Raw genomic sequence first — 69,726 nt, forward strand, 5'->3', positions numbered from 1 at the left:
TTTCCCCTTGGTGCTTCCAGAAGAGGGCGAGCGCGGGCCGCTGGGCAGATGGAAACTGGGCGACTCCGCTGGGACGGGCCTTCCATCTGCGGAGCTGCAGAGCCAGGGCAGCCTTCTCGCGGTGACCGCGCATGGCCCGCACCCTGCACCCCTCCCTCTCCTAGAGCTTTCTCCCCTCTGAGTGGATCCATGTAAATGCATGCGTGGAAATGTGTGCGCGGGTGGGACCCTGCGTGCATGCATGTGTGGGTGCTATGTGCCCAGGTGTGGGTTTGCAGCCCACACGCCAGCTCCAGGTCCGTCCTGTTCTTCTGGTTGCTCCCCCAGGCCCACAACTGCACGCGGAAGGACTTCGAGGAGATGTACCCCGCCTTCCCAGAGTTCTGTGCCATCCGGGAAAGGCTGGACCCTGGGGGAATGTTCCTGAACGCATATCTGGAGAAGGTGTTCTTCTGAGGCAGCCAGGGGTCGAGGTGGATCCCCCCACACTCAGTCTCCCAGGAGGTTGAAGACCACCAGAGATGAGCCTGGTTCTGCTGGGCCCCTCTCCCACCTCCTCGTGAGCCCTCATGAGGAGCCCCAGCAAAGAACTGCCTGGAACCCTCCTACCCCCATTTCCATCTCCACGTGCACCCCGTTTTCCCAAGCTGACCATCACCAGAAGGAGGAAACCTTCAGATGCCATCTTGTCACCATCAGGGGTTCCCAGCCCACCTGCGGCTGGTGTCTGTCTCTCCAGGGACCCCGGGGGTGTGCAGCCCTTGTGGGGGAGTCCATAGATGCTACCCCTCTTTTTGTCCCCAGGTGCTCTGGAGTGTCTCTGGACCTCCTACCCCCACGCCCTGAGGTCCCCCAGCCCTTCCTCCCTGCCTCTGTGCAGGGTGCTGGGGTGAGGGATCCATCTTGCCTTCATTCTAATAAAGACCAAGTGATGCCTTCGTCTTAACTCTCCCCACTGTCCCCCGGGAGTCGGGGTGCGCGGACTCCTGGCCTTGGCTTTAGGAAAATGCCCCCTGCTCCTCTGACAAACTCGGCTTCCGACCTGTTATTGGTGCCTTTCATGGGGCCATCTTGGAAGCCTCCTGGTCCCAGAGACTTTGGGGGCACCAAGAACCTTACAGGGCATCCCTCAGCTTAAGAAGTTGAAATTCTAATCACATTGACCTCTAGAGGGTACCACCCAGAATGTAGAAAGAACTGCACAGAAACAATAGCATAAATCATACACACACACACACACACACACACATGCAAGCACTGCACATATGCACACGCACACACACATACACACAAGCACACACACATGTGCACACATAGACTCACACGTGCACACATAAACACACGCACATGCATGCAAGCACTGGACACACACAAACATTCACAAACACACACGCATGAAAGCTCCACACGCATGCATACACACACGTGTGCACAAACACACGCACAAAGGTGCACACACAGACCACATGTGTGCATGCACACACACGCACAGACACACGCATGCACACATACATATACACACATACAGACACACATGCGCACACACAGACACATGCGCGCGCGCACACACACACAGACACACATACACGTGCGTACGCACACACACACACACATACACACACATGCCCAACATAATCAGGGCCAAGGAAACTGCGCAGGGGCGGAGATGCTTGCCTGGCTTGCAGTCTGCCGGGGCTGGGTCCCCAGCAGAGGGTCCCGGGCTCCACTGGGAGTGCTCCCTGAGTACAGCTGGGTGTGGCCCACAAACAAAAGAGAAACCATAAACAGATGGGAATACCCAGTCCACACACTTTGCTTGTGAATGTGTCTGGATGTGAACACCCCCGAAGTGGCCAAGCCCACCTGATCCCCGGGCTGGGCAGGACCTACAGGACATAAGGGGCAGGGGAGGGGGGCCCACCCTCCTTGAAACATCACCCAGCCACGGTTTCTCAAGGTCAGCCTTCAAGGTCAGCCCCGAGTAGCACTCTGGCGCCCCCTGGTGGCAGCTGTCAGCAGCGGCTGTGACGATCTCTGTGTGGGGCAGACCCCCAGGCCCTGACACTGGGCCTGGGGGCTGTCCTGAGGGGGCTGGTGCAGCAACTCTCAAACGTCGAAAAGGTGCTTTGAGGTCCAACAAGGGAGAAGCAGGAGGGGGAGTCCTGAGACTGTGTTAGGCTGTTCTCTCAAGAACTGGTCTAGGAGCTCAAGGAAACAGCAGGGCCAAGATAAGGGACGGCAGGCAGGGCTCTTGCCCTGCACACAACTGCGTTCCATCCCGGGCACCACAGAGGGTCTCCGGAACCTGCCAGGACGGATCCCTCTGTGCAGATACAGGAGCAAGCCCTGAGTACCACCAGGTACGGCCCAACACCCACCCCCTGCAAAAATATATATAGAGAGAATCACCAGGCTGGGGAGAAAGTCCAGGAGTCAAGGTGACTACTGGCTGGGTCCCCGGAAGTGTGTGGGCCCCTGGAGGCCCCGAGCAACCCCAGCCCAGCACCATTGGTCCTTCCAACACCTCTGGCCTGGAACCACCAGGGTTGGCCCCAACCCCCCTGAACATTGTTTGGAGGTCCCTTCCTCCCCAAGGGACTCCTGGGCCCTAGCTACAGGAAGCTACTAGAAATGTCAAATAACTTGTGGAATATGATGCTATAATGACAAGCCCAGTTGGGGTGTTTTTATTGGTTGGTTTTGGGGTTTGAGGGGACCACATTGGGCAGTACTCAGGGTTTACTCTTGGCTCTGTGCTCAGGGAGCACTCCTGGGAGCACTCCTGGTGGTGCTCAGGGGATCACATGGGATGCCAGGGGCACCAAACTTGAGTGGGCCACTGCCAGGCAAATGCTCCACCCACTTTACTTTCTCCCGATACTTTCAAGCTCAGTTGTTTTAACCGATGTCCAGGTCTTTGAACCAGATCTAACGGCTAATGATAGGATTTTATGCATACACCTTTTCCATGTTTTAAATGTGAACTTGGCTACCAACCCAGGATGCTGGCCACACACACACATTTCCCCCCATACAACCCCCCATTGTAAGTATATGTGATAAACAAGGCGTCACATGAGAATAAAAACTCTTTCACTGTTGGTGGGAATGACCACTAGTCCAGTCTTTCTGGAAAACAGTATGGACAGTCCTTCAAAAACTAGAAATTGAGCTTCCATATGACCTCGCAATACCACTTCTGGGAATAAATCCCGAGGATGCAAAAAAGCAAAGTAGAAATGACATCTGTACTATATGTTCATTACAGCACTGTTCAGAATAGCCAAAGCCTGGAAACAACCGAAGTGCCCTAGAACAGATGACTGGTTAAAGAAACTTTGGTACATCTACACAATGGAATACTATGCAGCTGTCAGGAGAGATGAAGTCATGAACTTTGCTTATAAATGGGTAGACATGAAGAGTATCATGCTAAGTGAAATGAGTCAGAAAGAGAGGGACAGACATAGAAGGACTGCACTCATCTATGGAGTACAAAACAACATAACATGAGGCTGACACCTAAGGATATTAGACACACGGGACAGATAGATTGCTCCATAGCTGGAAGCCTGTTTCATGAGCAAAGGGGAGAAGGCAGCTGGAATAGAGAAGGGATCACTAAGAAAAAGATGGCTGGAGGAACCGGTCGGGATGGGAGATGTATGCAGAAAGTAGATAAAGGACCAAACATGATAACCTCTCGGGGTCTGTACTGCAAACCATAATGCCCAAAAGTAGAGAGAGATTAGGGGGAATCATGTCTGCCATGGAGGCAGGGGGAGGGGGGGAAAGGGGGGTTATACCGGGAATATTGGTGATGGGGAATGTGTAATGGTGGAGGGATGGGTGTTTGATCATTGTGTGATTGTAACCCAAACATGAAAGCTTGTAACTATCTCACGGTGATTCAATAAAATTAATAAGAAAAAAAATTTCATTTCCAACCCCTTGCCCAGTTAATGCTGGTTGAGATGGGTTGCTGGGCGCCACCTGCTGGCAGTCTAGGGTACTGCGGTCAGGCTGGACCACGGACAAAGCAGGGAATTTCTCATCAAGTAAAACCCAGTAGGGGAAAAATCCCAGACAGGAACAGAGATAAAGACTGTCTGGCTCCACGGTGGACAAACAATGTCCAAAGGGCCCCACAGGGATCCCAGGATCTTACAACAAAAAGCAACAGGCTCCCCTTGCCTCTAGGGAACAAGAGTATGCATAAGGGGAACCTCAAATTTGGACCCTCAAATTAAGGCTGCAGAGAAACTGCAGCTCAGATTTGACCCCTGGTGCCCCAGAGGGTCTCCTAAGACCTTTGAGGAATGAGGTCTGAGCACAGAGACAGGAGTGAGCCCTGAACTCAGAGACAGGAGTGAGACCCTGAGCACAGAGTCAGGAGCCAGCCCTGAGCACAGAGTCAGGAGTGAGGCCTGTGACCAGGTGACCACCAAAACAAGAAACACAACCAAAAAAGACTTATCCTTAGCATATCTCCACCCTCACTTCAGGAGAGTTCCCCCACCTCACCCCCAAACAGACCGTGACAGCTTTTGGGGTGGGAGTTTGGGTCACACCTGGTGATGCACAGGGCTTATTCCTAGCTCTGCACTCAGGGATCACTCCTAGTGGTGCTCAAGGACCCTATGGGATGCTGGGGATCGGCCAGTGTGCAGGGTAAATGCCCTCCCTGCTGGACTATCGCTCCAGCCCTGACAGCGGCAGCTTGATCATGGTTTGGAGAGGTACTTTCCAGAACTTTCCCTCTGAGTTCTTCCCGGTAACATGCACGTTCCAGAAATGTCTGGTGTGGTTTTGGGGTCATCACCACCCTCCTTCCATCCTCAGCCAAAGGCCTGTCCTTGGCACTCACTTCTCTCACCCCCCCCCCCGCCCTGCTAACACGAGCCCCGCAAGAAGGGAGTGGAGACAGCAGAAACCCGGAGGCCAGCTGGATATTCAGGAAGTTTAATGTGAGTTAGTGCATACAGGGCAGGAGCCCGCTGGTGCGGGTGTGAGTGTGAGAGTGTCAGGTCCCGAGGGGGCAGGCTATGGGGTCCGGGGGCCTCCAGGGATCTCTGGAATCAGGCCAATGCCCCATCCTCGGGGACGCCGTGTGCAGGTCTTATTCCGCCCTGAAGAACGAGAGGATGGTGGGTGAGGCCCCGGGGAGGAGCACCCCAGAGAGGAGCACCCGCAGAGGAGCACCCTGGATATGAGCACCCGTGGAGGAGCACACATGTAGGAGCATCCATGGAGGAGCACCTTGGGGGGGAGCACCACGGGGAGGAGAACCCGGGAGGAGCACCCCGGAGAGGAGCACCCATGGAGGAGCATCCTGGGGAGGAGCAACCTGGAGATGAGCACCCTGGGGAGGAGCACCCTGAAAGGAGCACTCTGGAGAGACGCACCTTGGGGAGGAGCATGCTGGAGAGGAGCACCCGGGGAGGAACACCCTGGGGAGGAGCACCCTGAAAGGAGCACTCTGGAGAGAAGCACCTTGGGGAGGAACACCCTGGGGAGGAGCACCCTGAAAGGAGCACTCTGGAGAGAAGCACCTTGGGGAGGAGCATGCTGGAGAGGAGCACCCGGGGAGGAACACCCTGGGGAGGAGCACCCTGAAAGGAGCACTCTGGAGAGAAGCACCTTGGGGAGGAGCACGCTGGAGAGGAGCACCCAGGGAGGAACACCCTGGGGAGGAGCACCCTGAAAGGAGCACTCCGGAGAGGAGCATCTAGGGAGGAGCAACCTGGGGAGGAGAGCCCCACACAACCCCAGAGTTCCGGCTGGCGTGCCTGGCTGCTCACCCCTTCTGCCGGTACTCGCGCAGCGCCTTCTCGGCCACCATCTCCATGAACCGGGGGCTCTCCCTGGACACATTGTCTGGGATGGACACCATCATGGGGGGTGCATCAAAGAGCTTCAGGCCCACCAGCGTGACCCCGTGGAGACCGTCTGTGCTGGAGCTCTGGGAATTCACCTAGGAGGACAGGAGCGGACAGGTAGTGGGCAGCAGACTCTGGAGACAGCCTCTGTGCCCCCCTTGGTCCAGGCTGCAGAGGGCGGCGCCCGGGCAGGGGAGCCGGCAAGAATCATTCCCGAGCCCCTCCCTCTCGGGGACCACTGGCCGGGCTGGGCAAGGACGGTCAGGGAAGGAAGGGAACAGGGTGGGGTGAGGAGGCTAGGGAGAGACGCACGGGGGTGGGGGGAGCGGTGCATCCGGGAGGGGGGAGCGATGTCAAGACGGTACAGTCCCCAGCCTTGCACGGACACCCCCCGGACCCCCACGGCTCGGTGCAGCCCTGGAGGCCGTCGGACTGCGCCCCCATTTCCAAGGGGGCATCCACGGGGCGCGCGCGCGCAGCCCCGCTTCTCCCCGCGCGCGCGGAGCGCCCCGCTCACCGTGGTGACCTGCAGGTGGTCCTGGTCCTCGCCCTGCGTCAGGTTGGCCAGCCGGGACACCCAGCTGAACTCCTCATTGAGCTGCTTGAGCAGCCCCGAGGAGGCGCGTGTCTTCTGCTGGTAGGATCGCAGCAGCTGGTCGTAGCGGCGCGAGAACTTCTCAGCCATCAGCAGCGCCTCGCTGAGCTCCTGGCGCAGCCGCTCCTGCGCGGGGTTGCTGCCCGAGCAGTCTGCGGGGCGGCCGGGGGAGGTGGGCGTCAGCGGGCACCGTGCCCCGGCCAGCGGTCGGACAGGGGCTGGACGCCCAGCGCCGCTGTCTTTGGGGGCCCCAGGCTGCTCAGAGGCGGGCCCGCACCCGGGAAAGGCTGCACGGGGCACCGCCAGTGGCATCTGAGACGGGAAAATGCTTGGTACTGTCCTGGGCTCACATAGCCACACGCATTCTACTGCCCGTGGGCAAGTGTTGAGGTTTCTTGTTTATTTTTTTCCTTTTTTTTCTTTTTGGGTCACACCCAGCGATGCACAGGGGTTACTCCCAGGGTTCATGCACTCAGGAATTACTCCTGGCCGTGCTCTGGGGATCATATGGGATGCTGGGAATCGAACCTGGGTCAGGCCGCTTGCAAGGCAAATGCCCTACCCGCTGTGCTATCGCTCCAGGCCCGTTTTTTTTTTTAATTTGATTTTTTTTTTTTTAGTTTGGGGGCCACACCCGGCGGTGCCTAAGGTTTACCCCGGCTCTGTGCTCAGGGATCACTCCTGGCAGGGCTCGGGGGACCATAGGTGGTGCTGGGATCAAACCGAGGTTGGCTGTGTGTAAGGCAAGCGTCCTCCCCCTTGCACTATCTTCTTCAGCCCCATAATAAAAAAAAAGAAATTTTTTTTTCTTTAACCAAAATATTTGGCTTATTGTGAAACACTGGCTGGAGTGAGAGCACAGCGGTAGGGCGTTTGCCTTGCACGTAGCCGGCCCGGCTGAGCCGGGTTTGATTCTGCCGCCCCTCTTGGAGAGCCCAGCAAGCTACCAAGAGTATCTCATCCACCCGGCAAAGCCTGGCAAGCTACCCGTGATGTATTCAATATGCCAAATACAGTAACAACAAGTCTCACAATGGAGACGTTACTGGGCCCGCTCAAGCAAATCGATGAACAAAGGGAGGACAGTGTTTGTTTGTCTAACCAAAAATAAAGCTGATAGGCTGGAGCGATAGTAGAGTGGGCGGAGCGCTTGCCTTGCACGAGGCCCACCTGGGTTCGATCCCCAGCATCCCACAGGGGCCCCGAGCACTGCCAGGAGTGATTCTTGAGCTCAGAGCCAGGAGTCAGCCCTGAACATCACCTGTGTGAGCCCCAAACAAACAAAACACCCTCCTGTTTGGAGGCCGAGGGCTGAGCTCGACAGTACAGCGGGAACCTCATGCATGTGTGGTCCTGGGTTCAAGATCCAGAACCTGAGTACCTAATTAAAAGGGGAAAGTCCTGGGTGTGAGAAAAACTCTGAGACGAGGGAGCAAGACGTGCATGCCAGAGGCCTGGTCAAGCCCACAGGGTCCCCTGAGGACTACAGGGAACAGCCCCTCATCCTCCAAGACACAGTGACCCAAAATCCTGTTTCTCCTCCATGTAGCCTTAAGCTGTCACAAGGAGGGCACATTCTGGGGGAAGGGAGATGCTGATGATCCCACTTACACAGAGTGAGAGGCAGGAGAGCTACTAGGTGGGGATTGGGCTGTCCCTGAGGGGTCACAGGCACTCCACGCCCCCCCCCCCCCGGCTCGGGGTCCAACCGTGCTCACCCACTGCCAGGATCTCCTTGCACTTGGCACACTGATCCTTCATCTTCAGGCACCCTGTGGAGTTGTGGCGGATCTCTTTGCACACGGCCCGGTTGTTGCCACCTTCTGGGGACTCTGCAGGAAAGAGCAGGGGTCAGGGGGGCAGAGGAGTCAGGACGGACCTCACACTGGCCCCCTGCATAGGGCTGCGAGCCTGGCACACTCCCCATGCCCAGGACCTATGGGGCCTCACCCTCTGCTCTGTTCTGACTCGGTTTTCCCCCAGCAGGCCAGAGCTCCCCCTGCAGGCAGGGCTGCCTCAGAACAGGTCTCCCCCAGCAGGTCAGAGTTCCCCCTGCAGGCAGGGCTATCCCAAAGTGAGGTCACCCAGGGCCCTTCCACATCTGCCTTCACTGCAAAAACAAACCCAGATGCCAAGGTCTAGCCTGGAAGAGACCTACTAGCCAGCTACTGGTTCGTGCCGTGCCAGGGCTCACTTTAAAAGTACTGAAAGTCACGGGCTGGAGCCATAGTGCAGAGGTAGGGCATTTGCTTTGCACACGACTGACCTGGGTTCGATCCCCAGCATCCCATACGGTCCCCCACACCCACCCCAAGCACTACCAGGAGTAATTCTTGAGTTCAAAGCCAGAAGTAACACCTGAGTATTGCTGGGTATGGCCCAAAAACCAAAACACACACACAAAAAAAGTCAGAATTGGAGATTTCCTCCATAGAACTGAGTAGAGGTGGCAGGCTCTGGTTGGTGGGTGGGATATTAGGATGATGTGTGCTTGAAAAGTATGATTCCCAGTATTGTAAATCCCAGTACCTCAATAAATATGGTAAAGTACACGCTGGTGGCGGGATTGCTGTTGGAACACTGAATGCCCATAACAACTATATTATGAACAACTTTATAAACCAGGGTGTTTAAATTAAGTTAAAAATTGTAATGGCAAATAAGTAAATAAAAGTATTAGTTTAGGGGCCAGAGAGAAAGTACAGCGGGTAGGACCCTTGCCTAGCATACAACCAATCAGGGTTTGATCCCTGGCACCCCATAGGGTTCCCTGAGCCCTGCCAGGAATGACCCCTGAGCACCGTGCCTGGAGTGAATGCTGGGTACCACCAGGTATGGCCTCTAAACCCATAAATAAAACAAAGTTTTGGCTTTTCTCGTCCATATTCACCTTCACTCGTGGACCATTCCGAGTCTGATCTGAAGAGGACCCCAGGATACAGCCACATACCCGCATTCCGAGCCGGGCTATGAGCTCTGGCTGTCTGTCTCGTGGAACCCCGTTAGGAGCCCGGGGTGAACAGAGGGTCACTGCCCCCTTTGCCATTCAGGGATGAGGGTTGCAGGCTCAGTGCCTGCTGCACCCCTACAATCAGCTCTAGAGCCTGGGGAGTCCCTTTGCCCCGGCTTAACCAGCATTCTGGAGAGCCTGGAGATGTTGGGGGGACACAACCGTGCCTCCCCGGCTGGATCTAGCCTCCCAGAGTCCTGCCCCCAGCCCTCACGCCCCAGCCTGACCTCCTGGTGCCTGCTCCAGGGGCGGGAAGTCCTGGGCCTCCTGCAGCTGCGCCTCCATGGCCTCCTGCACCTGCTGCATCATGTCCACCAGGGGCCTGAACATGTCCGCAAAGTTGAAGGGCTCGAAGCGGTGGAAGGGCAGGAGGCTGCGCACCACGCGGGAGTTGGCCCCGTAGAGCAGCGGCCCGTGGCGCGCGGGGCTGCGCAGGGGCCACCAGAAGTGGGGCTCGGGCATCTCGCGGGCGAAGAGCGAGTCGGCGAAGAGCGTGTCCATGAGGCTGGACGTATGCTGGAAGCTGTCCTGCATGGCGTCCAGCTCGTGCGCCTGCTGCCGCTCATCGTCCAGCAGGGAGTCGATGCGGTCCCCGTTCATCCACAGGTACAGGGGCGAGCTCTGGTTCAGGAACTCTTCCAGCTGCAGGGGGGGGGGGGGAGGGGAGGGAGAGCGCTCAGGGCCGGGAACGAGCCCCCAGTCCTGCCGGCAAATGCTAGTTAGGGTGAGACACTGGGGGCGGGGAGGGGTGGGCGCGCGCCCCAAACTGCGGGCGAGGCTGGCTGGGATCCACTCGGGCGCGCACCGGGAATCCGGGATCCACATGCGCGGACCGGGAATCTGGGATCCGCACGCAGGAACCGGGAATTCGAGATCTGCACACGTGGGACCGGGAATCCGGGATCCGCACGCGCGGACTAGGAATCCGATATCCACATGCGGACCGGGAATCCGGGATCTGCACACGTGGACCGGGAATCCGGGATCCGCACGCGCGGACCGGGAATCCGGGATTCGTCCTTCCTGGCCCCTGGGTCCCAGGAAACCCTTCCCAGCGCGGGGCCAGGCTGAGAGCATCCCCAGCAGGGATGCGCCTGGCTGAGCCCGACCCCCACACCCCAGGCAGGTGCACGGGGCCAGGCTCCCCCGCTCACCTGGTGGCCCACCACGCCCGGGCCGCGCCTGCACACGCGCGCGTAGAACTTCATGCAGGTCTGCTTGAGGCAGGGCTTGCACTCCTCCCACAGCGCCTGCATGCTCTCGTTGCACACGCTCGGCGACGCCTTGAGCTTCTCCTCCGCCTCCCTGGTGACGTTGAGGGCGTCCTGCAGGGGGCGCCAGAGGCACGCTCAGCCCTGGGGTGTGCGTATGGTGGTGGGGCCGCTCGTCCCTCTGTCCCGCCACATGGGGCGCTAGCGTCCACCCCAGCCCCTCTCCCCTCCACCGCCCCTGGACACCCCACATCTCCAAGAGACCCCCCCACCCATGCACGCCTCTCAGAGCTCAGTCCCTACTCTCTGCGGGTGCAGGCGTCTCACCAAATCTCCCAGGTGCCCCGAATTTTTTTTCATTTATTTTGGTTTTGGGGGGTGGGGGACACGCCCGGCAGTGCTCAGAGCCTACTCCTGGCCCTGCGCCCAGGGATCACTCCAAGTGGCATTCTGGAGTGCCAAGCATTGGGCCCATGAGGGCCCTGTGCAAGGAAAAAGTCTTGCTTTGTCCTATTACTCCGGCCCCCTTCTCCAATCTTATTTTTATTTATTTATTTTGGTGTTTAGGGCACACCCAGCAGTGCTCAGGGCTTACTCCTGGCTCTGTGCTCTGGTGGTGGTGCTGGGGATTGAGTTGTAGTTGGCAGCGTACGAGGCAAGCACCTAAACCCTGGTAACCATCTCTCGGGCTTCTGCCTCTTATTGTTCTAATGTAACCAACCAGCCCTCTGGCAGAGGATGGCAATGGACCAACTTCCAACAGCGAAGCTGTCCCCACCCCTCATCCCAACCTGGCCAACTCCTCAGCAAACCAACTCAGAGATCCAAGAATCTGCTAAGAATTCAACCTGGGGGCTGGAGCGATAGCACAGTGTGGAGGGTGCTTGCCTTGCACAGGACTGACCCCGGGTTCGATCCCCGGCATCCCATAGCATCCCCTGAACACCGCCAGGAGTGATTCCTGAATGCAGAGCCAGGAGAGACCCTGAAGCATCGCCAGGTGTGGTCCAGAAACAAAACAAAACCAAATCCCGCAAGGAAGATGGAAGCTTGGTATAGGCCAGCGGCCACTAGCAAATCCCTCCCTGGAAGGCTTTCCAAAGCCAATAACTGTCAGCTGACATGGCTGGAAGGACTGGGCAGGGGGGCGGGGGCGGGGGGGGCACTTCACCTCCTTCTTCATCTTGGCCTCCTCCAAGTCGTCCAGCAGCGCTTTGCGTTCCTCATTATTCTTCTCGATGAGGGCCTTGATCTGCCTCATGCCCTTGAGGGCGTGTTTCAACTCCTTGTTGATATACTTACTACCCTGGGCAGACATTTCTGCAGGGGTTGTGGGGAGCGGAAGGTGAGGGCCAAAACACAGCTTAAAAGGGTCGGGGGGAGGGGGGGCTGTGGATGGCCAGGGTCCCTACTCCTGAATCATCAAAGCCGCACGCCCCAGAGGAGAGCGGCCCCCCTGCCCAGGGAACCAGCCTCTGGCTGCCGGAGGAGGAGGAGAACAGTCCTGGACGCAGAACGCGCTCTGGTGCCCACGTGTCAGTTTGGCCATGGGCACGAGCTTTGCGGAACTCAGTTCTGGACATTCGGCCACATGTGATGCCAGGGGCAGGATCCCGGCAAAAGCCACAGAACTGTCCCCACCCACCACCCACCACGGCCCGGAAGGAAACCCAGTGCACCAGGGGCTTATCTTGGTGGGGACAGAGTGTGGTTGTGGACCAAGGGCCGTGGCAGCTCTCAGGGGGACACAGCCTGGGCCCCCACACCCCCAGGAGCGGCCGAGTGCACAGGTCGGGTGGGCTGATGGCCCTGGAGTGACACAGCCCAGGCCGGGAGCAAGAGCTCACAGGCAGGCCAGGCCGAGGGTCCCGGAACCCCTGCCCCGCGCCTCCCTCGCCACTCACCATGCAGCTCCTTGGGCGACACCTCCGACTCGGCTGGCACTAGCTCGTGGTTCTGCCCGTGCCCGGGCGTCCCCCAGAGCAGCAGCCCCACCACCAGCAGCAAAGCCCTCATGGTGCCTCCGATGGTTCTGGAATCCCAGCCGGCTTCTGTTTGTACAGAGCAGGACACCGCCATGGAAACGGGGCTGTTTCCGGCCCAGCCTGCAGCCCCACACTGGGCCCTGGGCTGGCCTGGCTGCGGGCCTGGACCCCGCTGGCCCCGCTGACCCCGGCCCCCGCAGTGTTTTTATCCCCCGGGAAAACCCGGGGAAAAAGACCCAATTGCCACTGGCACCTTCCAAAGGAAGCTCGCTCGCTCACTGGCTTGGGCTGGGGCCAGCAGGCTGGGGCCTGTTCACGCCCCTCCCCCCACCCCCCTCCATCCTCCTCCACCTCCCACCTTCATCCTCCCTCCCCCCTCTTCCCTTCTCTCCCCCTCCCCCCCTTTTGCTCCTCTCCCTCCCTTTCCCTCCTTCTCCCTCCCTCTCCTCCCCTCCTCTCCCCTTCTTGCCCCTCCTCCTTCTCCTCTTCCTTCCTGACCCCCCCTGAGGGAGCACCATCCCTCCCAGCCAACCCTGAAGCCTTCTTTCTCACAGGGCCTAACCCTGAGACTCCAATGAGGAGTCGGGGGTGAGTGCTCCCTCTAGGAGGACATGCACCCCTGCTCGGGGCTTGGTCCCGACGCCAAGCCCCGGGGGGCCTGCCAAGGCTGCTGCCCCGGGCACAGGGACCAGGCCGCTGCCCAAGTCTTACACAACGGTCCTTTCCCAGAAATTGCACAAAAGACGCCCCTCCCCCCTTGGTCTGCCCCCCGCCACCAGTTCTCTGGGGGCAGAGGGGAACCCCTTTCTGCTGGCGCCCCTCCGAGCCCTGTCTGGCCGGTGAGGGAGAAACACCTCAGTGCTGCCCACACAGGCCCAGCGCGGGGCCCAGTGCTCCCTGGTGGACATCCATGGCTCCACCTCGGGCTGGCGAACCCAGAGCCTCAGGGCTTGCAGGTCTCTCCCCGGGACCCCAGTCCCTCCCCCCAACCGCTCGCCGTAGTCTAGCTGGCCCATGGGCTACCACGGTCTCAAAGGAGCCACATCAAGCCCTCACTTCTGGGAACCTGAGCTGCCCTGCCTTGGCGGCTGTGGCGGGGAGTGTCTGTGGGGGAGGCAGGCTTGGAAGGGACCGAGGGACACAGGAACGAGGGACAGAGGCAGCAGCGTCGCTGGCGATGAGTCACGGGAGCTGGTGTCTGCTGACTCCTGTTCCAAGCCTGCCTTTCGGCCAGGCTGGCGGGCAGGCGAGAGGCTGGTCCAAGGACGCCGACACTCGTCCCCCGGCGCCCGGCTGCCAAGTGCCCAGGAGCCATGCCAAGACCCTCCCCCTGCCACCGCAGCTAGTGCCTGAGCGGGCGGAGGGAGCCCCAGTGAGCCCAGCGGCAGGATATGGAGCCCCGAGGTCTGAGCTGGGCACTGAGGCCCGTCCCCACCTAAAGCAGAGGCCAGTGACAAGCAGCCGGACCTGCGGTCAACAGCCCCGAGGCCAGGGTGCAAAGTACTCCTGTCTCCTCCTATTTTGGGGGGGTTGTTTTTTGGTTTGGGGGCCACACCTGGTGGTGCTCAGGGCTTACTCCTGGCTCTGCTACTCAGGGGTCACTCCTGCCAGTGCTTGGGGGACCAGGTTGAAATGCAGTCAGCACCCTGCCCACTGCACCATCTTTCCGGCCCCGCCCCCCCCCCCCCCCCGCTTCCATTTTTGCTGCAAGTCCATAAATCAGATCCTTCCCGTCCTCAGCATCCAACAGCCTCCCCCACTTGCAGTTGTCAACATAACTTGATTGATTTACTTTCTTTGGGGCGAGACAGACTACACCTGGGGGGCGGGGAGCACTCCAACCTGGGGGAGGATCATCCCTGGACGTGCTGCAAGGCTGCTCTCTGCTCAGAGCTCGGGGTGGCTCCTGGCAGTGCTTAGGGGACCACACTGGGGAGGGAAACCGGGACCCAAAGCACACACGAAGCCTATGCCCCAGCCCACTGGGCAAGTGCCACCACACTCCGATGGTCTCTCAACGCCCCCGTGGGGGCTGCGAGGTCCTTTCTGCAGTGCTGTGCAGCCTACAAGGCGGACCGCTTAGACGCTCCATCTTTACCCCCTGGCTATCTCGAACCTCCACGAGCATCCTTTCGGCACTGCACTTACTCCCATTCCTCACTTCTCTCTGTGTTTGCAGAGCCAGGGAACCAGACCCCTGCCTCCCTCCAGACCGGGTCACAGCACCCGGGGCCACATGACCACCCTCTTTGCTACTTTTTTATGGGAGGGGGGTTGGGCAGGGGCCACACCCGGCACTGCTCAGGGGCTGCTCCTGCCCCTGAGCTCAGGGGTCACTGCTGGTGGTGCCCAGGGGACGCTGTGGGGAGCCAGGGAGGGGCGCCAGCAGGCATCTTACCCCCTATTCCCTCTCTCCCACCCCCTCCCCGTTGTGTTTTTTTTTTCATCAGCTGCTCCGGGAGGCCATGAGGCTTCCACACTCCTTTCAATGAGGAGCCTTATTAGCGGCTGAACTTTGGGGCCAGCCGAGTTCTGGGAAACCGCCCGGGGAAAGGCCAGAGGCTGAATGACATGTCCAGGCTAGCTAGCCGCAGGGACCCCAGGGACCAACTCTCCTCCTGGGGGGACCCTCGCGGGCTTTCAGAAGTGCAGGAGAGGGTGGAGCGGCTGCGACCCGAACTCAGTCGGAACCTGACACTTAGAGAAAGGCCGGGAGGAGGTGAGCAGGATGACTCAGGGCGAGGTGCACCTGCCCTGCCAGCACCCCGCACTCCCCAGCCGCGCTGCCCCGGCCGCCTCCCGGCCAAGGACCCGCGTTATTTGCACACCTGCCCTGCAGCCAGCAAGGCTGCACCCTTCAATGCCCCATCACTCCCCCCCACCCCTCCGCCGTTATCCCGAGCACGGTGGTCGTCGTCGCGTCTCTGCAAAGAACCCGCGTTATTTGCACACCTGCCCCTGCGCCCCAGTCGCGCTGCCCCGGCCGCCTCCCTGCAAAGGACCCGCGTTCATTGCACCTGCTCCGTTTGCAACCCCCGGAGCCCGGGGTGGGGGGAGCCCGGGAGGCGGCAGGCAGAGCCCTGGCTCCCTGCAGCGTTCACCCCGGCTGCCCCGCCGCCAGAGCCGCGACGGTGCAAGGTCCCTGCCCGGAGGCCACCACCGCCCGCTGCCCCGGGCCCCGGGGGGGCTCTACGGACCCCTCACCGCTCTGCTGCGCCCACGACTCGAGCTGCTCCCGCCGACGCCGCGTGCAGGGCGCTGCGAGGCGCCCGTCTTTATAGCGCCGGCGGGTCCCCACCCCCTCGGGGGCTGGCTGCAGACCTGCGTGAGTCACGCCTCGAGAACGCCGCGGAAACGCACCGGCGGCTGGAAGCAGGGGTCCGCCCGCTGCAGCGCGCGGGGAGGCCGCCAGGGGGCGCGTGGGCACTGCCAAAGGTCTCCAGGGTGGACCCCCCCCACCCCATCACCACCACACACACACACACACACACACACACACACACACACACACACTGTTTGTATGGGAATCTCTTCTCCGCTGAGAGGAGGGCTCTGTTTTCCCCTCGGGGGTCTTTGCTGGAATTTGTGCTTAGACATGGCTACTCTGCGGGGAGAAAGTCTCCCCTGTCCTGAGCCCCTGGCCGGCCCCAAGCGGAGGGTGGTGTACGTGGGGGTACCTGCTTCCCTGCTCATGCTTTTAAGGTACATCCCTGTACCCCAATCTGGGGCAGCCTGGGGGCCCAAGGCTCTGGCTCTGCCCCATCTCCAGGGAGCTTGAACCAGTCCCCCACCCAGTTGGCCTCACCCCACCACCCCGGAGCCTCATCCCGGAACCCCAGCCCGGAACCCCAGCCCGGAACCCCCGCTCCAGTTCAACCCCAGGCACACCAAGGCGAGGTCATTGGCCCAGAAAGAAAGAACAGCAACAGAGACGGCCAGAACAGGCTCGACCCGGGACTCTATTCTCTCTGAAAGCCTCATTGTCTGAACTGCTACATTTTCTACAGAAACTGCCTCCCTCAGCTTCACTTATCACTGGAGTCCCAACGGCTCGGCACTGGGAACTCCCCACAGCCCTGAACTCTGCGATAATTGTATTCAAAATCAGGCTTTGAAGGGCCAGCAAGGGAGAGACTGGTCTTAGCTGGAGTTAGGTAGGTGGGGGTACAAGGATAAGGGGTCACCCGAGAAAATCACCAGATTCCCAGGCTGGCTGGCCTTCAGGCTGGCCGGCCTTCAGCCCTCAGCAAGTGAGGATCCATGGAGGAAGTCTTTCTCTTTTTTTGGTAATTTTTAAAAATTTTTATTAGTGAGACACCATGAGGTACAGTTGTAGACTTACAAATTTTGTGCTTGGTTTTCAATTATACAATGATCAAATACCCATCCCTCCACCAGTGCCCATTTCCCACCACCACGGATCCCAGTATCCCTCCCACCCCCCATCCCCCCTATCCCACCCTGCCTCTGTGGTAGGGCATTCCCCTTTGTTCTCTCTCTCCTTTTGGGTGTTGTGGTCTGCAAAAGAGGCATTGAGTGGCAAACATGTTCAGTCCATAGTCTACTTTCAGCATGCTTCTCCCATCCTGGGAGGATGACTGGTTAAAGAAACTTTGGTATATTTATACAATGGAGTACTATGTAGCTGTTAGAAAAGACAAAGCCATGAAATTTACATACGAGTGGTACTACATGGAAAGTATCATGTTAAGCAAAATGAGTCAGAAAGAGAGGGATAGACATAGAAAGATTGCATTCATCTGGGGAACATAAAGTAACAAAATAGGAGATTAAAACCCATGGAGGAAGTTTTAAGGAAAGAGCTGGGCGTCTGGAGAATGCCCCTGAACTCATTCCTGGGGTCTCTTCTAGGGAGATGGTGGCGGTCAACGGGTCCAGGGGGCTCCTTTTCCCTCCCCTATGCCCCCCCGCATACCAACATGACCCCAAGGCATGGGAGCCCCCATAAAGTCGCTAAGTAAGGGCTGGTCCCTTGTACTATGCCATCTGCACCCACACCCACTCCCCAGGGCTGGCCCTGGGACCACCCCAAACTCTGAGCCAGGTCCTGGGCAGCAAGTCAGACATTTGAAGGCAGCTGGAGGTGCCCACCTGTGGTTTGCAGATGTCCCTGTCATCTGGGCCCTGGGACTGATCTCGCCTTAAGGTCTGGGTGCCCCCTGGGCCTGCCAGTCTCACAGAGAGAGAAAGACACACACACACACACACACACACATACACACACACAAACACACACACACACACACAGACTCCCTTACATCTGAGAAACTCCCTGCAGAGGCCAGGGCAGGGTGGGGGGTCTGCTGCCTGTGCTTCTCCCCCCTTCTCACAGACTGACGCCTCCAGACACTGCTCGGCCCAGCCCTGCAGCAGGGCCCTGGCCGGTGACCATCCTGAGGGGGCCCTAGGCTCCAGCTCTGGGGCCAGGCCAGAGACTCACTACAGGGCCTTGCTGGTGTTGGACCCCAGTGCCCCCTGCTTCCTCCTTTTGTTCCTCTAACCTCTGTAACGTTCAGCTGGTGCCCCCTCCCGGAAGAGCACTAGAGAAGAGCACTCTGGGAGCATGGAGAGGTGCAGAGAGACCCACGAGTCCGCCTGGCCTGACTCAGGGATGCAGGAGGGAAGTTCTTGTGGATGGAAGCGTCCAGCCCCCTCTCACTCCTTCACTTCCCCTCTAAAACTCAGGTTTCTGGGGCTGGAGCTATAGCACAGCGGGTAAGGCGTGTCCGTGGCCAACCCGGGTTCAATTCCCAGCATTCCATATGGTTCTCTGAGCACTTCCAGGGGTAATTCCTGAGTCCAGAGCCAGGAGTGACCCCTGTGCATTGCTGGGTGTGACCCAAAAAGAAAAAAAGAAAAAAAACCCTCAGGTTTCCTAAATAATGGTGTCAAGGCAGCCCTAAGAAAAGATGAAGTTTGGGCCCCAATTGAGAGTACAGTGGGTAGAGCACTTGTCCTGCACACGGCCAAGCGGGGTTCAAGCCTCAGCACCTCATAGGGTCCCCCAAGCCCCATCAGGAGTGGTCCTTGCAAGCAGAGGCAGAAGTCAGCCATGAGCACTAATGAGGGTGATCCAAAACCAAAACCAAACAGGAGAAAAGATAGAATCTTCTAGAGGCTTATGCACTAGGGTAGCAGGAGCTAACCCCCAGCACTGGACAATTCCCTGGGCACCACTGGGAGTGGCCCTCAGCCAGGGGCTGGGAATAAGGGACCAGCACCAGCCTCTCTAAAAAAGAAATCTTACTTTCTGTTACAACATGCGGAGAACTAGAGGCTGTCATGTGAAATGAGTCAGCAGAAAGACAAATACGGGGTGATCTCACCCACAGGTGGGTCAAAGAGACAAAGCCAGGGAAAAGGAGATAAGGGCTGGGAAAATAAGGCTTTAGTCTTGGAACAGAACTGAGGTTACCAGGGGCTGCAACGTCATGCCAGGGAGAGGGGCGGAGGCACTGAAGCATAAAGTACACACAAAAAACGTTAACTGAATAATGGGTATTTATAGGATATTTAGCATGTCTGTACATATACGTACTTATAAACACCCGATATTTTTTACAGACATTTGGTTTTCCTTCCTTTCTTGTTATTTCTTCTTCCCTTCTTCTCCCATACCTGGTGGTGCTCAGGGATGACTCTTGGCTTAGTTGACAGTAGAAACAAGGGTCAGGACAAATGGTCCATGGTTGGAAGCCTGCCTCTCAGGCTGGGGGAGAGGGCAGCTGGGATAGAGAAGGGACCATTATGACAATTATGGTTGGATCACTCTGGATGGGAGAGGTGTGCTGAAAGTGGGCAAAGGACCAAATATGATGGCTTCTCAGTATCGGTATGCAAACCATAATGCCCAAACGGAAAGAGAGAGAGACAGAGTCAGAGAGAAAAAATATGAACACTTTTTTTGTAAGCATGTTCAGCAGTTCTGCATAACAGACAATATGAAATATATTATTCTGGTTGTGCTTTGGGACAGGGATTGGGGTTGGGATGGAAACATCTCGAATTTGGTGGTGGGAAGGTGTAATGGTGGTGGGATTGGTGTTTGAATATTAAATATAATCAAATATTGTGAACTAACTTATAAAATAAAAAATGAGAGAGAGAGAGAATAAAATGCTTCCCATAGAGGCAGGCTATGGGGGTGGTGTCAGGAGGGATACGGGAGATATTGGTGGTGGGAAATGTACACTGGTAGAGGAGCGGGTGTTAGAACATTGCATGACTGAAACTCAATCATGAAGGCTTTGTAACTATATCTCATGGTGACTCAATGAAAAAGAAACAAGAAATATAAATTAAAAAAAACAACTTGGCTGTGTACAGGGCAAATGTCCTACTCACTGTATCTTCTCTTCAGCTTCTCTTCTTGATAGTTCTTCTGTTTATTTAGGTTCATAACATATGTTTAGAGGTAATTTAGAGTATTATTTTTATTTCAAAATTAATCGCTTATCCCAGGGAGATATGAATCCAGGGAAAGAAATGTCAAATTTATTGCACAAAGAACCATTTGTCACACTCCTCTCTGCCTGCACTAACCACTTCAATCCAGGAGAACTGTCCTCCCAGCTCTGTTGGGAGCCTGGCGTCCACTCCCTGCCAGCTGGGACTCAGCCCAGTGAGGTGGAACTACTCAGTGGGCAGTGCTGGGGACCACTGGGGCCACCCTGGGAATTTGAAGCCGGGGACCAAACTCAGGGCCTTGAACATGCCAACCATGTGCTCTGTCCCTGTACACAGTCTCCCTGACCCCCCTTCTTATATTCAAATAAATATTATTTCACTGTGACCAGGCTTGCAGCTTAATGCCACTTTTTTAAAATTAAAGGACGGGACTGGAGAGAGAATACAATGGGGAGGGCACTTTCCTTGCATGCAGATGACCCAGGTTCAATCCCTGGAACGCCATAGGGCCCCCTGAATATCCCCAAAGTGCTCCCTAAACACACATCCAAGAGCTAGCCCGAGTATCCCCCTGTGTGGCTTCTAAAAACCATAACATATATGCAAGGACAAAATTTTATAATATTTTTGCTCCTCGTTTGCTGCCGTTATGGCAATACAAATGTCAGAGAAAGAGAGAGAGAGAGAGAGAGAGAGAGAGAGAGACGAAGCGTGTTATATTAAATGCATCTGCTTATAGTTCAGACTTTTCTCAGAGGGCCTTCAGAGTGTGTGTGTGGGGTGGGGGGGATTTATTCCTAGCAAGGCCTGGCCAAGCTGATGGTGTTGGGTGTTATGTCCTGGGAAGGGAGTTTCGCTCACCCATTGACCAGACCAGACGCGAGGATGCAAATGCAGGGCCCCTTTATTGCTAGCTCGAGCTAGGGTCCGAGTCTCATCTAACATAGTGGAGTCTTGACCAGGACCTTGACTCCGAATTCTAAGCAGTTTATTTAGGGTTTGGTAACATAACAGCATTTTTTTCTAGGAACTGGCAATATGTTTCCAGTTCTTGTCTTTGTCCCTTCCCATGACCTCAGGGACCAGCACGATGTTTCCAATTCTTGGTCCCTGTCCGGTCTCGTGACTCCACTCCCTCGGCCTCTTGACTGGGTGCCACTTCCCATGCCCCCTACTCCGATAGACTGTCATCACGGGGCGGTTTATCTGCCCGGGATGATGTCGTTCTCTGAGAAGTCGGGACTTTCTGATAGGGGAAACTGGAACTTAGGCCTGCTGAGTTTTGGTCTTCAAGTGGAGCCTGTCATGACTCCACTTCAGCCTCACATTGGGAGACCGACCCTGGGCCATGGGAGTAAAGCTCAGGGCTCGTGAGATGCTGGGGATCAAACCCATACCAGGCACAGGCCCTGCCTGCTGAAGGTCTCTGCCACTTCGTGCACTCCCTCCTCCCCTCCCCTTGGAAGTGGCCTGGCATGCCTCGCCTCGAGCTTCCTAAATCCTGCTTGTTTGATGTCCTGGATTTGCTTCGCCATAAAGCGATCTGAAAATTCCTTTATTCATTTGCGTCAGCAGCCTCTCTGCAGTTGGGAGGCAGATCCCAGCTAATGTCCGTGGCCGCAGGGACATGGCCTTTGCCTTTCAGAGCGTGGTCTTCTAATAAATGAACAAAGCCGCTGGGGTTGAGCCTACATGGAGACTTTAGGTGAATAAAAAGTGAGGAAAGTGTGTCAGGTGGTTCCTTGGTACGACGCATTTGATGGCCAAGAGCCTCCCCATGGCTGGTCTAAATGGCCCATTTGTTTCAGAGCCTACCTAGACAATCTGAGGGGGTTCGAGGTACAGGACTGCACGTAGGAGCGACTGATCATTTACAGAGGCTAAGCGTTTCAACGGAGGCAATTCTCTTAGGGGGATTAACTCTAGGCCACCCTCTCTGCAAGACTGTACTGAGAAATTCGGTCAGGGTCAACAAGCATCTATATTGCTTTTCTCTTTCCCTTGCTGCCAGTACATATTAAACAACTCAGTTCACTTCTTATTAACATTTTCAGTTATTTGGATAAACACAGTAGGAGATATAGATTTCAAAACTTAGTTCTCTTCAGGCGTAAAAGCTGGCTGGACTTTCACTGTAAATCCCAGACTAAGTAAGTTCTCAGACCCATGATCCATGGTCACGGTCCTCCCGTTGTTCATCGATTTGCTCGAGAGAACCCAGTAACGTCTCCATCGTGAGACTTGTTGTTACTGTGTTTGGCATATCGAATACGTCACGGGGAGCTTGCCAGGCTCTGCTGAGCGGGCGAGATACTCTCGGTAGCTTGCCGGGCTCTCTGAGAGGGGCGGAGGAATCGAACTCGGGTCGGCCATGTTGGCTGCGTGCAAGGCAAACGCCCTACCGCTGTGCTATCACTCCAGCCCACTCAGACCCATGGGGTCCTTTCCTTTAAGCCATTGTGGCTTTTATCACTGTTCCTTTTCAAAACTAGGGTGGTTTTGCTACTTGCCCGGGGTCCATCCAGAGATCCCTCAGTGGGACCCAGCTCCTGGGAGCATTAGGAATTACAGCGACTGAAGCCTGAGTCAAGGAATTATGACAGATGCCCAGGAGTAGATATATTTCAGAGACAATCAACTCCCAAATGTTAGGAGCATAGCAATAATGGTCTTTCTATGCTTAAACAAAGAATATTGTTCTATAGTAAAATATGAAAAGGTTATAGGGGAAAGAGAAAAGCAAGTAATTCCCTACAAATAAAAAAATTCCAGAGTCACCAGAAAGTTTGACTATTTTATAAGTAACCAAGCCTGACTTGGGGGATCTAATAGCTAACAGAAGGCAAGGTAAAACACAAAGGAAAGGTTAAAGATAAACTCGGGGGTTTAGGGGTGCTCGTAAGAGCACTGTAAGCTTCTGGGGGGGGGGAGGAAAAGGGGGCAATTCACTGATGAAGCCTACAACACTTAGGGCTAATATGCAACAATTTTTGGGGTATCCAAATGTGGTTTCTTTTCTTCTCCTGCCTTGTAGCTTAGCAGTGCACTGCAGCCGCAGCCGGAATTGAGCTGAACTCTCCTCTCAGAGAACTGAAAGTTCTAGAAGCAGAGAGGAAAGCAAGTCTTCTGCACATCACCCGGAGCTCAGTGACCAGTCGCTACGGGGAACTGTCCAGCCCAGGTAGGAGCTGCCTCCTGAGGAAAAATATTTGCGTGAGAGAGTTTTGTCTAATTATTTTTATTTTTTATTTGGGGCTGGGGGGGTGGGGCATGGGGGACGGGGCCTATCCTTGCATCTGAGCTCAGGAGTGACCCCTGGTGGTGCTTGGGGGAACCGCATGCATGTGAAGAATCAAACTTCAGGAATGGTCTTCGGGCTTGGGGAGGGGACGATAAAGAATGGTAGGGCCCCCAAACCGAAAAGATAAATGAATAAATAAGTAATTTTTTAAAATAAAGTAACAAAGGATGGTAGGGATTCCAGCGTCCCCATCTCTCCCCTCCCTCTGGCCAAGGCCTGGACTAACGGAAGGGAGGTGAGAGCATCTTCAAGGCCTGCCCTATCTAATCAAGAACGCACAGAGTTGGAGTTTCTCTCCTCTTCCGGCCAACAGGGAGGGGAGTGCTCGAGGGGCAGCGTGGAAAATGACGTGGAGCCAGCCTCCCCGGAGCGAGAGTCAGTGCTGATTGCCCCGTTGTTCAAACCCTGTCCTGGTGCTCCGGCGCTATGAAGGGACGGCCTCTCTGGAAATGCAAGCCCAGTATCCTGGAGAGACGCCGCGGGGTCCAGCCTCGCTGTGGTGAGCGGAGCAGGAGGAAGCTGCTGCTTGGAGCTGAAAGGAGAAGGATCTTGATCATGCATCGCCCGGACCCACCTCTGGAGAACGGCCTTGACCTGGGAGAGCCCGACCAGGAGCGCCATGCCCAGGGACGCTGGTTGGAAATGCGGAGGCCCTTTGCAACTGCCCGGCAAAGTCTGGCAGAAAGAGGTAAACTCAAGTGGGTCACTTGCAAAGAAAAACGGAAGGTAATAGTCAGAAAATGTACGAATGGACCGACTTGGGATGGCAAAGGGCAGGAAACGCATTAGGGAGGGGCCGGAGCGATACGACAGTGGGGAGGGCGGTTGACTTTCTCGTGGGCACCCAGGTTTGGTCCCCATCACCCTATAAGGTCCCTGAGCACTGCCAGGAGTAATCTCTGAGCCCAGTGTGGACCAAACAGAAGAAAGAAACCAAGAAGTGGGGAGCCTTCAGTGTCAGAGACACAGGAAGATGCGGGTGCGTTGGGGACATCTAACTTCCCCGTCAGCTCCCAGCCAATGGGCACGTAGGGAGCCGTGAGAGTGACCGAGGGAGACGAAGAAAGGAAGTGGGTTTGGGGGCAGTGCCCAGCGAAAAAGGTTCAGGTGCCCCGGCCAATAAAACTGACTAGAAAGAAACAAGAGTGAGGCCTGGTTGCAACTCAGAGGGCCTTCCATTGTCCTGCCCCGACCCCTGCTTTCTCTGTATGTGTATTTAACCCTCACTCCATCCCGACACATCTTGCCCCGAGTACCACCAGGAGGGATCCCTAAGCACAGAGATAGGAGTAAGCCCTGAGCACAGCGAGACGGGGTCTAAAACCAAAACCAAAGCCAAACAAACAGCTGTGTCCAAATGGGCCTGGAAAAACCTTCTAGAACCCTGAGAAGAGATGGACACAGTGTTTCTCCAGAAAGTTGATTCAGGGCCTAAACCCCCTCCTCTGACTGGGGGTGGGGGGAGAAGGCGAGGTCTTCCCAGCGTCCAGGCACCCCCAAATGACCATGGTCCAACAGGCAGTTTGAGTCTTTAACCCCAAGGGATATTTTCTGCTATGGCCATGGGGGTCCTTTTGCGACAGGGGCCACCTCACACCTGGGGCGTCAGACTCGCTCCTCCAGCTCTGCCTTGTCAGAGTCCTTCTGGGCCCAGACATGTCTCTGGCTCTCTTTTGCCAGTGCCACCATCTAGGACACCCGGCTAATTCTGTCCCTTCAAGGAGTTGTGCAGGGGGGCGCCCTGCCCCCACGAGACAACCCCTTCTATCCTGCGCCCCCCACACCCCAACCCGGGGAGAAAGGCCGGGGCCCAGCAGGCCGCAACAAACAAATGGAGGCCGTGAGGTCGGGCCCAGGCTCCTGTCTCCAAATCACGTATCCCCTGCATGATGTCACACAGCTAATTCACCCGCACTGGGCTGCGGGGGCCTCCCGTGAGAGAGGAGCACGTGAGCAGCATGTAGCTGAGGGCTGCTGTGGGCTGAAGTGTGGCTGAATTCCACGGCCCAGGAGCCGGGGTTAAGTTCCCTTTTCTCGGCGGGCAGGGATGGGAGGGGGAATCTGGGCCAGGCCCGGTGGTGCTCAGGGGCTCCTCTCGGCTTAGGGCTCAGGGGAGCAGCTCGGGCCTGGGCGTGCATGCATGCCTGAGTGTGCACTCCCGCCCTGAGTTATCGAGTTTCCTTTGATGTCGCTGGGCCTGTTTATAAAGCAGGCTCTTGGAGCAGGCCACCGTCCCTGGGGGGGGGGGGGGGGGGGGGGGGGGCTGCGGCTTAAATGGCCACCTCAGATCCCACATCCCAATTCAGGCCACAGGAGGACATGGCTGAGGGCAAGCAGGCTGGCCGGGATCTGGCCGGGATCTCGCCGGGCCTCCGTCTCCTCCTCTGGTTTGCACCCTCTTTGTGGTGGTGATCACATGGGGTGGATAGGGCCCTCTGAAACCACCCCGTGTGGGGGGGGCGTGGGGCTGGCTGCCTCTCCTGCCGCTGGCATTAGTACCCTGGGGCAGCTGAGCCGTCCTGGATCTGGTGTAGGAGTTTCTCTTCTCTTCTTTTATTTTTTCGAGGGAGGGGGGATTGGTGGAGGGCGGTCACACCTGGTGATGCTCAGGGGTTACTCCTGGTGGTGCTCAAGGGACCATATGGGATGCCGGGGATTGAACCCGGATCTAGGCCAGCCATGTGCAAGGCCAACACCCTCCCTGCTTCACTATTGCTTCTGCCCCAGGTTTCTAGTCCTTGGATTTCACCTCCTCTGTTCCAAAAGTCCAGCCAGGTGAGGGAGAGGGAGAGGAGTGGTGCAGGGTGGCCTGAGTTAGTGTGTGGCCCCAAACCCAAAGCCAGGTGTGAAGCCCCCTGAGCCCCCTTTCCTGTAGGGTTCATGACCTCTCAGCTCTCTAAACTGAGCTTGCAGTTTAGTTGTAGATTCTCCTCTCTGGACTCAGGCTTTGGAGGGCAGGCTGGGGTCACCCACCCACCCCCACCAGGAGGCCCCAACCACGTGGTCACACAATCACCCAAGAGAAGGACAGGTCAGGATGGCGGGGAAGGGATGGCCTATCGGTCTGTGTCTCGCAGACACAGGGCTGTTTCTCTTTATGTACAAAACCTCACTGTTGGGGACCCCTAGAGGCCCCATTTTCTGCCATGAAAACCGAGGTTTGGACTGGAGTAATAGTACTGCGGGGGGGTAGGGCGCACAGCTGACCCGGATTCCATCCCCATCCCTGGCTCCCCAGATAGATGGTCCCCTGAGCCCGGCCAGGGTTGATTTCAGAGCACAGAGCCAGGAGTCAGCCCTGAGCACCGCTAAGTGCCGCCTGAAAACCCAAGTTTGGTGCTACTAAGTGGAAACCCCAAATCTGTCATTCGCAGAGTGGCCTGAGCGGGGGAGTTTGCGGAGCCCACACGGGAATGTGCCCGGGGCTCCGGGAGTTGGAGGGGGGGCGGGGGTTTGGGGCTGGGCCGCGGTGAGAAGAAACAATAGCGGGTCTGGGGGTAGGGGGGTGGGTGGGATGCGGGTGAGGGGACCCAACCTCCGTCCCCGCCCCCCCCCCCCCCTCGGCCGCGCTGGCGCTGCGGGACGCGCTGGCGCTGGGGCGCGCGGCACAAAGGGGCCGGCCGGGCCGCGGCAGTTTTGAAAACCCCGAGGAAGTTGATCTGGGCCGGGGCCCAGGCGGTGACGAGGAGGAAGGGAGGGATCGGGAGGGACGGGGGAGGGAGGGAGGGAGAGAGGGAGGGAGGGGGGAGGCCGCGGGCCCAGGGGCGGCCCAGACCGGGGCGGCCTCCAGCGGGAAGCGCGCGCGCGGCGGGATGGGCTGCGGGGCGCCCCGAGCCTGCGAGCCCCCCGACAGCCCCCTGGGCGCGCCGGCCCGCGCTCCCCGACAGCTCCCACGGGCGGCGCGGAGCTAGGCGGCCTTGGGTGCGCACCCACGGGCCTCCCCCCGACACTGCCCCGGCGCCCCACAGCCGCTGCCGCCCGAGGCCCGGGCAGAAGGGACCATGAAAGGTAACCCGCGCCCCCATCCACGCACCCGACTCGCTCCCAGGCGACCCTCCTCCCGCACCCCAACCCCGCTCCCCCCAACCCCAGTGCCCGGAGGAGGCCGGTTCGGGCTTTTCCCGCAGAAGGGCTGAGTTGGGGCTCCTAGGGAAGGGGGTGGGAGGGCAGGAGGGACCCCGGCAAGTGGAGAAGAACCATGCAAGTTGCAAGCCGGCGACCCCCCACCCCTTCCCCTCTGTCCAGTTCTGAGAGTGGCGGATGCTCCCCGAGCCCCTCCAAATGCTTTCAACCCGGGAGAATGAAACCTGCCTTCACTCACCTCCCTCCCCGCCCCCTCCAGGGTGTGTGTGTGGGGGGGGGGGAACCTCTCTGCGGTCCCTGCCCCCAATCAGCCTTCTGCTGGGGTTCTCACCCAGAAACGTGGGGCTCCCTCCTGTGTCCAGCCCCCCAGCCCTGCCCTCAGTCCTTGAAAAGGAGCCTGACCCGGCCCTGAGGTCGGCTCCCCTGTCCTACTCTCACCCCCCAAACTAGAGCACGAGGGTTCCGGCTTGCATCCCGGGTCCGGGCTCGGCAGACTTGGGGCCACCCAAGAGGGCTGATGCTGTTTTGGGTTGTTTGTCCTGTTTTGCTTTGGTTTTGGGTCCCACCGGGTGATGCTCTAGGCTGACTCCTGGTTCTGCACTCAGAAATCATTCCTGGCAGTGCTCTGGGGGCCCTAGGGGATGGGGGGGGGTGGAACCCCAGTCAGCCATGTGCAAGGCAAACACCCTCCCCTCTGTACTGTGGCTCCAGGTCCAAGGCCTGATGTTATTTTGGTTTGGGGACCAGGAGGCCCTGGGACAGAATCTGGTCTCCTGCTTGCAGATCACAGGATGAGCCCAGCCACCCTCTGCCAGGCCCACCTTTGAGGTTTTGAAATGCCAGCCCTGGTGCCTTTCAGTGACCCCACAGCACCCGGGCAGCAGCAGGGGGTCTGCCTCAGCCCCTCACCCTGAGACCCTCATATCTTGATTCCTTACCTGATGCAGAAATGGAAAAGAACCTTGGAGCTCCTCTGCCGACCCTCAGCGGCAACGTGGGTCACTCTTACATGGCACCGTCCGAGGGTCCCTGTGTCGGGAAAGACTCTGCGGACTGACCGCTGGTGGGACCTCACTTGAGGAGGGAAACTGAGGCCCGGGCAAATGTGGCCAGCTTCAGGGCTGAGTTAATGGGTTTGGGCTGCTGTCCTGAACTCATGCCAGGTTCCCTGGGATTCCACACATGTGTCCCTGTGTCCAGGTGACAGAGGTGGGTGCTGAAGAATCTCCCCTGCAAAAAGGGTCCTAGCTCACACACCCCACATCTGCGGCTTCCTGCCTGAGCCCAGCCCCTCTGCTTCCTACTGGCCTCCCCACCTCCAGCACGTGAGCTGGGTGACACGGTGCAAGTGAGTTTGGATGGACCGCAGGAAGTTCTCTGGGTTACAGGGAGGGAGACCTCCCCACCCAGGGCTCCTGCTGTAGACATTGTGTGTAAAGGGGTGGCGGTCTCCTGGCAGTAGAGAGGGGAACGGTGCATGCTGTGATAATGGGACCACGCCACTGTTTGCAGCCCTGCCCAAACAGCCCGCGGAAATCAGAACAAATAGAGACGGGACCACCCTAAAGAGGTGATGGAGGGATGCGTGTGCGGCCCGTGGGAACCCGGCCACGACTCTTCATGTAGAGGCCACAGGCGGGGTGAGACCCAAGTTCAGCTCCTTCCCCCGGGGTTCATCACAGGAACCCTGTGATTTGAGGTTCCGAGAAGCTGCTGAGGAAGCAGAGGGGGCTTGTCTTGGGGTCTTAGCCACTCCCTTCCCGTCATTTCTTGTTCCTAAGCTGCATCTCCCCAAGGGCAGAGTATGGGGGCCTCCTGCCTCCCTTGGAGCTTCAGAGGTGAAGAGCTGGGGGGCAGGAACATCTCGGCATCCTGCTGCCAGGAAGGCAGACAGCCAGGCTCTCCACAGCTCCCTGAGCTAGTGTGGAGGGAGAAACGGGCTTGTTTGTACCCACACGGAAAAGCAAACCCATCCCCTGACCGCCACCCCCGCCCCTCCTCGAGAATGACATCGTTTGGCAAAGGTTGGTCCTCGCCAAAACATGCTCAGCAAAACACGGGTGAGGTGATGTTTGGGTTGGGGCTTGGGGGGACATTTAAACCAGAAAACACGTGTGCTCGGAGCCCGGCCACCTCCAGGGGCAGGTGCCAGCCCGCCCAGCCTGCCCGCCCAGCCGCTGCCACCCAGGCCCTCTGCCTGCCTGCCAGCCGGCCAACCTCCCAGATGGCTGCGTCTCAGGTACCAGCTGGCACCTGGCCCCAGGTGCTGCCCCTGGCTCAGCCGAGAGGCACGGCTGCCACCAAATCCTGCGAGGGCCACCTCAGAGCTGCCCTGCATCCCACTGGGTCATTCAGATGAGAGGCTTGTGGGCCAGGCGAGGCCCCAAGGAGTGAGCTCTGTGTGTGGGAGGTCTGGGTTCAAGCCCCCACCCCCCATGGTCTCCCACGTTCCACCCAGAATAACTCCAGCATAGTTAAAGGTAGCCGACTCCCCAACAAAAGATGAGAAGGAATCCCCCTGCGGGGGTGACTGAAGACGTGGCTACTCAGGGCTCTCCCGCATCTCCCATCTAACTGCTCCCCTCCCTCTCCTCCTGGGTGGTCCCTGGTGCCCCCAGGCAGTGACTCAACCCAGCGCTGGCCTGAGTGGCACTTGGGGAGCGGAAATGACTGCAGGCGAGGTGACTGGATGTCGCTACTGCCTGAGCCCCTCTCGGTCCCCCGGGGAACTGGCCCTCAGCTGCCAGGGACAGGCAGAGCCACACCCTGGGGCCCAGTGAGGGGGGGACTCTCCGTGGCATCAGAGTGGCAGCGGGCAGAGAGGGCGGGCACAGGGAGTGGCCACAGCAGGGAGGCCCCGGGGAAGCCCGCCCTGCAGTGGAGACTCACTCGGGAGGGGGCAGACCTGGTCCCTCAAGGCCTGGCCTGCTCCTGGGAAATTCGGGGTGCTGGAAGGAGCCAGAAGCTAGCAGAGTGGCTGCTGATGTGGCAAATTCACCAAGGACCGGCAAACAGCTGGTTTAGGAGGTTCTGGGGCTCAGATGTCAGAGTTGCTCGGGACCCTCAGACATAACCATGCACCCACCCACACACGAGCACACACGTGCCCACACATGCACATGTGTGCACCCACCCACACGTATACCCCCCCAACACCCCCCCCACGTGCCCAAGTACCCACATGCGCACCCACGCACCCACGCACGTGCACCCACCCACACACCCATGTGCCCACACACCCACACATGCACCCACTCACACATGCAGGCACCCACAGATGTGCGCACACACCCATGCACGCACATGCACACATAACCACGTGCCCATGGACTCACGCACATGCCCATGTACACACGTACCCATGCACACACACTTGCACAAGTGCATGCCATGATTTCCTTGCCTTCTGGCCAGGGTCATGATTATTACTTTTTTAAATTTGGGGGCCACCCTTGTTGGTGTCCAGGAGCTACCTCCGAGTGGGGGGAGTCACTCCCAGTGGTGCTTGCCACTGTGTGGTGTGGGGAAGTGAACCAGGGCCTCCTGCACGCAGACTGCACTGGCCAAGGAACTAGCTGCCTAGCCCAGGCGGGGCTCATTCCAGGAACTGAAGACCCACACCCCAAAGTTATCTTGATGGAAAGGAACGGCCGGCTGGCCCCCAGTTATGAAAATGGAAGCCCCTCGGTACAGCAAAGGAATGGCCGTCCCCTCGGTTGTGGAGGCCAGTTTGGCAGCTTTTGTCCAGAGTGAGCTGTGCTGGGCACTGGCCTCGCACCTCATTCATCCACTTGCCCCTCCCTCATCATGCTTAATTTTGGAAATGTGTGTGTGCATGCGTGTGCCTGTGTGTTTGATCTATTTATGCGTGGGAGTGCGTGTTGTGCGTTCTGGAGCTGAAGGGTCCAGCCTCGCTCTGTCTCTCCAGATCTCTGTCCTCACAGTTGCTTTGGTGAGAGTGTCCTGGCTGTGAAGTCCCTCGGGCTTCTGTGCCGGTAGACCAGTTGATTGTGGCGGCTCTTGGCCGCTGTAACCTTGTACTGTCTTGTAGATGGTCCATATTTTCCTTGTTTTATTTTTTTGTTTGGTTTGCATTCACCTAACACTCCTCAAGAGGCTTGGGGGACGGTAAGAAGTGCCGGAGATTAGTCCTGGGTCACTCTCATGCAAGGCCAGCTCTCTGTCCACTGTCCTGTTGCTCGGGCCCCTCCATGTTTGCTCTAGACCTGCCAATGCATCTGCACTTCAGTGTACATGTCTTCCGCATAAGTGCAGCTAGGAAGCAAGCACGAGTTGATCTTCCTTTTTCCATTTTGTTTTGGAGTCACACCGGGCGCTGCTTGGGGCTTCTTCCTGGCTCTGCACTCAGGAGTGACTCCTGGTCATGCTTGAGGAGACCCTATAGGGTGCCAGGGTGGCCGAGTAGAAGGCAAGAGCCCTCCCCCCTGTACTATCTCTCCTACCTAATACAGAAGTTTATTAGAACTTCCACACGGAGACCTTCACATACCCCTTAGTACAGATTTGTATTATTTTTTAAGGGTTTTGTAATACTCTGTAGCCTGACTTTGTAACAACTTATTGTTATTATTTGGAGAGAGACTTGGGGACCACACTGATGTGCTTGGGGTTTAGTCCTGACTCTGCACACCAGGGTCCCTCTCGGGGATGCTCAGGGGACCTTTTGTGATGAATCAAACTGGGCTCGGCGGCATGTAAGGCAAGTGCTTCCCCCCCACCCCCCGCCCCGTGCTTCGTTTCTGGACTATTTTGCTTCCCCTCCGTGCTGGGAAACCCAGAGCTCGGGCCCAGCTGTTTGTCCTGGAGTGGAATGACATGGCACGGCCTCCTTGCCTCCTTGTCTGGGTCTCCCCTTGGAAGAAAATTCCTCGAAGGGGGATTGCTGAGTCAAAGACACGCTCCTTTGGAGGCGACGACAAGGAGCGCCAAGCGCCTGCAGCCGCCGCTTCGCCCACGCCGGGCTCGTGGTGGCACCTGGAGGGAGGGGAGAGGAAGGCGAGAAATTAGACCCAATGGGCTGGATCTTTCCAGAAACGAAGGAGGTGAGCTCAGCTCGGGAGAATGAGGTGGGCCCGGGAGAGGAATCGTGGAGGGAGGCGGCAACGCTGCAGATGGCAGGACTGGGTGGGGGCCCAACCCGCCCCCTCCCTGGCAAGCTGAGTGCCACGCTGGGTGGATGGGGCACGGAGGGGGCGGAAGGCGATCCCAGAGCTGGAGTAGCAGGGTGCAGGCTGAGCTCCCCCCAAGCGGAGATGGAACTTCGGGATGGGGAACCCTGAGGTCCCAGGCCCCAGAGACCTTTCAACTCACACGGGACCTTCATGCGTGAGAGGTGAGAGGGACCCAGAAGTCAAAGCAGGCGCCCCTCGGGACAGCCACTGCGTGACACTCCATATCATTGCTGTGTCCCCCACCCCCACCCCCAGAGTGCCCATGTTCAGTGGCCAAATGACTCGGAAAAGCACAGAATTAATTAGGCACAGATCAGGCCTTTCTCCCCAGAACTTTCCCATCCTTCTACCATGCTGACAGGGCTGTGTGAGCGGCGGCGTTTCCCACACGTCCTTGGCCGGGAACCGCTTCTCACCAAGAACAGTTTGGAACAAGTGGTCCGTAGGATGTATTCAGAAAAAAAAAACGGATTTGCTGAAAGCTGGGATTGGCCTGCGGCATGATGGATGGAGCTGGGGGGTGGGGCGGGGGGCGGGCTGGGGAAGGAGACCAGGAATGCTGTTAGGATTAAAATCAACCCCTGGCTTGCTGGAGCCAAAGCACAGCACTTACCCTGCTTGGGACAGACCCAGGTTCAGTCCCCAGCACCCCAAGGACCCCACTCCCAGCCCTAGGCATGATCCCTGAGCACAGACCCAGGAGTCAACCCTGAGCACCACCAGGTGTGGCTCCCAAACCCATAAATATCAATAATCCCTGGGGCTGGGGCCATGACTCAGAGGGCTGAGCTCCTGCTCTGCACGTGGGAGCCCTGGGCTTGATCCCCACTACCAGGAGCACGACCTTGAGCACTGTGGAAGGAGCAGCTCCCTGAGCACCACGGGGTATGCCTTTTTTTTGGCATTTTTTAAAAAATTTTTCATTAGTGAAACACCATGAGGCACAGCCGCAGACCCACAAACCCTCGTGCTTGGGTTTCATCTATACAATGATTAAGCACCCATCCTTCCACCAGTGCCCATTCTCCACCACCACGGGCCCCAGTATTCTCCCCCCCATCCCCCCCATCCCACCCTGCCTCTGTGACAGGGCACTCCCCCCCCGCTCTCTCTCTCCCCTTGGGTGCTGTGGTCCGCAAAAGAGGCACCGAGTGGCAATCATGTTCGGTCTATAGTCTACTTTCAGCATGCCTCTCCCATCCTAGGAGGATCCTCCCAACACCCTTTATTTGGTGCTCCCCTCTCCATAGGGGTGTGCCTTTTTCCAGTAAAAGTAATCCTAATTTGAGTGGGGGTCTGGAGTGAAGGTACAGGGGATAGGGCACTTGCCTTTCACGTGCCCAGCAAGGTTTAATCCTTGAGACCCCATTTGGTCCCCCAGTACCACCAGGAGTGATCCCCGAGTGAATAATAAGAATCTGATCAATGGGTCCACCAAGACCGAGATTCTTCCTCCACACAACGGGTCCTCTTCCCGGCTGTTGGGGGGTGTCCCCCAGCAGCTCAGGGTTGGGGGATGTTTCATTCTGACCGTTTTCCATGCGGGGTTGCAGGAAGGGTGGGGAGGGTCCCAGTGTAGAGGGAGCGTGGGTGGGATTTGTGGGTTCAGGGGAGCAGTGGGGAGGGGTCTTGTGTGGTCAGTGGTACCACGCTGCGGGGGACAAGCCGAGTCATTGCACTGCCCTGCGTTGTTCCTGCAAGGGGGACGGGGGTGGGCAGGACATGGCACTGTGTACCAGGGACCCAGCAATGCCAAGCCCACCCCAGTGAGAAAGGAAAGGGGAAGGACAGGTAGGGTGAGGGCCCCTGGGTCCCAGAGAGCTGGGCTGGACCCCTTGGTGCTCCGAGCCCCCAGCCCATCCCCAGTGTAGACGCGGCCGCAGAGGAAGCGGGTTCTGGGGCAAACAACTCAACCATCTTAATTACAGCCTCTCGGGCTGAACACTAGCTAGTCTGGACTTTAAATATAGCCTGGGCTCCAGGAGGGGACCGAAAGCTTTATTTTCCCCGACCCAATGGGCGGGTTTGAAAACCCGCGCTCTGGGAAGTCGGCGGAAGATAATCATCCAAATATGTTCCTTGAAGTTCCCCATGGCTAGCCTTGCCCTCGGCCTCTGAAGCCCGTGACCCCAGTGAGGCCCTGGGAGGGCTGTGGTGGGCCAGTCGGGAAGAGGATGAGCTCCAGGCATCCATGGGCACAGCAGGGTGGGGGATGGCAGGGCCTTTAGAGCCGCTCCACGCCAGCTCTTTGCTTCTGCAGTAAGAGAAGGGCAGGGAGGTGGTCCCTGTCCCTGCCGAACAGCACCCCATGCTGGGCACCTGCATGCGGGCCAGAACAGACATCAGACACTCTCAAGGGACTTCGTTCACCCCTCTAGCGTGGGCATCGGCTGAGAGCGCCTGAGGGGCACAGCAGCTGTGCCCCAACTCTGAGTCTGACATACACTGGCTGGTGAAGATGGGTTTGTGTGTGTGTGTGTGTGTGTGTGTGTGTATGTGTGTGTGTGCGTGCATGCACATGTGTATGTGTGGATGGAGCTAGAACCTAGGGCCATGCAGCCCAGGCACTGCACACAGCCAGGCACGGGGCAGGGCATATGCCTTTGGCTGTTCCCTCTGGCCCGAGCAGCTCTAATCCTGGGACTGGATGATGGGACGGAGGCAGAAAGGCCACAGCTGTATCCCCCAGTCTCATCCTACAACCCCAGTCCAGGATCTGCCTCTGCACCCATGACAGGAGCCTAGGGAACTGCAGGAGCTAAAGAGGGGAGGGCAGGAAGAGCGAGGGAGGGGAGAGAGGGAGAGGGAGAGCAGGAGGGAGTGTAGGGAGGGAGAGAGGAAGAGAAATAAGGAAGGAGAGAAAGGGAGAGGGGGAGGGCTGGAGGGGGAGGGAGAGAGGCAGGGGAGAAGAGTCTGGCCATCACTGCCTCCTGCTCCCCACCCCACCCCTTGCAGCCTCAGCCCCTCCAGGGTCCCACAGTCATCATGTCTGTCCCCTCACCCGCCACCTCCGTGCTCCGAACACCTCCTCTCAAGTCCGCCATGACTGCCATGCAGGACCTCCTTTCAGAGGCCAGCAGATGCCTGCTGTGTCCTGAGCTGAACACTGACAGGAAACTGCCCCTCCCCAGACCAACAAGCTGCCTGCAGCCCAGGGCAGCCTCATGCCTGTGCCAGTTCCGGGGGGCAGGGCAGGAGGGATAGTGCTCCCTGCCCCCACCCCAGTTCTGCTCTGCTCCCCCACTTCCTAGGCTCTGTGCCACCACCCCTTCCCCCGCCAGCATCCCCCAGGCTGGCAGCTCCCATGGTTTAGGGGCTAGGGGTTGTTTTTTGTTTGTTTGGGGGCCACACCTGGTGACCCTCAGGGCCTGACCTTCGGGTTCTGTGCTCAAGGATCACTCCTGGTGGGGCCCTGGGGGTGGATAGAGGGGACCATATGTGGTGCAGGGGATCGAACCTGGGTCGGCAGCGTGCAAGAGCAGGCTTAAGGCTCTCTCCGCTCCCCTCCTGGCAGCCACATCCCAGGCACTGGTTCTTTGTCAGTGAGCACTTCACTGGAGCAGCAGAAACAGCAGGCTGAGAATGGGGCCTCCCTGGGCTGGGAAAGCCTCTCGTGTCCGGGAGCACCGTGACACGGCCCCCCGGAAGCGCCAACACTGGCATGCAGGCGGCTGGCACCTCACACTTGCTCTTTCCTCTCTCTCTCTCTCTCTCTCTCTCTCTCTCTCCTTGAGGTCCCTCAGATCCCGGCGTACCTGGGCTACCACAACCCACAACCTGAGTTTTTGTTTCAATCAGACTCTCACGCTCCCTTTTCTTCCCTTGTTGGTTGCTGGGGTTACAAAGAGGTAAAGTGTGTGTGTAACACTGTGTGTATGTGTGTACATGTGTGTATGTGTGTAAATATGTGTATGCATGTGTTTGAATGTGTGCACATGTGTGTGAATGTGTATATGTGAGCGTGTGTATGTGTGTGAGTGTGTGTAAATGTGTATATATATGTGTTTGAATGTGTGCATATGTGTGTGAGTGTGTATATGTGTGTATGTGTGTGGGTGTATGTGTGTATGTCTGTATGTGTGTGGGTGTGTGTGTATGTTTGTGAGTGTGTGTATATGTGCATGTATGTGTGTGAGTATGTGTATGTATGTGTGTGAATGTGTGTATATGTGTATGTGTGTGAGTGTGTGTATGTGTGTATGTGTGTATGTGTGTGTGTGAGTGTGTGTGTTGGTGGTATTGCAGGTCTAGTTGTAGCACTGTGGCCTCGTTCTTTGTCATACTCACACTCACCCTGCTTGGGGCTCTGGCCCAGCCTCAGCTACAGTGCTCGCATGCATCTGGCCATGGGGGGCTGGATTTCACACCCTCCAGAGAACAGAGCAGAGCTCCCAGGCTCTGCACATGGGTGGCAGCAGAGATGTGACTGGAGGCCTCACGCTTGGAAGGCCAGGATGCTGTTAGCCGGTAACCCATCCTCCAGGTCCCTTTCTGACTCGGAGGATATTTTGTTTGGGTCTTGATTTTAGGGCCACACCTGGCGATGCTCAGGGGTTACTCCTTGCTCTGCACTCAGTAATGACTCCTAGTGGTGCCCGGAGGACCATCAGTGGTTCAGGTCACTGAACCCGGGTCAACTGCATGCAAGGCTAGAGTTTCACAGGCTGCACCATCGTTCTGGCCCCGCCTGAGCCCTCGGGACATGTCAGGTGGATCCTCCATCCATCCTCATCTATGCTTCTCTCCGTCCAAAAATATTTTGCAAAGGTGGAGCCGCTGACACAAAATCAGACTCTTCGAAGGCAGGGGGCTTGGCCTGGGAGATGGGAAGGACGGAGGAAAATTCTTTCCTGCCTCTATCAAGCTGGAGAGTACAGATTCCTGTCTAATCAATTACCTTCTAATCAGTCACAGCCTCTGTGTTCACCAATCGAGCTTCTCTGTCCTACTTCCTCCATCCGCTGACCAGAACAAACTCAGTTTAATACGGATGTAATGAGCTCGGGCTTGCAAAGGGCTTGGCTTGTGCGAGGCTTCACAAATGCTTTGGATTACGGGCTCACTGAAATGAATGAGGCGAGTGATCGATGCATTCCAGACATAGGTAAATGAGGGGACCCCAGGTCCCCGAGCAGGGCTGGAGAGCAGGAAGTCCAGAGGCCTGGAAAGAGAAAAAACCTTTGGGGACAGGGAAAGGCTGTGAGTTACAGGGTTGAGATGTCAGCAGAAGGCAGAGCGCCAGCCCCTCCCAGTGTGGATAAAGCGAAAGCTGACGGGGGGGGGGGGGGGGGGTGGGGGGGGGGGGAGCGGGGCTCCCTTCCCGCTATTTCAGCTCAGTCCAGGACCCGGCCTGATTAATCCCCACTTGCTACCTCTTGCCAAGGTGGGATGGGGGTGGGGACCCGGGAATGAGCCAGGCTTGGACCCCCGCTGAGTGCTTTCCTGCGAGGAGGGTGTCCATGGGCTGGATTTATGTCTTCCCAGATTCCCAGTAAGGCTATAAACAGTAACGTGATGAAATGGGCCTCGGAGCCAGAACAGGGAGGAGACCGGTCCCCGGGGAGCAGGGGGAGAGGAGCCCCCGGGGCGCGGAGAGAATCACAGCCGGCCAGGAAGGCGTTTGTGCTCCAAGGACGGATGAAGGCAGAGTCCCCAGGGCCACCCCCAGCCCACGGGGTCCTGGCTGAGCGCCCCGTGGCTGCAGGGTGAGGCTGGGGTCAGACGAGCAGGAATGGTGACCCTTTGAACAGGACAGACAGACACAGGGTAGTGGCTGGGCAAAAGGCTCATTCTTTCATGGGGGCACACCTGGTTGTTTTCGGGGAGGGGTCTCTCAGTTCCATGCTCAGGGGTCCCTGCCGTGGGGTCTCTGCGGCTCAGCTGGGTCTGGAGAGATTTCCTCACACAGGGTTATTTTTTTAGTTATGTCTTTTCCTGCTTGGGGAACCACACCCGGCAGTGCTCAGGGGTCACTCCTGGCTCTGTACTCAGGGGTCACTCCTGGCAGTGCTCAGGGGACCATCTGTGGTGCCAAGGGTGGAGCTGGGCTTGTCTGCATGCCCGGGATGCCCTTGTCTTCTGGTTGTTGCTTCAAGCAGAGAGACTGATTTCTCAGCTTCTGGAGGGGACCGTCCATTGCCTCAGCCTTCCTGCAGCTCCGGGGCCCACCTCCTGCAAGGCTTGTTCACACGCTTGCTCATGAATGCACACATGTCTACCCCCCACACACACACACAAGATGCATTTGTACATGCACTGTACATCTCTGCCCACGCATGTACACTCCTGTATGTTTGCATGCACAAGAGCACTGTAGGTCTGTCAGCTGCCATCTGGAGTCTGTGCTTTTTTTTTTTTTAATTGAATCACTGTGAGATACAGTTACAAAGATTCCAGGACTGAGTTTCAGTCATATAATGATTGAACACCCATCCCTCCACCAGTGCCTTTCCAACACCAATGTCCCCAGTATCCCTCCTGCCACTCAACCCCATCCCAAGCCCTGCCTCTGCAGTAGGCACCTTCCTTCTTACTCTCTCTCTACTTTGGGCATCATGGTTTGCAATACAGATACTGAGAGGTGTGTATTTTGTGTTTGGGTGTTTTTTTGGGACAGGGACCACACCTAGTGGTGCCCAGGGCTTACTCCGAACTCTGCTTAGGGATCTCTCCAGGAGGGCTCAGGGAACCTTATAGGGTCCCAGGGGGGGGGCTCAAACCTGAGTCAGCAGCATGCAATGCAAGTGCCCTCCCTGCTATACTATAGCTCAGGACCCCTGTGTGTGTTTCTTCTTTTTTCTTTTTCTTTTTAAAAAATGAATCACCATGAGAGAACCAGTTACAAAGTTGTTCATAAATGGGTTTCAGTCATACAACGTTCCAACTCCCATCCCTTCACCAGTGCGCATTTCCCACCACCAACGGCCTCAGTTTCCATCCCACCACCCTTCCCCCAGCCCCTAGCCTGTGTCTATGGCAGCCAACTTCTCTCTCCCCCTCCCCCACCTCCCTCCTCTCCCCGCCTCCCTCTCCCTTTGGGCATTGTGGTTTACCATTTTGCTCGAGTGGGCCCAGTAACGTCTCCATTGTGAGACTTGATGTTACTGTGTTTGGCATATCGAGTACGTCACGGGGAGCTTGCCAGGCTTTGCCGTGCGGGCGAGATACTCTCGGCAGCTTGCCGGGCTCTGGGAGAGGGGCGGAGGAATCGAACTCGGGTCGGCCATGTTGGCTGCATGCAAGGCAAACGCCCTACCGCTGTGCTATGGCTCCAGCCCTGTAGTTTACCATAAAGGTACTGAAAGGTTATCATGGGGGAGCAGGGAGGGCAGTCAGGACAGAGAAAGGACCCCTATGACAACAATAGTTGGAATGATCCCTCTGGACAATAACCGAGTGCTGGAAGGTTCAAGGGCTACACACGATAACCTTTGTGTGTTTTGTGGTTTTTTTTGTTTTCTTTTTGGGTCACACCTGGCTCTGCACTCAGGAATTACTCCTGGCGGTGCCCGTGGGACCATATGGATGCTGGGAATCGAACCTGAGTCTGCCGCATGCAAACGCCCTACCCATTGTGCTATTGCACGAGCCCTAACCTTTGTGTGTTTTTGCACGGGACCACTCCTGGCTGGGGGTGTGGACCTGCAGCACCAGGGGTCGGGGATGGGCATTGAACCCACTGGGCTGGTGCCATTGACTGAGCTGCACTCCCAGCCCTGGGGTGTTTGTGTGAAGAGATTCAGAGGTGCGGCCCTCGAGCTGCTCAGCCTTCAGCCAGACACGGAAGTTCCCCCCACAGCACACACATCCACTCTCTGGGCGCCTGCGGAATTGGAAGTGTTTTCCCAGCCTGTGTGTCCTTCTTGCTGGGGCAGAGCCCAGCGCCCCACCCTCCCTCACCACCGTCTGCAGTGGGCGCTGGTTCCTTTCCCCAGGGTTCCCACAAGAGAGGTCACTCCTTGCTGGCCGGTGTGCATGGGCGGCCCTGGCTGAAGCAGAAAGCCAGTCAGAGCTGGGCTCCGCAGCCCCCAGGAACTCAGGAGTGGAGCTGCGGGTGCTGGACTGGGCACTCAGAGGGTGGACAGAGGGCCTGGCCCTGCTCTGGGAGCCCCAGTGAGACAGCTGAGCAAGGAGTAGCAGTGGAGGTGAAGGGTTTTAATCTGGGGGACCCTCGGCCCATTCCTACTAGCTCCTCGGGGCTTGGAGTCAGTCTCCTGTCGGGGGCCCCCGGGTGGGAGGCAGCCTCCTGCCTCTCAGGGCACCTCTGGGTCCTGGCAAGAGCCCCGAAGCTCCATCCTGCTGAGTCTCAGGCCCCCCAGCTGCTGCGTGCTGGGCAGCAGGGGCTGGGCAGATGCTGCCTGTAAGGACAGGCCTTGTGGCACTTAAACAGCTAGCAAGGGAGGTGACTCTGCCTGCACCGCAGCACCGCAAAGTAAACAGATGAAAGGGAAATAAAGAAAAGCAAACATGCAGCTTCTGCTACTTCTGCTTTTTTTTTTTTTTGGGGGGGGGGGGGGGGCAGCACGCACCTGGCCACATTCAGGGCTTTCTCCTGGCTCTGCTCGGGGATGGCTCCTGGTGGACTAAGGGAACCACATGGGGGATGGAACTCAGGACTGCGGGTGCTTTTTGCTACTTGGACAAATGCCCCAAACACATCAAATCAGGAGTTGAAACTGGTCTGCGCAAGTAAATGTCAGGGAGCAGGGCCTGGGGTGTTATGGCCCCATACTCCCCGAGACAGTGCTCCCCAGGCAATGTAGGGAGGTGCTGTGAAGAGTAGTACCCTAGTCCCTAACCTGTCTCACCACCTGCCTGGGAGGAAAATCAGGACCCCCAGGTGTGGGAGCCCTTTGACCCCCTCCTTCTTATCCCCTCCTTGACTGAGACCCCGGGGCAGGCAGGCACCAGCTGGGGGGATGGTTAGGACGTGGGCCCCGGGGTGGGGGGAGGCTGGGCTGGCCCCACAGGGGTCTGCTGACAGCCCTCACTCACTCCTTCACAGTGAGGTCGGCTGGCGGCGACGGAGATGTCTTATGTGCTGCAGAAGAGGAGCTGGCTGATGAGGACATGGCCTTCCCGGGAGCACAAGCAGGTAAGGGATGAGGGGGCCCGGTTTCCCCTCGGGGCTCAGGACCCCGCCCCTCCAGCCCCTCTACCATGGCGCGCACTTTTCCTAGTCCCTGAACCTTGGCCCCTGGCTCCCTCCATCCAGGTGGAGGACCCCATGGCTGGCTGGCAACTCTGGCTGGGGTTCCAGAAGCAAAAGGACGGGTGGGGGGCAAACTACGGGGGTTTTCCCAAGGGCTTCACTTCCAGTCTCAGGGGTCAGGGAGCAGCAGTAGAGCCCGTGCCTCAAGGGCGTGGCCTGGGCTTAGCACCACATACACACATGCTTGAACACACACATGCATACATAAGGCATGCACACACACACACATGCTTGCATAGATGCATCACACATGCACGTGTGCACATAGATGCACACATGAGGCATGTACACATGTGCTCACACCCATGCATACAAAGGCATGTACACATATGCGTGTACTTGCACATATGCATGGACACACTTGTGTGCACATGCATGCACACACAAGGCATGTACACATGTTATCACACACGTGCACACAACATACACACAAAGGCATGTACACATACACACGTGCTCATGCATATGTATGCACATGCATGCACACACAGACGTGGATACACATACACAGTGCTCATGCATACACGTGCACATGCATGCATGCACACAGGCACATACACACATATGCAAACACACACATACACACACAATAAAAAATCGAGTCTGGGCAAAGCAGGGGTGAAGGAGGAATGCAAGAGCTTCAACACTCAGACCCAGGAAGTCTCCCTACTGGTCAGCCAGAGGGTGAGGTGGGCTGGTGCCCACCAGCAAGGACAGAGGAAGGTCTCAGAGAGTCATGGTCTAGCCCTGGCTTCCCAGAAATCACCAATCCCCTTTGTTCCCAAAAGGTGAGTGCTTGGGGGCACGTGGAGAGAGACTGGGGATGTCCAGCCACAAGGCCCGGCCCCAGCTTCCAGCCACTAGCCCAAGCCCTGCCTTCCTCTGCCTCCCAGGCCAACTAGGCCCTCACTGCAGTCGCTGCCAGCGGAACCTGTCCCTGCACACGTCCGTGCGGATTCTGTACCTCTTCCTGGCCCTGCTCCTGGTGGCCGTGGCCGTGCTGGCCTCGCTGGGTGAGTGTGGCCCCCACTGCCCCTCTGTCTACTCTCCCGGCCCTGCTCAGGGCTCTATCCCCAGCCCTTTGAGTCTCGGGGTCCCCAAACGACATCCTCCTGGCTCGGAAACCATCCCGTGCCCAGCAGTGATCATGCAGTGGGGAGGCATTTGCCTTGGATGAAGCCGACTCGAGTTCGATCCCCGGCACCCCATGTGGTTTCCCTGAGCCATGCCAGCTAGATGACTTCTAAATCTCAGATCAATCATGAGCGAGCAAGGGGGGGGCCCTCTCCTGGGGTCTCCAGATGCATCCGGGGTGCACACCCTTTTCACCTCCAGTTCAGAAGCACTTTTGGAGAAATATCTCTGCTGCCTGCCTTCTACCTCCCAGAATGGAATGAATTTAGCGTGTGTGTGTATGTGTGTGTGTGTGTGTGTGTGTGTGTGTGTGTGTGTGTGTTGGACATCATGTCCAGCAGCATGAAGGAAGGAGTGGAGGTTCACACCCACAGTCCTGGGCAAATCAGGGGTGTCGAGGGCTACAACGCTGCCATCCTTTGCGCTATTTCCCGGCCCCTGAAATCCGTCTGTTAAACAGGACAACATGTATGTTAATTAAGCCACAGCCCAGACTGAGTCATAGTGGTAGGCGGGTGGTGTAGCTGTGTCGCCTCCCAGGGGATCCGCTGGGAAACTAGGGACGAGGTCCTGGGATTGGGCAATTTCTCAGAAACCCCCTTTCGGGGTCTTGGTGAGTATTTCTCAAAGCGTGAGGGGCTGCATCCATGCACCTGCTGCCTCCGGTGGACTCCAAGGTTCCCAGCAGTGCAGGTGAGGGTGTGAGATGGGGTAGGGGAGCAGCCCGGTGCCCCTGGTTGCCCTCAGCTTGGCTAGGTTGCATGGAGAGAAAGGACCAGGTGTCTCCTTCCTCGCCTTCCCCAGCTCTGCCCCCGCCAAGCTCTGAGCCGTCCCGGCCTCTCTCCTGAGGGAAGCCTTGGGTCTGTGTTTTAACAGGCAAGAAGTCAGAGACAAGACTAGGAGTGGGAAGAGGGACACTCCCAAACTGATTTGGGCCCTTTCCAGAACACTCAGGGCCCCTAGAAATCTGCCTTCTGTGAGGGAACACAAAGCGTCCCCTGCCCCCCAGGCACCCAGGGCTGCACCTTGGATTGTGCCGACCACCCAGGGCATCAGCCACTCTGGAAAACACGGAAGATGCTGAGCCACCATGTCCCCAGGTGCCCTCCCAAGGTACCCTGAGAACAAACTTCCCGTTCCAAGGGGCTCCTGGCCTCTGTCCAGGGGACACATGGTCAGTAACCAGCTTTCTGGATATAAAGTTGGGGAGATGGTATAGGAGTTCAGGCACTTGCCTTGCATGTGACCAACTCGGGTTCTATCCCTGGTATCACTAAGGGTTCCCTGATCCCTGCCAGGAGTGAGCCCTGAACACCGCCGGGTATGCCCCCCAAACAAACAAACAACAACAACAACAACAAAAAACCACAAAAAAGAGATCAGCCTGTTTGTGATTTGAAAACACTCTCGTCTGAAAGGGTTTCAGTCCTTCCCCACTGGCGAAAACTCACAGCTGGACCAGCCAGTTCATCATCAATACCTTCTTAGTGCTGGCACCCACCGCTGCTCTAATGCATCGCCCAGTGCCGGCGAAGCCAGCGCAGGCCAAGCAGGCCCGTGCATGCCAAGGAGCCGGAAACAGGCCGAGTGAGTCACTGACATTCCCCATCCCAGGGCGAGGCCCGCGCTCTCGTCTGCACATCAGGGACCCGCGCCAGAGTTCTCCTTCCCCCAGATCATCACCTCTGGGTAGGACCTGGACTTTTTTTTTTCTCGAAGCTTCTCTGGGCGACCCTCTTCCCCATCAGGTACCACCAGCGTTGAAGATCACTGATTTCAAGAACGCTCCCAGTGCCTCACCCTTGTTTGGCTACCCCATCTGCTAACTCACGTCACAGGGCTGGGCCGCCCAGAGCCAGCAGAATCTTGGCTCGGAGAAGGAGCAGCTGCGGTGAGGAAGGTGGAGGGAGCCTGGTCAGTCCTGCGGAACCTCAGCGCCCAGCTCCTGGGGTCACTGGCGCCCAGCTTCAGGTGCCCCAGACTTGAGCCCGGCGGAGAGGGAACACTGGTGGCCGAGGGTCCATGCAAGGCCCTCATCGTGTTGGCCTTTATGACCAGAGCCCATTGGCTAGAGCCCATCCCACCCCTAGCAGAGGGGCAAACACACAGTCTCAGAGAGAAGAGCATTTGGAACGTGCTCCCCAGGCCTGGGGTGGGTAAATGTCTATTTGGGTCATTTGGGTATTTATAAAGTTGTCCCTGGGCCACGTACCAAGGAGGCAGAAAAGCACATGCGTGTCCCATCATGCCCCAGGGCCAGGTGCCATGATTTTCCACGTGCTGGACATTTCCCAGCCCTGCTCCAGGCCAAGCACTGCCCTGCACTTCGGCATGAGCTGCTGAATTAAAGGTCAGCCTTGTCCTGGCCACCATCTGAGGCAGGGAGGAGCTGAAGTTTCCTGGGAAGAGCTGGATGGACGAAGGCTGCAGATTTACAGGCCACACACGGTCGTGTCCCAACCAGGCAGTCCATTCGAGAGCAAATGCAGTCAGAGCTGCCCCATAAATGCACACGTGGGGCTGCGTTCCCGGAAACGGGCCCGGGCCCAGCTTCAGCCCTGCGTGCTGTGTTGCATGCGTCATTGGCACGGAACTGTTGAAAAAGCATCTGAAACCAGCTGGACTCATGGAGGGGGGCGAAGAGAGATACACCAGGTGGATTTGATGGTAGATAAAAAGACAAAATGGGAGGCTGGGAAGATTGCATAGCAGGAAGGCATTCGCCTTGTCCGGGACCCCGATTTGGTCCCTGGCATCACATAGTGTCTCCTAGATACGCTCAGGAGTGAGCCCTGAGCATACCCGGGTGTGGCCCAGAAACCAAACATTTATAAAAGATAAAATGGGCAGGCAGCTGTACATAAGTAAGTAAATATTCATAGACGGAGAAATAAATAGATGAGAAAATAGCTGACAGATGTATGATAAATATTCATGAGCATAAATGTGCGTTGTCGAGTGGCGGTATTGGCACCCGTGTTCACTAAGTGTTCTGTTTGGAAAAAATGTTTAAAGAACTGTTTTTTCCTAAAACTCATGAAGTTTTTTTTTGAAAAGGGTGTTTGGACCACACCCGGCAGTGTGGCAGTACTCGGGGCCTCTTCATTCTGGCTCTGTGCTCAGGGGTCACTCCTGGTGGGTCAGGGGATCCCAGTGCCAGGGTTGGAACTGCGTCAGCCACGTGCAGAGCGAGCACCTTCCCCGCTGCATTGTCTCTCCAGCCTAACTGATGGTTTTGTTTGTTTGTTTGCTTTTGGGGTCACACCCAGCCACACTCAGGGGTTACTCCTGGCGGTATTCAGGGGACTATATGGGGTGCCAAGGATTGAACCCAGGTTGGCCGTATATAAGGCAAACACTCTCCCGCTGTGCTATCATTCTGGCCCAACTTATGCTCTAACAATGGCACCAACATGTAACTGTTTAGACTGGCAGTGCTGCCTCCAGAGCACCGGGATCCTGATCCCTCCACCAACGTCCCAGGACCCCCCACCCACTCATCCCCAAGCCTTCTCCTTACTCCTCCCACCATTCCGCTCCCTCTGTCTCTCACCAAGACTAGGAGTTCTCTACGTTGACAATTTTCTTCTTAATCATTGAATGTTGGAAAAAGAAAAAGAAACGAAAGTTTCCTCTATACACACATATGTATGTGGGTTGAGTATTTTGGGGGAAGGGGCATTAGTGGGTCCTCCCAAGTGATGTTCCGGCTATCCAGAGGCCCCGCTGACAATTCTAGGTCAAGGAAGATGAGGATTCTTTGCAAGAGCCTGAGAAATTGGTTCTGTCCTCGAGCCTGAAGTGTTGGGGTCTCAGGGACTACACATGGCAGTGTTGGAATTTTGGGGGCCACACCTGGCTCTGTTGGGTTCTCCAGGGTCACATCTGGCTGTGTTGGCGCCTCTGGGGTCACACCTAGCTATGTTGGGGTCTCGGTGGTCACATCTGGCCACGTTGGAGTCTCTGGGGTCATACCTGGCAGTATTGTGGTCTCCAGAGTCACACCTGGCAGTATTGGGATCTTGGGGGCCACACCTGGCTGTGTTGGGGTCTCCAGGGTCACATCTGGCAATGCTGGGATCTCGGGGCCACACTTGGTGGTGTTTGGGTCTCCAGGGCTATTCCTGGCCATGTTGGGGTCTCCGGGACCACACCTAGCAGTGTTGGGGTTTCTGGGGACACACCTAACAGTTTTGGAGTCTCTGGGGTCACATCTGGCAGTGTTGGGGTCTCTGGGGTCACATCTGGCAGTGTTGGGGTCTCCGGGGTCATACCTGGCAGTGTTGGGGTCTCCGGGGTCACACCTGGTGGTGTTGGGGTCTCAGGGGCTGCATTCAGGTCTGCTCCGAGGACCACTCAGAATCAGTCAGAGCAGCTGCATGTGTCGCCAAGGGCCCTAACTGTGCACTGTCTCCCTGGCCTCTACATGCCTGCACATGTTGGCACCCATCCATCTGTCCATCCGTCCATCAATTTAGGAGAGCTCTAAAGAGATCTCTCTGGAACCACAGGGAGGGGGTGACCCAATGGTCTCGGCAGTTTAAGGCACCAACACTGGCCGTATGGAACTCCTCCCTGACCACAATGGTAAGCTGGTTTGGGGGTGCAGAGGAAACGCCCCTCAGAGAGCCTCTGGCCGCCCTGTGTCTCACTTCTGTCCCCTGCAGTCTTCAGGAAAGTGGACTCTCTCTCAGAAGACGTCTCGCTGGCACAGGCCGTGTACGACAAGAAGCTCCTGTCCGTGCAGGAGAGTCTCCAGGGCTTGGGTATGTGTCTGGGCCAGTGGCTAAAGGGAGGCTCGTGGCAGCTGGGGTGCGGGGAGGGGCCTCTGTGTCCTGGTCCAGCAGGAAGCGGCTGGGGACTTGGAGGGTTCTGGGGGCCAGGCTGGCTGTTCACCCAGAGCCTCTAGGCAGAGCACAAAGACCAAGGCAACCAGTGACCAGGAAAGCCTTAGGGGCAGGAAATCTATGTTCGTAGGGGTCCCCCCAGCTGTGCTCGGGGGCCACGGGGGAGCGGTAGGGGGCGAGTGGGGATCAAACTCAGGTCTCCCACTTTACCTATCTCCTGATCCTGAAATGATTTACTTGGGGTGACTCCCAGTGGTGCTTAGGAACCTACAAGGTGTTGGAGATGAAATTGGGGCTCAACATGTCAAGTAAGGGCACCGCCATTTGAACCCGGTCTGGGTCAAAGAAAAAATTGGTGGGCCAGAGCAATAGAACAGTGGGTAGGGCGTTTGCCTTGCATGTGGCCAACCCCAGTTCAATCCCATCTGGTCCTCCGGGCACAGCCTGGGGTAATTCCTGAATGCAGAGCCAGGAGTAAGTCCTGAGTATTGCCGGGTGTGAGCCCCTACCCCCCAAAAAAGAAGAAAAAGGGATTGGGTTCTAGTAACAAGCTGGACGCTGCTGGCTGGCCCCTTCTCTGCCTCGTCACTTCTTGGTCCCAGTGGGGGAGAGACCCCACTCCTTCCTCCCCATGCTATGGTGAGAGGCTCAAATAAGTAAACAGACAGAAAAATATAAGCCCACACCCAGGTGTGCTTAGGGCTCAGCCCTAGTGAGGCTTGGGGGCCCTATGGGATCCCAGGGATTGAACCCTGGTCGTCGCATGCGAAGCAATAAACTACCTGCTGTTCTTCCACTCTGGCCCTGGGAAAGGAATCGATAAAGAGGTTACCTCACAGCGGGGAGGGCACTTGGCTTGCATGCGATTGAGCCAGATTTGATCCTCGGCATCCCTTATGATCCCCTGAGCACCGGCAGGAGTGGTCCCTGATGTAGAGCCAGGGGTGACCCCTGAGCACCACCGGGCATGGCCCCAAAGCTGAGATATATATGTTTATAAAGTGTCAAAGGGAGGTTCTCGGCAACCTTGGGAAAGTTGTGGGCAATGTCTAGGGGGTTTGGTGGCAAGAGGGACAAAGCGTCCTGACTCCTGCCTCTTGGGGGATGGAAAGATATTTGGTGGATGGAGGCTGGTCAGTGATCGGGCTGAGCATAGGCCTCGCATGCTGGGGGCCAGGCTTCATTCCCATCCCCGCATGGTCCCCTGATCATAGCCAGGAGTGAGCCCCAGCATATCCGCCTGTGACCCCCAGACAAATCTACAAAATGTTTGGTAAAAATAGTTAAGGTGGGGGCTGGAGCGATAGCACAGTGGGTAGGGCATTTGCCTTGCAAGTAGCTGACCCGGGTTCAATTCCCAGCATCCCTATATGGTCCCCCAAGCACCTCCAGGAGTAATTCCTGAGTGCAGCACCAGGAGTAACCCCTGTGCATTGCTGGGTGTAACCCAAAAAGAAGAAAGAAGTCGAGGTGGCCAAGCTGTTTGGGGAGGGAGCTCCCTGCAGGACAGGGGGCAGACATGGAGCAGGGGTCCATTTGGTACCCACTGTGCTCTGAAATTGCGTTTTTGTTCTAGGGTGGCGGCCGGTGGTGCTCAGGGGTTACTCTTGGCTCTGTTCAGGAGTCACTCTTGATAGGGCTCAGGGGACCATACTCAGTGCTGGGGACGGATCCTGGGTGGAGGTGACTGTGGCCACAGGCGAGGAAGCACCTTCTCCTTCACGCTAAGAGCCCCATGTGCTGGTCAGGCGCTGCATGTGCCACTAAGCGCCTCCGTCCTCACACAACTACTTCAAAACACTGTTCCCTTTTTCCTCAAGATCTGCAGGGCCCCAGCAACTGCTCTTTCTGCCAGGAGGCTGGTCAGCTGGGCCAGGAGATCCGAAAGCTGCAGGAGGAGCTGGAGGGTCTTCAGAAGCTGCTCCTGGCCCAGGAGGCCCAGCTGGGCCAGACGTCCCAGACCCACGAGCTCCTGTCCTCCACCAGCACTCAGATCTCGCAGGAGATGGGCATCTGCTCCTTCTCCGTCCAGCAGGTCAATCAGTCCCTGGGGCTCTTCCTGGGCCAGGTGCGAGGCTGGCGGGCTGCCACCACGGGCCTGGACCTCTCGCTGAAGGACCTCGCGCAAGAGAGCTACGATGTCAGGGCAGCCCTGCAGCAGATCAACTTCACGGCCGGGCAGACGTCCGAGTGGATCCACGGCCTGGGCCGGAAGACGGATGAGGAGAGCCTGACACTGCAGCGGATGGTCACGGACTGGCAGAACTACACGCGGCTCTTCGGCAGCCTGCGGGCCACGTCGGCCAAGACAGGGGAAGCTGTGAAGAGCATCCAGGCGGCCCTGGGCGCGTCCTCTCAGCGCATCGGCCAAAATGCGGAGAGCGTCCACGACCTGGCGCTGCAGGTGACCGGGCTGCAGCTGCAGCTGGACAACATCTCGTCCTGCCTGGACGACCACGAGGAGAACATGCATGACCTGGAGTACCATGCGCGCTACGCGCAGAACCGCACGGCAGAGCGCTTCGAGACGCTGGAGGGCCGCATGGCCTCACACGAGACCGAGATCGGCACCATCTTCGCCAACATCAACGCCACCGACAGCCATGTGCATAGCATGCTCAAATACCTGGACGACGTGCGTCTGTCCTGCACGCTGGGCTTCCACGCCCACGCCGAGGAGCTCTACTACCTGAACAAGTCCGTGGCCCTCATGCTGGGCGCCACCAACCTGCTCCGAGAGCGCCTGGGCCTGCTCAGCGTGCGCCTCGACTTCGACGTCCGCAACCTGTCCCTGGTCATGGAGGAGATGAAGGCCGTGGACACGCGGCACGGGGAGCTTCTCCGCAACGTCACCATCCTACGAGGTGAGAGTTGGAGGGGGTGGGGGGGAGGGGGAGGGTCCTGGGCATCCTCACCTAGCCACCTGCCTCCCTGCTCAGAGATCAGCTGAAGACCACCACACTGGGCAGGGGGCAGGGTTCAGGGCTGACTCCTGGCTCTGTGCTCAGGGTGCAGTCCTGGTGGGCTCCGGGGGACCCTTGGGGATGCTGGGGATAGAACCCAGGTGGGCTGTGTGCAAGGCAAGAACCCTCCCCACTCTGCTGTCTCCAGTGTCGTGGTCTGGTCTGGGGTCCACAGCTGGTGGTGCTCAGAGCTGGCTCCTAGCTCCCAGAGATCACTCCCGGGGTATTTGGGGAGACTCTAGAAGGTGTTGGGGATCGGACCCGGGTCATTCATGTGCAAGGCAAGGGCCCGCCCCACTGTATTATCTCTCTGGCCCAAGATGAGGGGGCAGAGTCACATCCTAGAATAATATCGGTTCGTTCACGATTGGCTCAGATTGGTTTTTCAATTCTTGACACTATATGGACACTAATGCCATGTGGCGAAGTTGTCAGAGCACTGCTGTAGTCGGATTCAGGCTGAAGTCCTGGCGAGGAGTGCCCAGCTGCTGGACAGTTTACAGACAGTCACCCTTGAACCACACAGGTTGCAGCTGAAAGGGCCCCTGGAGACACAGATTTTTTTTTCTCCATATAGACCCAGGTACAGTGACTCTACAAATGGAGTTTCTCTCCTTTTTTAAAATCAATGATTTTATTTATGTAATTAATTAATCTTGGTTTGAGGGCCACACTGGGAGGTGCTCAAGGCTTATTCCTGGCTCTGTGCTCAGAGATGACTCCTGGCTCTGGGCTGAGGGATCACACCTGGCTCAGTGCTCAAGGCTAACTCCTGGCTCTGTGCTCAGGGCTCACTCCTGCCTCTGTGCTCAGGGCTGACTCCTTGCTCTGTGCTCAGGGCTCACTCCTGGCTTTCTGCTCAGAGATCATTCCTGGCAATTCCTGTGGTGCCAGGGATCCAACTTAGATCTGCCATGTGCAAGGCAAGCACCCTAACTGCCATACTATCTCTCTGATTTTATTTTTTTTATTCTCCTATTTTTTAATGTCTGTTATCACCAGCCCAGTGGTGCTCAGTAGCTGCTCCTAGCTCATTGCTCAGGAGTGGGTCCATGTGTCGCTGGGGATCAAATCCAGACCCTGAGTGGCCGGAGGAAGCCAGAGCACTGCCACAGCAGGCTGTCCCCACCCCTAGGAGGCCAATGGTGTAGGCATCCCACTTCCCACCCTGAGTCGCCTCCCTCTGTGGGGCATGAACTGGCCCTGACGGAGCTGACCCTCTGGTGCCCACTTCAGGAGGTGACGGAGACATTCGCCAACACTGTTGCTTAGCACAGCCCAGGAAGAGGGGGGAGGGGAGCAGAGCGGGGGATGCGCTGGGGCGGGCACGCAGTCTGGAATGACGGCCCTGGGTCTGAACCCCACAGGGCACAACCTCTGCAGCACCCTGGGCTGTAACCTTGGGGCTTCCCGGCACTGCTAAGAGAGAGAGGGGATAGCAGAGGAGGAAAGCCCCAGTGGGCTCAGCTGGGATCACACTGCAGTCCCGGGGCCGGGCACGTTAGCCCCTGCGTCCAGCAGCCCAGGCCCCTCTCAGCACCTGCTGCCTCAGACCCCCAAGCCTGCATGTCTCTAACCTGCTGCCCCCCCCCCCCCCCCCGGGCTGACCCCATCTCTTCTCCCCGCAGGTGTCCCCGGGCCTCCAGGACCAAGAGGACTCAAGGGTGACGTGGGCGTGAAGGGACCCGCCGGTGGCAGAGGATCCAAAGGAGACCCAGGCAGCTTGGGCCCCCCTGGGCTGCAGGGGCCACAGGGACAGTCAGGGGACCCTGGACCTGTGGGGGAGCGAGGACCCGGGGGCCCGCGAGGTTTCCCCGGCCTCAAGGGCTCAAAAGGCAGCTTTGGAGCAGGGGGACCCAGAGGGCAGCCGGGTCCCAAGGGGGATGTGGGACCCCCAGGCCCACAGGGGCCCCCCGGACCTCCTGGGGCCCCTGGGCCTCAGGGAAAGCCGGGCCTGGCCGGGAAGATGGGGCGGCCAGGCTATCCCGGGCCCATGGGGCCCAAGGGGGACCCGGGCATCCAAGGCTATCCCGGGCCTGTCGGGTCCCCAGGTCCTCCGGGAGGCCAGAGTGGCTACTGAGGAGGGAGGGGGGGCCCGGTGGGGGCTGCTGGTGCCCACAGCTGTGGGGAGTCCCCCAGGCATGTCCCCAACCCTTGGGTCTCCCAAGATGAAGCACATTTCCAGAGGCCAGTGGGTGTCCCCTGGTGGGCAGGAGGAGAGGGCAGGGGACCCTTCCAGTGATGGAGCCTGCCAGGGGGCGCTGCCTCCGGGAGGCCCAGCCTCTCTCCCACTTTCAGGGCGGCCGTGCCCCCCTGGGCACCCCACGCCGGCAAAGACCAGGAGAAGCTTTGCAGCAGGTTTGGATGCAAACTCGGGGCGTGAGGACACACCCGTGGACACGACACCTGGGGACCCGAACCTGGGAGAGAGGACGCCCCGTCTCAGCCCCTCAAGCAACACCCCTCACCTCCCTCCTCTCTCAGGGGCATCTGAGAAGGGGTCCGAGCAGGAACACTCTGGAACATTCTGGAACATTCTGCCTCAGAGCCAGCCAGCTGGGAAGCAGAGGAGGCCCCCCTCGGAGGTCACAGGGCAGGCCGGAGGAGATGGGGACTCAGCATGGCCTCCTGGGCAGGTGGGGCGGCTGGGCCCCCCGATACACTGGCCACCCCAGGCCCAGGGAAGCCTTGGGGTATCCTGTCCCCACCCCCCGCTCTGGGGCAGGCGTGCAGCTGGCTTGTGCGCCCCTGGCCTCGTAACCCCGTGTGCTGCTGAGACGCAATTAGCACCCCAATAAAGGGCTGTTTCTAGGAAGGACGTGTCTGCTGGTCCTTTAGGCTGGGCCCCGGGGCATGATTCTGGGGCCGGCTCCCGGCTGGCCTCAGAGGAGCCAGAGGGGGCTTCCGTCCTCTTGCGTGAGGACCCTGTGCTCAGCAGTGGCTCTTGGGGGAGAGGGGGTGGTCTCCCTGAGAGAGGCAGGAGGCCGCTGAGATGCTCAATCCTCTTGGCCCCAGGCTCAGATGGGAAGATGGGTCAGGCAGGCTGGAGGCCACTGGCTTCCTCCCGCTGCCCCTTCGTACCCGGCGATGCTCAGGGCTGGCTCCTGGCTCTGACCGTGACAGAGCAGAAACTGGGCCTCCCGGCAGCACCCGCAATGCCTCCACCCTGCCCTGTTATGTACAGTGATGCCCACCTGCCTTCTGGTCACACCCTCTGAGCAGGGACCACAGGAAGGAGGCCTGAGGCCTGCGCAAGCCAACTCTTGTCCACATTGTGGTTCTCGGGGCAAGATGCAGAGCCCTCGGTGCCTCGTTAGTGGGGCACTAAGCCACATGCCAACCCAGTCACTCCCCAAAGGTCCCACCTCCTAATCCCTACCCTGTTAAGTTGGGGTTTGACTTCAACGTGAGGATTCAGGGGGTCCCAACCCTCGGCCTGGGCAGTGCGACTGCCACAATAAATGGATGGATAAATGATAGAGAGAGATGGATGGGGTGCGGATGGCTGGACAGAGGATGTCTGGACAGACAGGTGGCTCTGGCGAGGCAGCTGGATAGAGGTGGAGGGAGAGACAGATCGGTAGAAGAATGTGTGACCCAGGAGTCTGGAAGGGACCCTGGGGGCCTCCCACCTACCGTCTTCACACCAGGAACCTCTAGTCTCTCCTCCCTGACCCTGTGGGTTCCCACTGTGAGCAAGCAGGGGCCCTCAGCTCTGAGTGTGGCCTCTGGGTGGGGCGGGTGGAATGTCTGTGAGCCCGGGGAGGGCTCAGGAGTAGACTCGTACACTGCAGAGCAGAGCAGGCCTCGGCCCAGAGGCCCAGGTTGCAAGGGTGGAGCAGCGACAGCTCGGTGGGGAAACTGAGGCTGGAGAGAGGGGCAAGCTTGCACACACGGAACGAGCCCAGAGACGTTCGTAGGGGCTGTTGTGGAGACACACCTCTGTGTGTCTTGGTCCTGTCCCAACGAGGCTGCTGGCCAGCCAGCATGCCAGGGTCACCTGGGCCCTGACCCACACACGGGGCTGCGTGTGCTCTCGACTCTGGGAGCTCAGCTACTCCTGGCTGCCTGTGTGCCTGCATGAGTGGGGTAGAGAGAGAGACAGACAGAGAGATGGAGAGAAAGACAGAAAAATAGAGCTCCATGGGGCGGAGCCATAGCACAGCAGGGACTGCATTTCAAGAGAAATCTGGTCAACCCAGGTTGGATCCCCAGCACTCCAGATGGTCCCCCAAGCACTACCAGGAGTGATTCCTAAGAGCAGATTCAGGACTAAGCCCTGAGCACCGCCAGACACGCCCCCTACCACCCCTCCCCCCAAAAAAAACATAGAAAGATACAGAGATGGAGAGACAGAGTCAGACAAAAAGGCAGAGATAGGGGGCTGGAGTGATAGCACAGCAGGTAGGGTGTTTGCCTTGTACGCAGCCGACCCGGGTTTGAATCCCAGCATCCCATATGGTCCTCCGAGCACCGTCAGAAGCCAGGAATGATTCCTGAGTGCAGAGCCAGGAGTAACTCCTGAACATCACTGGGTGTGACCGCACCACCCCCCCAAAAGAAGGCAGACAGACGGGACAGACAGGGAGAAGGAGCATCTGGAATAGGGAACTGGGAGGAGTCCTGAGCACCATCGCCTGGTGAACCTCAAAAAAACTGATGGGTAAAAGCAATTAAAATCCAGAAACAGAGGCACAAGGAAATGAAAGAGAACTTACTTTAAGGTTTGAAAACATATGCAGTATCTTTTTCATCCTCACAAACTAAACAGGGCTAAGTTTTGCAGGCCAGAACCAAGACCCAGAGAAGTTCTGAGCTTCTGTCCGGGGTGCCAGGGATGGCCCAGGGCCAAGGAGCCCAGAGCCCTGGGAAGACTCGCTCCCGGAGTGGTGACAAGGTCCAGGCTGTAGGCTTGCCACACTCTGGAGATGCCAGGGGCCCATAGCCAGGGTTTCACGGTCCCCACCCGGAGAGGCAGAATCTTCTGGAAGGAAGTCAGCTGTCCACCCCCATCCAGCCTCCTGCCCCACAGGGGCCCACCCCCTTCCTGGTTGTCCCGCACATGCTCTGGAACGAGGAACCAACCGGAAGGTCTCTGACTGTATTCCGTCTCTTTTTCATCATGTTTTGTTTCCATACAATTAGAGTTGACATGGAGTTGGCCACAGAAGGCGAAGAACGAGCAAGAATAAGATCTGGAGATGAATTTATATTCAGCGTCCTCTAAGGAGCCATAATGTCCTGAGACATCAGCCAATAAAAGTATATATGTTTTAATTTACATTAAAATTTTATATTATATATTTTAATTGCATGGGGCTGGAGCAATGGGACAGCAGGGAGGGCACCTGCCTTACTCGGGTTCGATCCTCAGCATCCCATGACCACTGCCAGGAGTGATTCGTGAGCTGAGTGCAGATCCAGGAGTTACCCCTAAGCATCTCCAGGTGAGGCCCAAAAACTAAAGCTAAGAAGAAAAAAAATTGATGAGGAGCTGGAAAAATTATACAGCTGACAGTGTGCTTGCCTTGCACATGGTTGATCCAGGCTCATCCCGGCACCTCATGTGGTCCCCCAAGCCCACAGAACCGGGCGTAAACACTGCTGGGTATGGCCCCAAACAAATTTTTTTAAAGCTAAAACCATTTTAGATTGTTCTAATATTTTTAGAATATTTTATTCATATATACGGCCACAGTCCTCCCGTTGTTCATGGATTTGCTCGAGCGGGCCCAGTAACATCTCCATCATGAGACTTGTTGTTACTGTGTTTGGTATATTGAATACGTCACGGGTAGTTTGCCAGGCTCTTCTGTGGGGGCGAGATACTCTCGGTAGCTTGCCGGGCTCTCTGAGAGGGGTGGAGGAATCGAACTCGGGTCGGCCATGTTGGCCGCTTGTAAGGCAAACGCCCTACCCGCTGTGCTATCGCTTTTTTTTGGAGGCCACCTGGAGTGTGAAGGATTGAACCCAGGTTAACTCTGGGCAAGGCAAGCACCCTGGCCCCTGTGCTGTCACCTGGCCTCAATGACATTAACTTTTATTGGGTACCGGGGGGGTGTAATAAAAATAAAATAAAATAAACCAGTTCTGTTGATTCTGACTCGGTTTCCTCGTGACGGAAAGGGCAGGGCTGCCCTGCCCGGGAGAGGAATGAGAGTTTCCGTGGATTTCACCCAGCATCGTGATCCCCTGACCCGTCCGAGAGTCTGTTCGCCAGCTCCCTTCCTGCAGGGCCAAAGACATGGGCACACATCATGGGAAGCCTGGACATGCCCTGGACTTGTCTGTCACCAAACAAACAACGGAGGGGCTGCAACTGGCAGCCACATTGTGTCCGGGTGTTCGGATTCACTTCAGCTTCCTCCCCGGGAATGTTTTCCAAACCCTCGCGGTCTTGGGACCTCAGGGCTGCAAGGAGGGAGGTGGAAGGAAACTCAACCCTATCAGAATTTAGTTTGTTCATTTATTGATCTATTCATTTATTTTTGGATGTTGGGTCGCACCCAGTGATGCTCAGGGATCACTCCTGGCAGTGCCTGGGATCAGACCCACGTTGGTCATGAGCAAGGCAAGCACCTTACCCGCGGCACTATCTCTCCGGCCCTTAAACTTAGTCGTTTTAAAGGGCAAATAGACTTGGTAAGCCATTAGCTCTATTGATGGAGGAAAGCGAAGAGGGAAGCAACTAACACGGTAGGAACACGCGGCCCCACTGTAGCTCAGCAGGCAGATGGCCCCCGACATCAGCAATCCTGACAAAACAGACACTTTCCTTGAAAGACCAAAATCACAAGTGCAAAAGCATTGAAAATATTCATGGCCCTGTATTTATTTTAAAAGTCGAATTCCTAATTAAAAAGCCCTTCCCTACAGAAATCTCTTACAAAGGTAAACACACACCCTATGAGTCAGGGTTTCCGCTCTTTGCTATTTACTCCGGAGAAATAAAAACCTATTCCACACACACACACACACACACACACACACACACACACACACAAAACATGTACAAAAACACTCATAACATATTTCATCATCACTTCCTCCAACTGAAAAGAGCCCAAATATCCATCAACAGGAGAATGGATAAATAAATAGTGTTTTCATGCGATGAAAACCATTCAAAACAAGGAGGAGGAGAAAGAGAAGGGAAAGCGTGGGTAAAGAAAAGGAGGAAGGAGAGAAAAATGCAAGCAATATCATAAAAATCACTCGAACATACCATATTGGAGATGTGGTGGGTGCAAAAGAGAAAATAACTTGAATCCACTTCCCTTAAATAGCAGGTAAGGCAAAGTGACTCTAAACTCTAATGGTCAAACTGGTTTTAGTCTCCGGCGAAGCAGGGCAAGGCAGAGATGGGAGACAGTTAATGGGAAGAGCAGAAAACAGGTTTTTGCTATTCTGAACGTCTGGGTAGATGTGAGATGCACACAAACATACCCATGTATAAGTTTCATCAAACTCCACACTCTTGGGGCATTTCACACATTTCACATCCAACTTTTAAAAATTAGACAAGAATGGAAATTCACCTCCAGTGCCTCATGAGCCCAATCACAATCACAATCACGACCATCCTGTTATTCGTCGATTGCCTCGAGCAGGCCCCAGTAAGGTCTCCTTCGTCCTAGCCCTGAGATTTTTTTAAAAAGTACCATATTCAAGGCTTTTTCAGAGTTAGGAGAATGAGACCCTTCATTGTTACTAGTATTTGGCATATTGGGTACGCCATGGGGCGTTTGCCAGACTCTGCCGTGTGGGCAGGTTACATTCGGTAGCCTGCCAGTTTGTTCAAAGTAACCCAGAAAGAAATAATAAAAATCCAGTGGACAAAGGTGTGGAACTATGTTTAAACTGTCTTATACAGAGAAGACCAAACCTCAAAATTAAGGAATGTAGCAGAGACAATACTTAGAAAATGAATAACTTTTGACACTTGTATTAGGAGAAAAGGAAGACTAAAATGAAGAAGTTGAGCATCCAAACTCTAGCTGTTTGAAAGGGCCAGGGCTGTGGTTTATGATAAAGCTCAGGACATGCATGCATGTGACCTGGGTTCCATCCTTGGCACCAAACACACACACATACACACACAAACACATACACACACAGACACACACACAGACACACACATACACAGACATACCCACACAGAGACATACACACACACACACACACAAACACACGCACCAGAACACACATAAAGAAATAAAACAGGGGCTGGAGTGATAGCACAGTGGGCAGGGAGTTTGCCTTGCACGCGGCCGACCCAGGTTCAATTCCCAGCATCCCATATGGTCCCCCGAGCACCGCCAGGAGTAATTCCTGAGTGAAGAGCCACGAGTAACCCCTGTGCATCGCTGGGTGTGACCCAAAAAGAAAAAAAAAGAAGAAATAAAATAATGGAAATAAATAATAATGGGTGGAAATTATTGAAATGGGGAGGGAAAAAGGCTTTGCACTATAGTGTTTCAACAAAGTTAAAAGCTTGTTCTTGAGCTAGAGAGAGATCACAGACGGTAAAGTTCTGGCCTTGCACACACCCTACCAGGGTTTGATCCCTGGCATCCCATATGGTCTCTTGGGCCCACCAGAAGCAATTCCTGAGCACAGAGCCAAGAGTAACCCTTGAGCACCACCAGGTGTGGCCCAAAAACCACAGAGAGAGAGAGAGAGAGAGAGAGAGAGAGAAGGAGGGAAGGAGGAAGAAAGGAGGGAAGGAAGGAGGGAGGGAGGGAAGGAGGAAGGAAGGAAGGAAGGAAGGAAGGAAGGAAGGAAGGAAGGAAGGAAGGAAGAGGGAAGGAAGGAGGAGGAAAGGAGGGAGAGAGAGAAGGAAAGAAAGAAAGAGAGCGGGAAGGAGGGAGGGAAAGAGGGAGAGAGGGAGAGAAGGAAGGAAATAAAAGCAGATGGAAATGAATGAAATGGAGGAAAAAAGGCTTTGCACTAGAGAGTAGCACTGTAGCACTGTCCTCCCGTTGTTCATCGATTTGCTCGAACGGGCCCAGTAACACTGTGAAACTTGTTACTGTGTTTGGCATATCTAATACATCACGGGTAGCTTGCCTGGCTCTCTGAGAGGGGCGGAGGAATCGAACTCAGGTCAGTCGGGTTGGCCTCGTGCAAGGCAAATGCATACTCACTGTGCTATCGCTCCAGCCATTGCACTAGAGATGTTTGACAAAGGCCAAAGTTTGTTGTTGGGCCAGAGAGATAGTCCAGAAGTTAAGGCACTTGCCTTGCATAGGGTCAGCTGGGGTTCAATCCCCAGCACCACATGTGGTCTTAGTCCTGCCAGGAGCCAGGAGTAAGCCCTGAGCAGGTGTGGCCTCCCCACCCCACCCTACCCTTCCACCAAGTGGAAAAACAAAAAATAATTTGTGTGTGTGTGCTCAAGGGCTACTCCCAGCCCAGTGCTCAGAAATAGCCTTCAGCAGTGCCCAGGGCACCAGGGCTGGCAGGGATGGACCCAGGCTCCCACACAAACAAGGCAAGGGCTCCATTCGGAGCCACATCACAGGCCCCAGAAGTTTGTTTTCTTAAAAGATTCATAAAATCAGTAAAGCTGCAAACAACATGATCAAGAAAATGAAGCAAGGACTAAAGATCATTAGCAATGGAAAAGCTGGTGCTCGGATGGACTCTTAGGAACATTTGAGACCATCTGAAAACTTAGATGAAGCAAAGCTTAGAGGAGAAAAATAAATCCCCAGCACTGACTTAAAAAGTGGAAACCTAAGCGTCCTGAATCCATTAAAGAAACCGAACGGGTCCAGCACATGCCAGCAAAGAAATCACCGGCCCCACCCAGAAAGACTAACAGACAAATTCTACCAAAACATTCCAAGGAGATGCACCTCCAACCCCGAGCAAAACCTCAGGGAACAGGCCAAAGAGAGCCCGTTCCCCTCTGTGCCACCAGGAAACTGCGCCCCGGAGCAGAAGCAAAGCAGAGGTGAGGGGGAGAAATGGTTCAACGATGCCTCCAAGCATAACTTTCTAAAACACACCATCAAAGTAGGAAAAAAAGAGCTTCTAAGCTCCCAACACAGTCAGCTACAGAAGCTGGCGGCAGCTCCTCTCTGAGAGTAAACACAACTGAAACCCTGCTAGCGCTGCCGTGCCCAGCCTCCCTGCAGCTGGGGAGAAAGTCCCGGGCACCTCTCCGGCAGCAAAAGTGTCAACAAGGAGAGAGAGAAACCAGCTCTAGTCTGCAGACCTGTCTGTCCACTTACAGGACCTTGAAGGACTCGGTTTTGCTGACAAGGGAAAGGCCCAGGAAGTGCCAATACACAGAGGCATGTTAGGAGTTGAAAGAGACTTAAAAAAAAAATCAATCTTCAGGGCTAGAGAGATAGAGATAGATAGGGCTAGAGGGGGGCGCACGGGCTCTGCTCCGAGGAGACCCGGGTTCCATCCTGTGTTGCTCCCTGAGCACTGCTGGGAGTGGCCCCTAAACAAAACAAATTAAGCTCCAAATCAGATGCATTGAAAAAGAGAGATGTTTAAGAGAAACATCGTGAGGGACAAGGCACGTGGGTGGGTCGGTAGGGATGAGGGGGTGGGAGGGCATGGGGTTAGAATCTGCATACATGACACTCTCCTGAGCAGTACTGTAAATCACAGTGCCCAGAGGGTTTTTTTGTTTTGTTTTGTTTTGTTTTTGTTTTGAGGGGGTTCTTTTTCTTTGTTTTGCTTTTTTTTTTTTTTTTTTTTGCTTTTTGGGTCACACCCAGAGATGCTCAGGGGTTTCTCCTGGCTCTGCACTCAGGAATTACTCCTGGCAGTGATTGGGGGACCCTATAGGATGCTGGGGATTGAACTCCGGATAGCCACATGCAAGGCAAATACCCTCCCTGCTATACTATCTCTCCAGCCACAGCCCAGTTTTTTTTTTTTAACGTTACCTATCTTCATCTATTCTCTTCTTTACTTTCTTATTGTCTGCTTATCCAAAACCCATGCCCACAGTCATTTTCATTGCTTTATTTCTGGTGTCTAGGACACTGCCTAGTACAGAGAGGGTACTCCATAAAATTTTTATTAAACGAATTAATTACATTTTTGACTTTTTATCCATGGGTAAGGAACAGCTGAATAGGACTCATATATTCAACATCTTTTTTTTCCCTTTATTTTATTTTATTTTTTTTTACAGTTGTAGATTTACAATTTTTTGTGCTTTGGTTTCAATTATACAATGATCAGATACCCATCCCTTCACCAGTGCCCATTTTCCACCACCATGGATAATATCCCTCCCACCCCCATCCCCCCATCCCCCCGTCTCTGTGGCAGGGCAATCCCCTGTGTTCTCTCTCTCCTTTTGGGTGTTGTGGTCTGCAAAAGAGGCATTGAGTGGCAAACATGTTCAGTCCATAGTCTACTTCCGACATGCATCTCCTCTCCTGGGAGGATCCTCCAAACATCCTTTATTTGGTGCTCCTTTCTCTATCTGAATTGCCCTTTCCTCTAGGATACGCGGCTGGCCTCTAAGTTATGGAGTAATCCTCCTGGTGCTGATCTCAGCTATTCTTGGGTATTAATCTCATACTTTGTTACTTTATATCCCCCAGATGAATGCAATCTTTCTATGTCTATCCCTCTCTTTCTGACTCATTTCGCTTAGCATGATACTTTCCATATTGTACCACTTGTATGTAAATTTCATGACTTCATCTTTTCTAACAGCTACATAGTACTCCATTGTGTAGATGTACCAAAGTTTCTTTAACCAGTCATCTGTTCTTGGGCATTCAGGTTTCTTCCAGTTTCTGGCTATTGTAAAGAGTGCTGCAATGAACAAACAAGTGCAGATGTCACTTCGAATACCACAGCCCAGTTTTTAAAGCAAGAAAGAGATAGCACAGTCAAAATGCAACACGTGGACTTTGGATTTTCATGCAAACATACCAACGTACAGAATTATTTTTTTGAGAAAAATAACAGAAATTCGTTCTATTTTGGTTTTTGGATTTTTGGGGGGCCCATACCCAGCAGTGTTCAAAGATTACTCCTGGTTCTGAACTCAGGGACCATTCCTGGTGGGGCTGCGGGACCATGTGGGAGGCTGGGGATTAAACCCTGGTCATGTGCATGCAAAGCAAGTGCACAACCCTCTTTACTATTGCTCTGACCCCCAAGATCCTGTTTGAGATTTATTATTTTTGCATTTTTGTTGCTTTGGGGCCATACCCAGCGGTGCTCAGGGCTCACTCCTGGCTCTGTGCTCAGGGTCGCTCCTGGCTCTGTGCTCAGGGTTCTCTCCTGGTTGTGCTTGGCAGGCCCTATGTGGTGCTGGGGATGGAAATGAAGTCAGCTACCTGTAGGTAAGTGCCCTGACTCTTGTACAATCTCTCTAGTGCCTATGTTAGATTATTTTGAGAGATTATTTAGTGTAATAGAATATTGTAATCACATGTTTTTTTTAAAGGGCAGAGGCCAGAAAGATAGTAAGCGGGTAAGATGTTCACTCTGCTGGCTACTGACCCAGGTTCAATTCCTGGCATCCCATATGGTCCCCTGAGCATCACCAGGAGTGAGCCCTAAGCACAGAGCCAGGAGTAAGCGCTGCGAACTGCCAGGTGTGGCTTCAAAACCATAATTAATTAATTAATAGTCTTTCCTTATTTGTGGAGTATAAAACAACATAACATGAGGCTGACACCTAAGGATAGTAGATACACGGGACAGGAAGATTGCTCCATGACTGGAAGCCTGCCTCATGAGCAAAGGGGAGAAGGCAGCTGGAATAGAGAAGGGATCACTGAGAAAATGATGGCCTGAGGAATCGTTTGGGATGGGAGATGTGTGCTGAAAGTAGATAATGGACCAAACATGATGACCCCTCAGTATCTGCATTGCAAACCATAATGCCCAAAAGTAGAGAGAGAGTATGGGGAATATTGTCTGTCATGGAGGCAGGGGAAGGATGGGAAAGGGGAGGGTATACCAGGGATGTTGGTGGTAGGGAATGTGCACTGGCGGAGGGATGGGTGTTTGATCATTGTGTGATTGTAACCCAAACGTGAAAGCTTGTAACTATCTCACGGCGATCCAATAAAAATTTTAAAAAATTAATTAATAGTCTTTCCAAAAGATACAGACCTGAACTACTTGGGCTGAAATTATTTGAACATCTGGGGTTGGCTTTAAAACTCTCCATTGGGGGGGCTGGAGAGAGATCACAGCAGGTAGGGCGTTTGCCTTGCATGCAGCCGACCTGGGATAATTCCCAGCATCTCATATGGTCCCCTGAGCACCGCCAGTCATAATTCCTGAGTGCAGATCCAGGGGTAACCCCTGTGCATCGCCGGGTGTGACCCAAGAAGCAAAAAAAAAATCTCCATTGGGGGGTGAGGGCCAGACAGGACAGTGGGTAAGGCGCTTGCCTTGCACGCAGCTGACCCAGGTTCAATCCCCAGCACCTTCAACAGTCCCCTGAGCCCTTGCAGAAAGGACTAATCCCTGAGCACAGAACCAGGAGTAAGCCCTGAGCACTGCAGGGTGTGGTCCTAAAAAAAAATAAAATGAAAACAAGGAGTTTTTTTTGTCATTGTAAGGTAAAGGTAAAGGCCCTCCCGTTGATCGTCGATTTGCTCGAGCGGGCCCAGTAACGTCTCCATTGGAGACTTTGTTGTTACTGTGTCTGGCATATCGAATACTCTCGGTAGCTTGCCGGGCTCTCCGAGAGGGGCGGAGGAATCGAACTCGGGTCGGCCATGTTGGCCGCTTGTAAGGCGAACGCCCTACCTGCTGTGCTATAGGCTTTTGTGAATTTTGGGCACCTGGAGAGTCATTATCTGACTCACCTCTGTGCGAGCCAGAAATCTGTCCTAATCAAAACTTTAAAGATTGATAAAAAGGGTAATAACCACAACAAATGCCACTTGACAAAACAAAGCGGCCTTTTTCCTTCACCATCCTGGCGGTGAGCGGGCTGCCCAGCATCCCCAGCCCAGGCCATGGGTCACGCTGCCACACATCTCCCAGGTGCCTCCGCCTCCGTCCTGCCACCTACCCCCACCGGAAACCCAGCTCCAAGGCAGCAGATAACAACTGTGGGCTCCTAGCCCAGCCTCGTCCCTTCCTGCGGGTGGAAACACCCTCGTTTCCCTCCAGATAAACACCTGTAGTCGCTGCCCGCAGTTCCCCTGGACTTGTCCCCATGGCCAGCTCCAGAGCAGACTCAGATGTGACCGGCCACCCTTAGTGCAATGAGGAACATGCTAGCTGGGAAACTGGTCTCCATGGCACCCGCCTCTGGCCCCGAGGCTGCAGACACAAGACCCTGTGTCCTGTAGGGTGGCTGAGTCCACACTGCTGGGGGCCTTGGCCTAGAGACAGAATGAAGCTAGTGTGGCTGACAGCATTATAGACCCCCCAGTTCAGGCCCACCCACAGCCTTTCCCAAACCAGCCTTCCCGTCTCCTCCCCACTCACTCATTAGTTAAATGCCCAGAGCAGGTGGGACACTGTTTGCCTGCACGGAGATGAGCCGAGTTTGATCCCAAAGGATTTCCCCAGCAGTGCTACGAGCGTTCTCTGAGACAGAGCCAGGAGTAAGAGCCGAGCACTGTCAGGGGTGGACAAAAAGCAAACGAAAAGAAAAGTGTACCCACTTGGGCCGAGCCTCACCTGTGCAGCTATTCCTGGACCATGCGGATATGGGACGCTTCAAATACTCTACCCATACTCTTGGATTACTGGATCACATTTGACAGGGTTCAAAATAGGAGGCAACCAATCTTAGAAGGAAATATACATTTTTTTACAGATATATACATACACACACACACACGCAAAACACACAACCATCAGCCTTTAACAACATGTTAGTGATCTCTTATGGAAGGGCTTAATGGCCCCTGGGTGAAATACAACAATCCTCACAGTCTTTCCTCTAAGGATACTTTTTTCTAGCTTTCTCAGCGGATTTTCATAACAAACAATATAAAATATATTATTTCGGTTCTGCTTTGGGGCAGGGATTGGGGTTTGGGATGGAAACATACGCAATATGGTAGTGGGAAGGTGTAATGGTGGTGGGATTGGTGTTTGAATAGTAGATGTAATCAAATATTGTGAACTACTTTATAAAATAAAAAAATTTAAAAAAAAAGAAAGAAAAAGTGTACCGGAGAGATAGACAAAGACAGAGACAGACAGACACATGACAGACAGATAGATACACACACACACACACACACACACACACACACACACAAGGAGAACAGCCCAGGGGGGCATCAACCATAGGCCCTTAAGCTCCTCCGCCTCAGATCCAGCTGGCTCTGCTCTGATTCCAAGTCCACCCCACGCCTGGCCTCCCTCAACGTCCACCGAGAACATCTTCATTATCATTATGAGGGTGACACAGTTATGTGCCCAGGGACTTCTGTGTTTGGGGTACTGCACCTCCACTACCACAAGTGACCAAACCCTCCACCATTGTCCTTAGGTCACTTGCTACCCTGAGCCCCAAGCCCCTCTCCACCTCAATAGGCTCAATTTTGCAGTCCGATCCCACAGGATTGTTCCTACTGCCCACTGGTCATGCCCTTCCTAGGACACAGAGCAGTGAGGTTATCTGCATGTCTCCTTCTTCGTCTGAAGACGCGGGGGAGCGAATTTTCATCGTCTCCTCCTTGCCAGCCCTTTAGGCCTGTAATCTGCAGCTCCCTTCTCTGCCCACCTCACTGGATGGTGTCCATGTCCTGGCTCTTGACCCTAGCCCTGCCGTGAGCGCAGGTGTGAGCAGGTGAGCACAGGTGTGTGGTTTTCCATGAGACCGTCTCCTGCTCAAGCCTCTGGAAAAGGTCAGTGGGGACTTCTCAGAAAAACACTTCAAGTCGACGCAGCCCACGACTAGCGACTCCACTTCCTGGCACACACCCCAAGAACACAAAAACAACCATTCGGCCAAGAATTTCTTGATTTCTCATCAACGTTATAACAACCGATGCCGAACCAAACAATGTTCTCCAAGGACCTGTTGTACTCTTCAAGTGCTCATTGCTGTTTCCAGGAGGGAACGTTCTGCTTGCTCATGATGGATGGGAAGGACACAGATAAAAGGAAAGAGTTAAGTCTTTGATCATGCTCCTCTGTGAACAGAAACTTCTAGAAGAAAGGCCAGGCTGAGGGAAGCTTCTCAGAGAAATCCCGTTCTCCCTCCAGCTCTTCAAGGCCGTGATCTCCTGTGAACACTTATCTCACTTGTTGGATTCATATTTCTTTTTTTTTATCACCCTGGAGAAGCCCGTGCTCACTCTTGAATGCATATCTTCGATCTTTCTCTTCCCTCCCCTCATATCTTTCTAAGCAAGTTTCATGGAATAGAAACTATCTTGCTTCAAAAAAAAAAAAAGAAAGAAAGAAAAAGAAATCTTCTCCCTCCCCTTTGCACTTCATGTGCTAATCACCATTTAATAATTCACACTTAATAACCACTAATACTTCTTCCCAGCCCAACTGTGTTGGGGGAGAAGCAGCGGGTGGCGGGAGCCCTCTGCTTATAGCCTGACGAGAATCAGCGGGAGTATGAGATGGTGACATTGGGGAAGGGAGTTAGCTCAGCGCTCTTTCTCCTTGCTCTGGAGGAGAAATCTTCACTGCTTTCAGCGTAAGGTCCAGATCTGGGGGGACTTCAAAGGCTGGAGCCCTGGCAAAAGTCTCTTTCTTGACCAGGTAAAGCTTAGTGGGGACCGACTTGCTAACTACCGGAACGACCTGTTGCTGTCCTGGCACTGTGTTTAGGAGCGTGTGGTGGAGAGCTGTGGTTTTCAAGGTCCTCCGCAGTTCCTGGAATTCCCTGGGAAATCCTCTGAAAACCATGGCCCGTGGAGCTGGAGTGACAGCACAGCAGGAGGAGCGTTCGTCTTGCACACGGCCAACTTAGGTTTGATCTCCGGCATCCCATAGGGTCTGCTGAGCACTTCCAGGAGTAATTCCTGAATGCAGAGCCAGGAGGAACCCCTGAGCATTGCTGGATTTGACCCCAAAAGAAAAAAAAAGATTAAAAAGTGGCCCGAGTAAAGTAGTGTCGGGGGCACCCTTAGGGCTCCACAAACTCATCCACCCCTGAGCACTGCCACCCTAGGTGCTGACTGGGGGCCTGATGGGACCAATATGTGACTCGGCACAGTCTGGAGAGCAGCAGGAGCGACTGCCCCAGGCCAGGCGGGGGTGGAGGCTCCAGAATGAGGAAGAGAAACTGCCTCCTGTCTGCACCGAGGGCAGAGGACCACACCTCAGGGGATAGAGCCCACAGGTCTGTCCTCAGGAACAAAAGTCCAGTTGTGTTCAGCTGTGGGAGGGAGGCCACTGAGGAAATTCTGGACTCTGCTGGGGTGTCCAGTGGGATGACCGCCAGGCGCAAACACCTGGGCACAGGCCGGGGTGCAGGCTCAGCTCCCTCAGAAGTGGCACCCCAGCCTACCCCGAGAACCGTGGGACAGAAGACAATCTGGGTGATTTGTCAGGACACTTTCACCCTTTCAGAGAGACAACGCTTCCCAATAATGGGGTACTGAGACACTCTAAGACGTGGGTGGGCGTCATTTGCCTCCACAGCTCCCGGAAGAAGAAGGAGAAGGAGGTGGTGGGCTGTGTCATGGTGTCCAGCTGATCCCCTCCATCCCTGGGAAAGATACAGGAGCAGCCGATGTGTGTTTTGAGAAAGGGACCACAAGTTTACTATTCCCGGATGCACACACACACGTATACACCACACTCACACACACATAGACACATCTCATACATACCAACCACACACATGCATGCATGTACCACACTCACATACAAACCACACATGTTGCACCGTCACATGCACACACACACACACATACACACACAGAGTGATGTATGTTTAAGGATGTTTACTGTTGGGTTCATCATAGCCAAAGACTGGGCATTCACCTGAACTCTGGCTAATGGGCAACCAGTTCTCCATGGAATTGGTCCCTCAAGGAATTGGTTCCTGGACTCATGGAGGTAGACATTGTTCTAAAAATAGTATTTGCTCTAATCTACACACCTCCTCCCATACACTGCAAGTTACTGCCTAATGCCTCACACAATGCTAATGGTGTGGAAGAACAGTTGTACAGGATTACAAGGAAATAATGACAGAAGGGACATGGGTGCCTGGTCGGTACATTATGGAAGGCACTTCCCCCACCTGCTGTGGAACCCACAGGTAGAGAGGCTGACCGGACAAGGTGGAAAGTTATGTGGCTGATCAACAAAACAAAACAAAACAAAACCATGCAACTTTCTATGCTCTCCTAAAGAAAGATGTCCGAACAATATATTTTAAAAGTTAAAAGAGGGGGCTGGAGCGATAGCACAGCGGGTAGGGCACTTGCCTTGCACGCAGCCAACCCAGGTTCGATTCCCAGCATCCCATATGGTCCCTGAGCACTACCAGGAGTAATTTCTGAGTGCAGAGCCAGGAGTAATCCCTGGTGTGACCCCCCCAAAAAAAAAGCAGAAAAAAAAAGTTAAAAGATGTGAAAAATCAAGGGCTGGAGAGATGGGACAGCAGGGAGGGCGCTTGCCTTGCACACAGCAGACCTGGGTTCGATCCTTGGCATTCTTTCTAGCGGTTTCTGAGTGCAGAGTCAGGAGGAGGCTCTGAGCATGCTGGTGTGGGCCCCAAACCAAACAGGACATGAAGCAGCATTATAGTCGCCAACATTTGTTTGAAAAATATATACCTTGTCAGGAGCAATAACCGAGGTAAGGTGCTTGCCGCCTTCCATGCGACTGATCCCAATTCAATCCTGGGCACCACGCATGGTTCCCGAGCATGGTCAGAATCACCCCTGAGCAAGGAGCAAGGAGCAGCCCTTGAGCAACCACTGAGTCTGGCCCAAATGCCC

At 55.8% G+C, this 69,726-nt stretch overlaps 3 protein-coding genes across 4 annotated transcripts in view; 2 read left to right on the top strand and 1 right to left on the bottom strand.

The window, feature by feature from the left end:
- The window catches only part of LOC130023592 (L-gulonolactone oxidase), a 15,056-nt gene extending 14,118 nt beyond the window's left edge, over window positions 1–938 (top strand). Inside the window, exon 12 of the mRNA XM_056114151.1 lies at window positions 328–938. Coding sequence (XP_055970126.1) covers window positions 328–456 — 129 coding nt within the window. The 3' untranslated portion in view covers window positions 457–938. The remainder of the gene's footprint in view (window positions 1–327) is intronic.
- A 4,008-nt stretch (window positions 939–4,946) lies between these two features.
- CLU (clusterin) lies at window positions 4,947–16,003 on the bottom strand. 2 transcript variants are annotated; one of them, XM_056114149.1, is made up of 9 exons: window positions 15,878–16,003; window positions 12,600–12,746; window positions 11,867–12,015; window positions 10,639–10,809; window positions 9,712–10,126; window positions 8,193–8,306; window positions 6,397–6,626; window positions 5,802–5,974; window positions 4,947–5,129 (listed from the first exon to the last, which is right to left on the bottom strand). In XM_056114149.1, exons 2-9 carry the CDS (start codon window positions 12,709–12,711, stop codon window positions 5,120–5,122), a joined length of 1,374 nt encoding a protein of 457 aa, XP_055970124.1. In that variant the 5' UTR covers window positions 12,712–12,746; window positions 15,878–16,003; the 3' UTR covers window positions 4,947–5,119. The 2 variants fall into 2 exon arrangements, with proteins under 2 accessions (XP_055970124.1, XP_055970125.1); XM_056114150.1 differs by having other exon boundaries at window positions 15,885–15,911.
- An 11,180-nt stretch (window positions 16,004–27,183) lies between these two features.
- SCARA3 (scavenger receptor class A member 3) lies at window positions 27,184–53,568 on the top strand. The gene is made up of 6 exons (XM_056114145.1): window positions 27,184–27,417; window positions 41,689–41,778; window positions 42,789–42,908; window positions 47,697–47,795; window positions 49,697–50,740; window positions 52,468–53,568. The coding sequence occupies exons 1-6, from the start codon at window positions 27,411–27,413 to the stop codon at window positions 52,917–52,919; spliced, it is 1,812 nt and encodes a 603-aa protein (XP_055970120.1). The 5' UTR covers window positions 27,184–27,410; the 3' UTR covers window positions 52,920–53,568.
- The last annotated feature ends 16,158 nt before the right edge of the window (window positions 53,569–69,726 follow it).

The sequence above is a fragment of the Sorex fumeus genome, unplaced genomic scaffold (assembly GCF_029834395.1).
Source record: "Sorex fumeus unplaced genomic scaffold, SorFum_2.1 ptg000024l, whole genome shotgun sequence".
Taxonomy (NCBI): domain Eukaryota; kingdom Metazoa; phylum Chordata; class Mammalia; order Eulipotyphla; family Soricidae; genus Sorex; species Sorex fumeus.

Coding starts and splice junctions, on each gene's coding strand:
- CLU (XM_056114149.1), bottom strand. CDS start 12,711: ATGAGGGCTTTGCTGCTGGTGGTGGGGCTGCTGCTCTGGGGGACGCCC. Junction 10,810..11,866: donor AGGCCAAGATGAAGAAGGAG/GTGAAGTGCCCC, acceptor CGCCCCCTGCAG/GACGCCCTCAACGTCACCAG. Junction 10,127..10,638: donor CGGGCGTGGTGGGCCACCAG/GTGAGCGGGGGA, acceptor CCCCCCCTGCAG/CTGGAAGAGTTCCTGAACCA.
- SCARA3 (XM_056114145.1), top strand. Junction 41,779..42,788: donor CTTCCCGGGAGCACAAGCAG/GTAAGGGATGAG, acceptor TCTGCCTCCCAG/GCCAACTAGGCCCTCACTGC. Junction 42,909..47,696: donor GGCCGTGCTGGCCTCGCTGG/GTGAGTGTGGCC, acceptor TGTCCCCTGCAG/TCTTCAGGAAAGTGGACTCT.